The 72,089-nt window shown below is 36.8% G+C and overlaps 4 protein-coding genes and 1 non-coding gene across 7 annotated transcripts; 3 read left to right on the top strand and 2 right to left on the bottom strand.

The window, feature by feature from the left end:
• The first annotated feature begins 17,645 nt into the window (after positions 1–17,645).
• On the top strand, positions 17,646–21,811 carry LOC108987191 (purple acid phosphatase 3-like). The gene is made up of 7 exons (XM_018960066.2): positions 17,646–18,008; positions 19,288–19,444; positions 19,576–19,683; positions 20,161–20,288; positions 20,914–21,042; positions 21,322–21,389; positions 21,496–21,811. The coding sequence occupies exons 1-7, from the start codon at positions 17,808–17,810 to the stop codon at positions 21,710–21,712; spliced, it is 1,008 nt and encodes a 335-aa protein (XP_018815611.1). The 5' UTR covers positions 17,646–17,807; the 3' UTR covers positions 21,713–21,811.
• Positions 21,812–25,290: 3,479 nt separating this feature from the next.
• Positions 25,291–25,905, bottom strand: LOC108987196. Its single transcript, XM_018960072.1, has 2 exons — positions 25,805–25,905; positions 25,291–25,672 (listed from the first exon to the last, which is right to left on the bottom strand). The coding sequence occupies exons 1-2, from the start codon at positions 25,903–25,905 to the stop codon at positions 25,291–25,293; spliced, it is 483 nt and encodes a 160-aa protein (XP_018815617.1).
• A 13,549-nt stretch (positions 25,906–39,454) lies between these two features.
• LOC108987195 lies at positions 39,455–40,790 on the top strand. Its single transcript, XM_018960071.2, has 2 exons — positions 39,455–39,754; positions 40,737–40,790. Exons 1-2 carry the CDS (start codon positions 39,455–39,457, stop codon positions 40,788–40,790), a joined length of 354 nt encoding a protein of 117 aa, XP_018815616.2.
• A 5,126-nt stretch (positions 40,791–45,916) lies between these two features.
• LOC108987192 (purple acid phosphatase 3-like) lies at positions 45,917–50,884 on the top strand. Of its 3 annotated transcripts, none has more exons than XM_018960068.2 (7): positions 45,917–46,238; positions 48,043–48,199; positions 48,670–48,777; positions 48,909–49,036; positions 49,819–49,947; positions 50,088–50,155; positions 50,573–50,884. In XM_018960068.2, exons 1-7 carry the CDS (start codon positions 46,035–46,037, stop codon positions 50,784–50,786), a joined length of 1,008 nt encoding a protein of 335 aa, XP_018815613.2. In that variant the 5' UTR covers positions 45,917–46,034; the 3' UTR covers positions 50,787–50,884. The 3 variants fall into 3 exon arrangements, with proteins under 3 accessions (XP_018815613.2, XP_018815612.2, XP_035542210.1); XM_018960067.2 differs by having other exon boundaries at positions 50,561–50,874; XM_035686317.1 differs by having other exon boundaries at positions 48,933–49,036; positions 50,561–50,874.
• A 15,267-nt stretch (positions 50,885–66,151) lies between these two features.
• On the bottom strand, positions 66,152–66,258 carry LOC118344931. The gene has a single exon (XR_004798660.1). It is a non-coding gene; the product is annotated as a small nucleolar RNA R71 (small nucleolar RNA).
• Positions 66,259–72,089: the final 5,831 nt, after the last annotated feature.

Here is a 72,089-nt window from a genome sequence, read left to right on the forward strand (position 1 = left end):
AGCTAGAGTATTTGGGACACATTGTTACACCTCAAGGAGTGAAGGTCGATAATCAGAAAATTGCTGCCATGGTAGCATGGCCTACACCAACTAATATTTCTGAATTGCGTGGGTTTTTAGGCTTGACAGGATATTACAGAAAATTTGTTCGAAGCTATGGCATCATCGCTCGACCCCTCACCAACCTCTTCAAGAAAGGGCAGTATGTATGGAGCGAGGAAGCCGAAGGAGCCTTCGTCAATCTTAAACGTGCGATGACTACCACCCCTGTTTTGGCCATGCCAAATTTTAATGAGCCCTTCACTATAGAAACGGACACGGCAGGGGAAGGAATAGGCGCAGTCTTAACGCAACAAGGCAAACCCATTGCCTTCATGAGTCGTGCACTGGGAGTTACAAAAAAATCATGGTCCACCTACGCCAAAGAAATGCTTGCTATTGTGGAGGCGATACGCACATGGCGACCATATTTATTGGGGAGGAAATTCTTCATCCAAACCGACCAACGCAGCTTAAAGTATTTTCTGGAACAACGTTTGGCAACACCAGAGCAGCAAAAATGGGTAGCCAAATTGCTAGGCTACGAGTATGAAATCACCTATCGCCCAGGTTGTGAAAATTCTGCTGCGGACGCCCTTTCACGCAAGCCCAACAGTCCAGTCCTCAACCACATCCATTTACCCACCGTAACTATATGGGATGAAATTCGGAAGGGCCCTATACACAACGCCAGGGGTTACTTTTCTTCAAAGGCAGGGTACGCATTCCTTCCCAAGGAGAATTACGGAAGCAGTTGCTACACGAGGCTCATGACACAAAGATCGGAGGGCATTCAGGCGTATTGCAGACTTTCAAACGCTTGGCAAATCAATTTTACTGGCCGAAAATGTATCAAGCTGTAACCGAATATGTTAAGCACTGTGAAGTATGCCAGAGGATGAAAACCGAGACACTCTCACCTACGGGACTTCTCCAACCGTTGCCCATTCCTTGCCAAGTTTGGGATGATATCACTCTTGACTTCATTGAAGGATTACCCAAGTCCAACGGCAAAGATACTATACTGGTGGTAGTGGACAGGTTAAGCAAAGCTGCACACTTCCTAACTTTAGCTCATCCATTTACGGCTAAAGGTGTGGCTGAAAAATTTGTGGAAGGAGTTATCAAGCTGCATGGCTTGCCAAAATCGATCATTAGTGATCGTGACCCGGTTTTCATTAGCAGGTTTTGGTAGGAATTTTTTCACATGTCAGGCACAAAATTACAGCTTAGCTCCGCTTATCATCCGCAAACCGATGGACAAACGGAAGTCGTTAACCGCTGTGTAGAGCAATATCTTAGGTGCTTTGTGCATCAATGGCCGCGCAAATGGAGTGCCTATCTACCTTGGGCTGAGTTATGGTATAATACAACGTATCATGCCTCAACAGGGATGACGCCGTTTCAAGCTTTATACGGACGGCCACCTCCCACAATTCCACTTTATCCTACTGGTCACTCTTCCGTCCACGAAATAGATGAGCAGCTGAAAAACAGAGATGAGTTATTAAAGCAACTCAAAACTCATCTAGAAACCTCCATCAATCGTATGAAACAAACAGCTGATCATAAGAGGAGGGATGTCACTTTTGAAGTCGGTGACATGGTATTCTTGAAGCTGCATCCCTATCGACAACAGACAGTTTTTAAACGTGCCCACCAAAAGCTTGCCAGTAAGTTTTATGGGCCGTATCGGGTGCTACAAAAAATAGGGGCCGTTGCTTACAAGCTGCAGTTGCCAACCAAAGCCCGCATTCATCCAGTTTTTCACATTTCCCTCTTAAAGAAATTTTTGGGCGAACATACACCGCCTTCTACAGAGTTACCGCCTATAGATGATGAAGGAACGATCGTACTTGAGCCGCAACGCATCCTGGATACCCGCTGGGTCAAACAAGGCAAAAAGTTTGAAGAAGAACACTTGGTTCAATGGAAAAACTTGCCAGCTGAAGAAGCCACGTGGGAGAGGGCTCAATCATTGATGGAGCAATTTCCAAATGTGGACCTTGCGGACAAGCATCCACCCAATGGGGGAAGTATTGATACACCACGGCGTTCAGCTAGAGGACTCAAACCAAATCCCAAATATTTGGGAGGAGGTTAGACGAACAAAATCGACGCAAGCGGACGTAGTGCGCGTAGCGCGGGACGTAATGCGCGGGACGTAGCGGGACGAAGTGCGCGGGACGTAATGCGCGAGACGTAGCTTTTGACGCGGGACGTAATGCGCGGAAACGACATGCATACGTGCATGGACTGGGTCATAGCCGTTAGAGATATTTCGGCTCTATGTTATCTTCTGTTTTATCTTCTGTTTTATGATTAATTGCTGCTGCATTTTATTCAGTTAAATACGTGAGTCATTTCCCTTTTATTAGGCGTCGGCTACTGGTAGTGGCTTAGGTTGTTCCTTTGTTTCCGCAAGATCTGTTTTAGTGTTCTGTTTCAGTGTGTAAGCTTGGTCTGCTATTTAAGCAGCCGAAAGTTATCAATGAAGGCAGCAGAAAAATTATCCCAGTAAAGGTGGTTCATCCTCACCCGAAGAGGACAATTCTTGAGTATCATATTTGGCATTATCAAGGGACCTATCACCGTGCACATACACAAAAGAGAAGTGCTATAATTACATAAAGATTTTATAAAAATAAATGCACAAAATTACATGATTTTATACGATACGTTAGATCTATTTTACAATAAAAATAGTTTTACAAAAAATGTAAATTTACTTTCATAGAATCTTTTTGTAGTTAAAATATGTCTCATATAAAAAAATGATGCAAATATAATTATTAGATGTGATGACCCGAGCTTGCCTAAGCATGACCCATAGAATTTATTCTTAGTTGTCATGGCATTTTATGTGCTTTAGTTATTTTTGGAAGGCCTTAGAGTCTTTGATTTAGTAACTTGAGTCCAAGAGGGGAGTAGCCCTAGAATGCCTTGTAATTTTCGACCCTATTTAGAAACCAAGGCCCAATGGCTTTAGGTCCATGACCCAAACCTTAGTTACAAGTGTCATGTGTCATGCATGTGTTACACTATGAATATGGACTTAATAGTGGGCTAAAGGAGGGAGAGAGAACTGTAGGGAAACACCAAGAGGTGGCTTGCACCCCTACCTTAGAGGATTTACCACTTGTCAGCATGCTAGAAACCTTCTAGAAGAATCAAGGGACAAAAGGAACATAGGAAGACTAAAGTATTTTCGGCCAACCAATTTCCCACATGCCTAGACCATTGTTTTGGCCTTATTTCGAGTTCCAAGGTAGATTTTCTTGGAAATGGAAGCCTAGGGAAGAGGAATGACGTTTTCCTATAAAGATGTATGGGAAACCGAAGAGGGCACATGAGATTTCGGATTTGTCAGAATTTTGCCAAGTATCAAGCATACATTAAGCTTCTAGAAGATTAGATGAAGGGACTCTTGTATCAAAGGACAAATATGCCCTTAGAATTTCGGCTACCACATTTCTAATGCACCTCTTCACTTGCCACTTGTCACTTAAGTTATCTTTAGACCAATGGCACACAAGGAGTCACCTAGGGAAGTAGCACTAGGAGTTGAAGTATCAACTTGGGAAGTGGAAAAGAGAGTGGACGGCTAGGGCATGGCACACTCCTATGCCATGTGTCACTCATGCAAAGTTTATCTATTGGGAAAAGGAAGAGACTTGGAGTTTTTTTACCTCTTTGCCCTAATGTACAACGCACTTAGTTGAGAATTGGAAGGGGCATAGATGGAAGAGAGGGATTCGGCTAAGGGAAGACCCATACGCCACCCACAACCCTTCTACCTTCCCAATGCAATCCAAGGTGGGGAACACCAAGGGTCGTTTTCGGCTAGAGAAGAAAGAAGAGGGAAACACCACTTGTCTTACATGCAATGGACTTCAAGCAACCAATGAGGGATTGAGAAAAGTTCTATAAAAAGGGAAGAGAGCCATAAGCCCAAGACTTTCTTCTTGGTCATTTTTCGAGTTTTGCATATGTTCTCATCTTCTCCACATTCTTCTCACACCTTCACTTAAAGATTCTCATACTTTCTCGTTGTTTCTTTCCAACTAAACAAGGAGGACCCCTTTTCAAATGAGAATTTCGCCACCATCATGAATAGATGTAACACCCACTTCCCGTAGGTTAGGTGTGTCATGTATTTTTCATGAAAAATAAACCTGGCAAGAGATTCTCTAATTTCATAATTGAAAAATAAACTGAAATTTATTATGAAATAAAAGGTCTAATAAAATTGCTTTCAAAAAACATTAAATGAATAAACTGAATAAATTCATGTCATAAAAGACATGATTTATTTTAGAAAGTCTAAACTAAAAATAAATGCTCCTTCTACTCCTGGCCTGCCTGCTCGTAATCATCATCTTCACCTGGGTGGTTAAAAACATGAAAATAAACTAAAATGAGTTGATGACTCAGTAAGAAATCTATCACAACGTAAACGTAGTAAACATAAGATTTTCATAAGAACTTTCATGCTGAGCTTAAAATTTATGACTATTCATGTTAATGCTTATGTTATGTATGACTGATTTATCTGAACTAACTGACTGATTTATCTGACTGACCAACACACTTAACCCTGTGTGCAAGATTGTGCACCGGCCCCACATCCCGCTGCAGTAAGGGGAACCGTTGATAGTATTCAATCATACTATGGTGGACCACGACTGAGTTCGTGGCTTGCACACCACTCTGAATTGAACTGCATTGGTACCATGCATCTGAACGACCATCTTATTAACTGATTTGAACTTATCTTACACTTGAATTTAAGATGGCTTACGTGTCTTATACACATGAGATGCATGACATATTACATTCATAATCATAATTTCTGAATTTAAACATGATGCGGAATGACATGATCGTATGTTATGCTGGATGACATGCTTGCACATGACATGAGCGGTTCATAAATAATGGCTGTCAATGAACTGGCTTAAAATATACATACATTTAGGCTAATTGTGATGATCCTAATTTATGATCAAATTACTTACCTCGCTGCGTTTCTTCTTGAACAATACTTCGTAACTTGAGACCTATATACAATAAATAACTATCACTAAATTGTTTGGAAATAAATAAATACTAATATCTTACTTAACTAAATTTGGAATTCTAAAAGATAGTCAAACAAATATCTTGTTTAACACTAAAATCAATAATTCATAATATTTAAATTACTTAAATACTAATCTATAATTTAGTAGAAATACTTGAGCTATTTTAAAATAAGTCATGAAACTTCAATTCTTAAAATAAGTTTCATTTCTTAACATAATTATTAAATCTTATAAGAAATCTAATAAATATTAATATCATTTAAAAATTCTTAACATAATAATTTTATTAAATCCTACTAACTTGACATAGGAAATATTAACTAAAATATTAGTTTAAAAATTATACGTTAAAGTATATTTCCACTTCTTTAAACACTTTCTTATAAAATGAACATTTAACTAATATATTTATTTAATAAAAATAAACTCAACTAGGAATATTAAACTCAATAAAAATCACTAAAACAATTATTGAAATAAAATAAGATCAAGTCCAACTTAAAATACAAGTTCAATTAAACATCATTATAATTCTGTAAAAGTCAAAACCTGGCCCATAATAATAATACTACAATGAGCCCAATCAAAAGAACAAGCCCATCACACGTACGCACATAAGGGCCCAGGGCCCAAAGCCCATCAAAACTTACTGATTCTTTCTAGAATCTGAAAACACGGCTAATCAAAGCAAGGAAAACAAAGAGTTGAGAGAGAGAGGGGGTCTGCGATGGTCCGAAACTCACCAAGGGATGAAGAAGCTCACTGTGATGGTAGTCTGGATGGCTGGCAGGGGGTCACAACGGCGAAACTGAAGGCTCCACTGAGTATGATGGTGCGATGCAGTGAGAGAAAGAGAGAGTTAGAGAGAGGAACTACTAGACCGAAACAAAAGAGAGAGAAAAGGCTAGTGGCGGCCGAGGCCTTACCAGAAAAAAATGAGTAGCTCGACAGGGGTTGCGGGTCGGCGGCTTCTGTGTCGTCGGAGAGGGGTTCGGCGCCTCTAGAGGTGGCTACCGAGGAGAAGGGCCACGACGCTGACTCGAGCAGAACCTACGACTCAAACGAAAGTGTTGATACTCGAGTATTTTAGAAACAGGGGAATCTCGTGGCTCACAAGTTTCTCCTCTCATGTACGGTAAGCACATTTTATGGTGGTAGAATGATAGAGAAAAATAAGAGAAACCCTAGAGGAGCATAGACGTGCACGTGCAAGAGAGTAGAGACGTGCATGTGTAGAAAAATAATTGGCAACAGAGTTGGGTTTTCCACTAGGATGTTAGCGAAAATCACTGAGAAACATACGGGTTTTGGAGATTTTAAGTGAGTAAACAGAGGCTAACATCGAGATGAGGTTCGGTGACTAGAGGTAAAAATTAAACTTTAAATTTCAAAACAAAACCATAGTAAACGTAATCTGATACGCTTTATAAATCCTTATTAAAACGAAACTCTAACAAATCTTAAATAACAACTATAATAGAAAATATAAAGATAAAGTAAATATAAATTCTAATAAAACTATAATCATAATAATATAAATTCTAAAATAAAAAGTTTACTTGGAAAATTACTTATGTACCCTAAAATCAAAACTGGTATGCTACAAATCCCCCCCTAAAAGAAAATCTCATCCTCGAGATGGAACGTACCTTGATTTAAATAAGTCGGGATATTTCTCTCTCATGTCTTCTTCGTGTTCCCAAGTGGCTTCTCTCTCGTTGTGGTGACTCCAAAGTACTTTAACCATTGGAATGGTTCTATGACATAGCACTTGGGCCTTCTGTGCTAATATTCTCACTGGAACTTCTTCATAGCTGAGGTTGTCTCGAATCTGAAGTGGCTCATACTCCAAAACATGTGCAAGATTTGGGGCATACTTCCATAGCATAGAGACATGAAACACGTTATGCACTGCCGATAAGTGAGGTGGAAGTGCTAGTCTGTAGGCTGCGACACCTATTCTTTCTAAGATCTCAAAGGGGCCTATGAATCTCGGGCTTAGCTTCCCCTTCTTACCACAACACATTATCCCTTTCATCGGTGCAACCTTCAAGAGTACTCTATCTTCTATATCAAACTCTAATTCTCGTCGTCTCTGGTTGGCATATTTCTTCTGTCGCTCTTGTGCTATGGCAAGTTTCTTTCTAATAATTGATATTTTCTCACACATGTCTTGTATAATCTCTTGTCCCAAAATCCTCCGCTCTCCTACTTCATCCCAGTAGAGTGGTGACCTGCATTTACATCCATAGAGAACTTCATACGGTGCTGCCTGAATACTTTCCTGATAACTGTTATTATATGCGAACTCAATAAGGGGTAGATACTTAATCCAACTACCCTTAAATTCCATGACGCACGCTCTAAGCATATCTTCTAGGATCTGAATCATCCTCTCTGATTGACCATCTGTCTGAGGATGAAATGCCGTGCTGTAGGTCAATTGAGTTCCCAACTCCTTCTGTACCTTCCTCCAGAAAACTGAAGTGAAACGGGTATCTCTGTCAGAGATGATCTTAGATGGTATCCCATGTAATCTGACAATCTCTCTAACATACAATTCTGCCAGTCTATCCACAGAGTACGTCATCTGAATGGGAATAAAATGGGCTGATTTTGATAGTCGATCAACAATCACCCATGCTGCATCCTGACCTCCTAGTGCTTTCGGAAACCCTGAAACAAAGTCCATCCCGATCTCATCCCAAGTCCACACTGGTATAGGGAGTGGCTGAAGTGTACCTGAGGGTCTCTGATGCTCTGCCTTGACTTGTTGACATGTCAGACACTGTGCTACATATGCCACTATCTCTCGCTTCATCCCACTCTGCCAATAGTGTTGTTTCAGATCTCGATACATCTTGGTGCTCCCCGGATGAACTGTGTAGAGTGAACAATGAACTTCTCTCAAGATCAAATCTTTGATTACTCTATCATTGGGTACACATAATCTTCCTCTAAATCTCAAAGTGCCATCATCTGACACTAGAAAATCAGGTCTCTTACCCTATGCTATTTCTTCTTTAATCTTCATCAATTCCGTATCACTAGCTTGAGCGACCTTAATTTGATCTATCAATATTGAACCTAGGGTCAAACTATTCATCTTAGCTTGAGTGTCCTGGATTACCTCAATGCCAGCTCGCTCCATGTCTAGTAGTAAATGCTTCTGAGGAGTAAACATCGTAGCCAAAGTGCTAGAGGATGACTTTCGACTAAGTGCATCTGCCACGACGTTTGCTTTACCAGGATGGTAGTTAATATTGCAGTCATAGTCCTTCAGAAGTTCCAACCATCTCCGTTGTCTCATATTCAGCTCTTTTTGTGTGAAGAAATATTTTAGACTCTTATGATCAGTATAAATCTCGCACTTTTCACCATAAAGATAATGTCCCCATATCTTCAAGGCAAAGACCACTGCTGCAAGTTCCAGATCATGGGTTGGGTAATTCTGCTCATAACTCTTTAGTTGTCGGGAAGCGTATGAAATAACCTTCCCATTTTGCATTAAAACACAACCTAAACCCTTTAGTGAAGCATCACTGTATATAACGAATCCTCCATCTCCCAAAGGAACTATAAGAACTGGTGCCGTCACTAATCTTTTCTTCAATTCATGGGAGCTGTCTTCACACTCATATGTCCATATGAACTTCTCATCCTTTCTTGTCAACATTGTCATCGGAGCTGCAATACTTGAAAAGCCCTCTATAAATCTTCTATTGTAACCAGCGAGGCCTAAGAAACTTCGTACCTCACTGACATTACTAGGCTTGGCCCACTTTACCACTGCCTCAACCTGCTGGGTCCACTGAAATTCCTTTTGCTGATACCACGTGTCCCAAAAAGGAAATCTCGTGCAACTACAACTCGAATTTCTTAAATTTGGACCTGTATGTTACAATCTCCCCTCCTTAAAAGAAATCTCGTCCTCGAGATAACATACCTCAATCGAATAAATATGGACTCATGTCCTCTTCTAGCTCCTAGGTGGCCTTTTTTTTCTGTGTGGTTTCTCCAAAGCACCTTGACCGTCAAAATGGTCTTCTTGCGAAGTACTTGAGCTTTTTGTGCAAGAATCCCAACTGGAAATTCCTCATAGGTCAAATCCTCGTAGACTTGGAGAGGCTCGTACTCTAGTACATGTGTAGGGTCCGGAACATACTCCCGAAGCAAAGAGACATGGAAAATATTGTGATTAGCCGACAATTGGGGTGGGAGGGCTAGCCTTTATGCTGCAGCTCCAATCCTTTCTAGTACATCGAAAGGGCCTAAATATCTCGGACACAACTTGCCTTTCTTACCGAACCGCATAATTCCCTTCATCGGTGCCGCTTTCAAGAATACTTTGCTTCCTACTTCAAATTACAACTCTCGACGCCTCTGATTCACGTTCTTTCTCTGTTGCTCTTGTGCAATGACGAGCTTCTTTCGGATGACCGCTATCTTCTCATGCATATCATGAATAATCTCATGTTCAAGGATTCTACGTTCTCCCACTTCGTCCCAATAGAGGGGTGACCAGCACTTGCAGCCATAAAGAACTTCATATGGTGATGCATGAATGCTCTCTTGGTAACTATTATTGTATGCAAATTCAATCAAAGGTAAGTATTTAATCCAACTGCCCTTGAAGTCCATTACGCAGGCTCTAAGCATATCCTCCAATGTCTATACTGTCCTCTCTGACTGTCCATCTGTCCAGGGGCAGAAGACTGTACTGTAAGTCAACTCAGTCCCTAACCCTTTCTGTACACTCCTCCAAAATGTTGAAGTGAAACGGGTGTCCCTATCTGACACAATCTTAGAGGGGATTCCGTGCAGTATGACGATTTCACATACATATAGTTTCGCCAACCTGTCTATAGAATACGTCATCTGAATCAGAATGAAGTGAGCTGTCTTTAAAAATATGTCAACGATTACCCGACATCCTGACCTCTTGGTGCCTTAGGAAATCCTGACACAAAATCCATACCAATTTCATCCCATCTCCAAACAGGTATAGGAAGTGGGTGTAATAACCCTGAAGGCCTCTGATGCTCTACCTTGACCTGTTGGCAGGTTAAACACTGAGCCACGTAGCTAGCTATCTAGCGCTTCATACCGCTCCACCAGAACTGTTGCTTCAAATCTTTATATATCTTAGTACTACCTGGGTGAACAGTATAGAGTGAGCGGTGAGCCTCTCTCAAGATTACCTCTCTAATCTCCTTAACATTCGGAACACATATTCTTCCCTTGAACCTTAAGGTGCGATCCCAAGATGTTGTAAATCCAGGCATTTTGTCTTCTTGAACCTCTCCTTTGATCTTCACTAAGTTTGAATCCTCAGTTTGGGCAGCCTTTATTTGGTCTATCAATGACGATCCCAAAGTCAAACTACTCAATCGGGCCTGTGTATCCATAACCATCTCTATCCCTGCCCACTCCATATCCAATAAAATATGCTTCTATGGGGTATACATAGTAGCAAGGGGGGTACCGGAGGATGACTTCCGACTTAGAGCATCTGCCACTACATTAGCTTTACCCGAATGGTAGTTGTTGTTGCAGTCGCAATCTTTCAAAAGTTCTAACCATCTGCGATGTCTCATATTCAAGTCTCTCTGAGTAAAGAAATACTTTAGGCTCTTATGGTCTGTATAAATCTCGCACTTCTCCCCATAGAGGTAGTGTCTCCATAACTTCAAGGCGAACATAACTGCTGCAAGCTCTAGGTCATGTGTCGTATAATTTTCTTCATAACTCTTGAGTTGTCAAGAAGCGTAAGCGATAACCTTCCCATGCTGCATCAAAGCACAACCCAATCCCTTGAGAGAAGCATCACTATAAATAACAAATCTTGTATCGCCCGAGGGAACAGTGAGTACATGTGTTGTCACTAGTCTCTTCTTTAGCTCTTTAAAGCTTCTTTCACAGTCTTCTGTCCACAAAAGCTTCTCATTTTTCCTTGTCAGCTTAGTCATTGGGGTTGCGATACTGGAGAATCCCTCGACAAACGTCCTATAATATTCTACAAGACTTAAAAAGCTTCTGACTTCATTCACATTGGTTGGCTTGGACCACTATACATCTGCTTCAATTTTTGCTGGGTCTACTGAAATTCCTTCTTTTGACACAACATGTCCCAAAAAAGTAATATCTTGCAACCAGAAATCACACTTCTTGAATTTCGCAAACAACTGCTGCTTTCTTAATATCTGTAACACAACCCTCAAGTGTCCCTCATGATCTGCTTCGCTTTTGGAGTAGATGAGAATATCTTCTATAAAAACAACAACAAACTGATCAACATACTCCCTGAACACTTTGCTCATCATGTCCATGAAAGCTGCTAGAGCGTTCATCAAACCGATTGGCATGACTAAAAACTCATAGTGTTCATAGGGTGTTCTAAACATCATCTTCGAAATATCTTTCGACTTGATCTTAAGTTGGTGGTAACCTAATCGTAGATCAATCTTGGAGAAAACTTGGTCCCCCTGTAATTGGTCAAATAAATCATCAATCCTAGGTAGTGGGTACTTGTTTTTAATTTTCACCCAGTTTAGTTCTCGATAATCAATACAAAGTCGCATAGAACCGTCCTTTTAACACAAAAAGGACTGGTGCGCCCCATGGTGACACACTAGGGCGAATATAACCCTTCTCACACCTGCAATTGCTCCTTAAGCTCCTTTAGCTCTACTGAAGCCATACAGTATAGTGGCTTTGATATAGGCACTGTTCCTGGTAGGATGTCGATTGAAAAGTCAACCTCTCAATCCGGAGGCAACCCTAGAAGATCCTCTGGAAACACATATGGAAATTCTCTGACAATGGGGATATCTTCAAGTTTAGGTCCCTCTGTAGGTGGTGTTACTAGACTAGCTAGGAATCCCGAACATCCTTGTCTTAGTAATCTGGTCGCTTGCAACGCTGAGATTAATTGAGGTGGGGCATTTCCTCTCTCTGCACAAAAACCGAATTCCTCCTTGCCCGGGGGTTTGAAAACCACTTCCTTTTTAAAACAGTCAACACATGCATGGTTTCGAGACAAACAGTCCATTCCCAAGATTATATCAAATCCCAACATCTTAAATATCACCAGGTTTGCTGGGAGGTGTGTCCCACTACTTTCTATGGGGCAATTCCTAAGTATGGTATAGCAAATTTTATATTCACTGGTAGGTGTTGCAATAGATAGTGAACAATCAAGACTCTCTAGTACTCTTTCATTCAAACAAGCATAGTCACGTGCAATAAAAGAGTGTGTGTCAACCGGATCAAATAAAACAGTAGCATAACGAGAAAATAACATAAGGGTACTTGTAACCACATCATTAGATGTCTCAGCATCTCTTGGGGTAAGGGCAAAAACTCTGGCTGGTGCGGTAGTCCTTTGACTACTATTTGAAGCTGGAGGCAGCGCGCCCCTTAGGCAGTCTCTAGCCATATGGTTAGGTTGCGTGCATTTGAAACAAACATTTTGACCCACTAAGCAGCTTCCCTGATGCCTCTTTCTGCAATTTTGGCAAATTGGATTCATTGGAATACTCTAAGATGATTGTGGTCGGTAGCTGGGGGCATGCTTCTTATTTCGATTGGGCTCAGGTAGTGGTTGTTGGCGTTTCCTTTGATTGAATAGTTCTGCTTTCGCCCTCATGTCTTCTTCTATTAGAGTGGCTTGTGTGACCAAGTCGGTGAAGTTACGGATCTTCAGGGGTATTAGGCGATTTCAAATTCTCGGCTGCAAGCCTTGTTCAAACTTTTCACATTTCTTTTCCGCATCCGAAACTAGATAACTTGCAAATCGTGATAATGCCACAAATGCCACGGTATAGCATTCCACCGTCATGGTTCCCTGTACTATGTCAAGAAACTGCCTAGATTTTACCTCATGAAGTGCTGGGGAAAAATATCGGTAAAAAAAAGCCCGTTTGAAACAATCCCAAGTGATGGGTACCCCCTCGTTAAGTTCGAGTAGCAGTAGTTCCCGTGTAAAGGTCCACCACTCATTTGCTTCATCTGCCAGCATGTAAGTGGCATACTCCACTTTTTGTTCATCCGTACAAAAAAGAACCCTAAAAATCTTGTCTATCCTTTTGATCTAGCTTTCCGCATCGAGTGCTTCTGTCCTGCCGTGTAACAACCTGATCATAAGATTAGTCCATAAGATAAGTTTTATGTATTTTTCTTATAACTATAAATATTATTATTATTTTATTAGATTTTATATTATTAATAAATTTTTAATTTTAATAGAATTATTATCATATCGTTATTACTATTAATATTTTATTGTTATTAAGATAACTTATACTTTTAACTTCCACGTTTTCCTTTCTCTCCACTCCACGTTCTCCCTCTCCAATCGACGTTACTCAGTTCCGTAACCTACGAATTAAAACTAGTATTTATCTTTATACTCTCTCTCCTTAAGAAATCCTCCCAAAAACCGTAGCAATTGTCTTCATAGCAACACTCTCTCCATCATCACGCAACAACGTTCTTCTTCGGCAAACAAAACAACAAGCCTTCCCCCACGTCTCAGCCCTTGCTTTGCCATAAACCACAGTGGAGACACCATCAAACACAAGCAAACAAATCAAAACCATGGAGACCACCATAAACAGCCAACACAAATCCCCTGTTTCCCTTCGACAAAATAGAGCACTGCCGCGTTCAAGAGTCTCCACCACGCCGAAGCAGCTACGGATTGCCCAAAAATTGTCGCTGGTCATCTCCAGAATACACCCACCAACCATCTCGCTAGAATTCGCCCAAAAAACCACGGAAACCACCGTCCGAGCACTCTCTGTCGGCCTAGATCTGCCGCAAGTTGCTTATTTCATTCTCTGCTGCCGCACTCACCACCATCAGCCGTGGCAGCAACCATGTCTCATTTCTCTTCTCTCGACACCACCACACGCACAAAGGAAGCCGACTAGCAACCACCGTGATTCTCAGCCCAACCACCATTCCGTCGGTCTCTGTTTCTCTTGCATGGTGACGAGCTACGAAGTGAAACTAAAGCAGCACAACAAGATAAGTAATTTGATCACAAATTAAGATCATTATAGTTTAGTTTATATATAAGTATTATTCAAGCCAGTTCATTGACAACCATTATTTATGAACCACTCTTGTCATATGCAAACATGTCATCCAGCATAGCATACAATCATGTCATTCCGCATCATGTTCAAATTCAGAAATTATAATTATGTATGTATTATGTCATGCATCTTATGTGTATAAAACACGTAAGCTATCTTAAGTTCAAGTGCAAGATAAGATCATATCAGTTAATCAGATGGTCATTCAGATGCATGGTACCAATGCAGTTCAGTTTCAGGGGGGATGTGCAAGTCACGGACTCAAGTGTGGTCCACCATAGTATGCCAAAATACTATCAGTGGCTCCCCTTGCTGCAGCGGGATGTGGGGCCGGTGCACAACCTCGCACACAGGGTTAAGTGTGTTAGCCAGTCAGTTAAATCAGATCAATCAGTTAAGTCAGATCAGTCAGTTAATTTAAATAAATCAGTCATGCATAACATAGGCATCATTATGAACATTCATGAATTTTAAGCTCTCAGCATGAAAACTTTTATGAAAACCTTATGTTTATTATGTTTACGTTGTGATGAATTTCATACTGAATCTTTGACTCATTTTAGTTTATTTTCATGTTTTTAACCACCTAAGTGAGAATGATGAATATGAGCAGGCAAGCCAGGATTAGAAGGAGCAATTGATTTAGTTCATACTTTCTAGAATAAAAACTATTTTTTGACATAAATTTTTTATTCTTTTAAGATTTTGGAAGACAATTTATTAGACATTTTCTACAAAATAAATTCTATTTTCATTTATGAAATATGAGATCTCTTGCCGGGTTTATTTTATGAAAAACACGTTACACTCCTAGCCTATGGGAAGGGGGTGTTACAATTTGGTATCAGAGCCGATCGATAGATTTTGTAGATTTTTTGAAAAAGAAAAAAAAAGCATTTCATTAATTCTAGAATAAGGTCACCTAGGACACTCCTGGCCCACTCGAGAGTTATAGAGATATTTTTTATTATGGTAGGACATTTTATAGCTCTTACTAGTTAGCACTATTGTAGTTATTATTTATGTCAGTATTGAAATATTAGTTAATGGTTACTTTAGATTATGGCACGACTCTAGGAATTTCATGTCGCATGGATATCTAGAATTTTATGATAATTAGGTGTACTAGAGTTACATGCCAATTTGGTTATGACAATGTAATTGATTGTAGGAAGGTGAAGTTGGAAAACTTTTACTTTTAAGATGGATAGTGTATCTGGCTCATAAAACTTTTACTTTTTATGAATATGAGCGTGCGCACAAGGGGTGTAAACCAAATGGGTGGGAATGTGCTGCCAAGACTAGGCGGTTGTTATAAAATATTTATATTACATATGAAGGGTTTTAAGGTGCTATTTGGATAGTGAGTTGAGATAAAAGTTAAAACTGATAAAATATTGTTAAAATATTATATTTTAATATAATTATTATTTCAAGATTTTAAGATTTGAAAGTTGAATTGTTTATTATATTTGATGTAGAAATTTGAAAAACTTGTAATGATGATATAAGATGAGATGAATTACTTTTACCATCTAAACGAGGCTTAAATCTCTCATGGGCTGGCCTAAGAGTAAGGCTACGCTTGATTGCAAGACTCAACTAAGCTTAGTCTAATTTTAAGCTGAGTCTAACATCCAAACACTCAACTATCAAATTACTAAACTCATTTCAATTCAAAACCTCCTTACACGTGGGACTCATAACTTTTTTCAACTTAACATATCTTTTTACGTAGGACCCACAACCTTTTTCAACTTCTCATAAAAAGTACTAAACTCATCTTAACATCTAAACACACTTTAAACTCAGTTTAAACGAGCCTCATATAACTCTCTTCATTACTCAATTTATTACTATTCATAAAGAATTGAGCTCGACTGAGTTCAGCTCAACATCCAAACACAGCCTAAGGCTCCATTTTATACAAGACGTCTAAAAATGAAAGTGCGCTAGCTTTTCTATTTTATTTTTTAAAACAATATAAAAATCAATTCGTTAAATAGAAATTTAAATAATTTATTTATATGTGCAAGGCCCGTGATACTAAATTAGGTCATTAGATTCACAATGAGGCCTCATTTTAATTTTTTATATTAAAAGTATTTAATATATATATGATTTATATTTGGTTGTATTATAGCAAAATGTGACTAATTTAAATTTTGCCTTAGACCTCAATTTTATATTGAGGCACCCTTGAATCTCTCTATCTTAAATGTATTCATATGGGACGTATTATATATTTTAAATTAGGCTAATAACCCATATTTTACAGTAAAGATCAAAAAAGAAAGGGATAAATGTCTTTGTTTCCCTCTATCGTTTGAAAAATAGAACTAGAAAATAAAAACCCTTTAAGTACTCCACATATTCCAATTATAAAAGGCGGACTCCAACAATTTATAAAATTATGAGAAAGACCACCAAGGACAAAAGGCCATGGAAAACGAAAAGGACTTTAGGACAAAATATATCTTCGATTAAAATATGTAATTGCCAGACATTTTATATGTTAAATGAATTCGATCCACATGAGATCTCTGCCATAAGAGGATTTTTATGATAAGGGAGAGAAGGGGGGAGAGTACCTGTAATATGGTATACAGAAATATAAAGACTAAGATCCTTCCAAGGAAAATAATTGAAAGAGATCAGAAATTCAATAATATAACATTTGTTGAGTAATGAATTGTATTTTTTTAATAGTAAGGTCTCGTTTGGATTCAGAAAGTGTTTTATCTTATCTCATCTCATCACATCATTACAATTTCTTAAATTTTTACACAAAATATAATAAACAATTCAACTTTTTTAAATTTCAATTCAACTTTTTCAAATCTCAAAATAATAATAATATTAAAAAAGAATATTTTGACAATATATTTTTTCAATTTTTATCTTTAATCTAAAATTATCTCATCTCATCTCATCTCTAAATCCAAACCAGCCCAATGAGTGAATGATGATTCCTCAAGTGGATGGTTTAAACTAATTATCCATGATTAACTATTTTCTCATCTGTTTTGATTTATGAGTTCATCATGTAGGCCCACATATAGAACTTGTTTAAAGAAAATTAAATATTTAAAGTCTTAACTTTCTTAAATTGACATGATTTTAGTAGTATTGAAGGTGGATCCTCCAACCCAATTTGACAGATAAAACTTTCAATTTTTCATATTTATATCATCACGCAATTAAGTGTTTAAATTAATAAATAATAATAATAGTAATAATAATAATAACAATAATAACAACAACATATAAGATTATTAGCACTTGGCAAGCTCTGTGGATCCCTGTATTATCATGTAATCTCCACGTACAAGTAGTGGGGTTTTCTTGTCCATTTGTGGACCATTATTAATGGATGTCCAGCATTTATACTCCAATCTTATGGACCAAATGCTTGTTTTGTCAACTTTATATAAACTTTTGCGATCCCCCAAAGCTAAATAAAAAGGCTGCCTTTGCCTTGGAGCCCCCCCCCATAAGCAAGCATACCTAGACCAAGATAGCTTCTTCCTGTTCCGGCCTGCATCTCTCCGTTCCTTTTTTCGGTTTCCGGCAGCCCAAGACCATGGCCTTTCCCACCAATATTCGTATGCTTTTTTTATGTGTTATGTTCACTACCATTTTAAGCAATTGTTTGGTTCCTTCCGTCGCAGAGCTTCGACGGTTTGAGCAAGCCACAACAAAAGCCGACGGTTCTCTAAGCTTTTTGGTCGTCGGAGACTGGGGAAGAAGAGGAGGTTACAACCAAACTGAAGTTGCTCATCAGGTCATAACACTATTTTCCACTTTCTTAATTAGATCTTCATTTCTTCCCTTGTTTTGGAAATAGTAACGTTTTCATTCATCAAAATAAACGTGCAGATTAATCACTACAAAACAAAAGCTTACTATATATATATATTAAATAAAAAAAAATGATATAACAATATACAGATCTCAAGGAATTAAACTCATACACTGACGTATAATATCTTGTTTATATTTTAAAATAAAATTTAATGTATGATATAAAATTATATCATTTTATATATTTATTTTAATTTATAATATTTATATATTTTTATTCTATACCTTATATATCGTTCAAACCTCTTATATTTTTATTTCAATTATTGATTTTCCTTACAGGATCCTTACCTAACAAAAGAAAAGGGCTGCTAACCAGTCGCGGAAATCATTATATATCTCTAAATAATAATAATATTATGATTTTAAGTATAAAATAATTTTATCTCGTCTTATCTTATTATTATAATATTTTTAAATTTTTATATAAAATATAAATAAATAATTTAATTTTTTTAAATTTTTAAATAATAATAATATTTTATTTAATTCATCTGAAATATCATCATTCGATCTCTTATCATTTTACTGTCCAAATTAACCCAGTATTTAACATAACCGGCAAAGCATCATGACAGTAGCACGTGAACATTGGAATCCATCCTACTTTGATTATTGGTCTTTCTTTTTTTTTTTTTTTTTTGACCCTTTTGATTATTCTAAGGGAATAATTCCACGTAGATTCTTTATACTCTCGATCCCTTACGTCTGCACCATTCCTTCATGATGACTATACGACAACTTATTTATATGTCGGGGTCCATATCACCTTCTTAACGAAACTTCCATTACAATTTGTCTACTTTAGGGCCTTAGGCCAATAAATGTTTGACATGTCACTGATCCATTCCGTGGACATGGGCTTTTGTAGCACGCCTGAAACTTTCCAAAATTTTAAAAGAAAAATTTTTATGAGATTTCTGTATAGTATGATTCTTTTTCATTATTTACATAACTTTTATACATTATATTTTTTTTATTATTTTTTATCAAATATTTAATGTATAAATAATAAATAGAAGAATTAAATTAATTTAAAAATAATAAAGATAAAAAAAATTTAAAAAAATTTTAAAAATTTTAAAATTTTAAAAAATATGATGTATAAAAATTAGAAGATTACGTAGCAGCAAATTTTTTTTTTTTTCTATACCTTTCAGATTTAATTTAATAATATAATATTTTTTAATATTATCCAGATGGGAATCGTTGGAGAAAAGTTGGACGTGGATTTTGTGATCTCCACCGGTGATAACTTCTACGATGCCGGTTTGACAGGCGTCGATGATCCGGCATTTGACGAGTCGTTCACAGATATCTACACAGCGCCTAGCTTGCAAAAGCAATGGTACAATGGTAATTAATAAAATCCCCCAAAACCATTCCAAAAGAGCAAATTTTCAACTCGGAAATAACAAGAAAATTTTGAGAAAAGTTAAAAAAAAAAAGAAAAACATTTTCGTTTGCTTTTTATTATTTTTTTGCAGTTTTGGGTAATCATGACTATAGAGGTGACGCTTTGGCACAACTGAGTCCCATACTTAAGAAGTTGGACAGCAGATGGCTTTGCTGGAAATCTTTCATTGTAAATGCAGGTATAAAGCAAGAGTCTTTCCTTTATCAGCCTTTTCGTTTTTTTAGAACAATCAGTCATTCACATTAATCTTATGGTGGGTCACCCACCCACCACCCACCGCAGGACTCTCGCTAGTTTATTTTAATTTTTATATTTTTACATTATTTTTTTATATTTTTAAAAAAGGAAAAAAATTATAATATTATTAAAAAATATTTTTTTAATCACTAAATAAAAAATTAAAAAAAAAAAAAAAAGAACAGAAGCTTGGAGCTGAATCCCTAACATTTTCTAAAGTGAATTTACATCTCAACTCATCATTATAATTTTTTTAAATTTCAATATAAAATATAATAAACAATTCAATTTTTTCAAATTCTAAAATAATAATAATATTAAAAAATAATATTTTAATAATATTTTATCATCTTAACTCAATTCACTTCAACATTTAAACGTAACCTAATCTTATTTGTATGAATTCTTTTTTGGGCAGAAATTGTAGACTTTTTCTTCTTGGATACAACTCCTTTTGTTGACAAGTACTTCAACAATCCAAAGGGCGAGGTCTATGACTGGAGAGGCGTACTACCTCGAGACCATTACCTTTCAAATCTTCTGAAGGTAATCATTTAATAGTTTAAAACCAAGTATAGAATAAGAATAATTTCATATAATTACTTCACAATATATTTTACATAATCTTCTCAATTTAAAATAGGAATAAAGCTACTTCTAACGCTGGGGTTTCCGCTGGATTTTTTTTAAAAATTTTTTTACTTAGTAAATAAGTAAGAATTTTTTAATAATATAATTTTTTTTATTTTTTTAATATTTAAAAATATTAAAAAAATACATACAAAAAAAAAAAAATACAACAATTACTCTAGCGGAGCCCCCAACTGGAGCTCCCAACTGTAGCTACAGAGTCATCCTTAAAGTAAAATTGTAAAAAAAAAACAAAAACTCGTTATTGTTATATAAATCATGTATATGTATACAAATTGGAAGAAATATAGTTCGTTTGGATGGTGAGATAAGATGAAATAATTTTAGATGAGTTGAATAAAATATTATTTTTTTAATATTATTAATATTTTAAGATTTAAAAAAATTGAATTATTTATTATATTTATATAAAAATTTTAAAATTTTATAATAATAAGATGATAGAGATGAGATGAAATAAGATAATTTTTATACCTAAACGAGCTCTTTTTGCCAGTGGCTGATTTCAATTTTTCAACAGGACTTTGATTTGGCATTAAAAGAATCGAATGCCAAGTGGAAGATCGTGGTTGGTCACCATACTATCAAAAGTGCTGGAAACCATGGTAACACCGATGAGCTTATAGTGCATGTTCTTCCAATCCTAAAGGTAATTTTAAAATGACTGCTAAATATGTCTACGAAACTTCATACATTAAAGGTCACGCTTGTATTTAAAGTTGAGATAGTTTATAAATAGTAATGAGATTTAAGAAATGAAATTTATAAATAATAACGAGATAAGTTCCGATCCAAACCAGCCTTAATAATGATCCTGAATTTTGGAAGAAAGAGTTGGAATTTAGTGAAATTCACGAAACAGATCGTTCATCCTAGTAGACAATGATAGTGGGGCTTTTACTCAACACTATTGTTTTTAATTCTTCAGGCAAACTATGTTGATCTTTACATAAATGGGCATGACCATTGCTTGGAACACATAAGTAGCTCCGACAGGTAAATCTAAAGTACTAAATTAATAAACATTACCAAAAATGAAACAACCTTTTTCTGGAATTGAAAAAATGCTGCAAATCGAATTGAACTGATCTTCATGGTGCAGTCCAATTCAGTTTTTAACAAGTGGCGGAGGCTCAAAGGCATGGAGAGGTGATGTTGACTGGTGGCCGAATCCAGAGGAGATGAAGTTCTACTACGACGGGCAAGGCTTCATGTCCGTTCAAATCACTCCATCGAGGGTTGACATCTCATTCCATGATATTTTTGGCAATGTTCTGCACAAGTGGGGCACATCCAAGCAACTCTACTCTAGCACGTAAAACAAGTTGTTTTAGTCCCAAAAAAAAACTGCTCTTGGCACTTCGATTTTAAGACACAGATTATGCATTAAAATGAATATGTACTAAAATTACTTTTCTGATCTCAATATCGGTTGCTTGTTGGGCTTTTTTTTTCTCTCTATTATTGGTTTTTGCTTGTTGGGTGAACATTTGACATTTCAAGAAGGAGAAGCATATCCGGGAAAGGCAGAGAGAGAGAGAGTCTGCAAGAAAGAAGGGAACTCGTTTAGCTAGGCCAAAAAAAAAGAAAAGTGAGAGAATAAGGAAAGAAAGAAGGGACCGGGAAATTAGAAACACAAGAAAAACAGGCTAGAGGGAGAACGGATAGAGTAAAAGACCACAAAGGAGGTAATTTTGTAATCATCTTTGGTTATGTTTTCTGAACACATTACAACCTTTTTTATAAGCTAACATGGAAAAGAAAACATTTTTTTTTTTTTATAAGAAACAAACATTTCATTAATAGAATAAACATTACAGACATTTATTAAGCCAAATAGCTTGAGAGATAAAGTCTGGAAAACAATCAAACCACATTGTGATACTCTCAACATTCCAAGCATACCGGGCAAGCTTGTGAGCTACCCCATTACCTTCTCTATAAACATGTTGAATTAGACATTCAGTATATAAAGCCTGAAGCTTCCTAATTTCAAAAATCAGCTCCTCAAGCAAAGCTGTAGCTTCAATTTCGGCATTCAACACTTGCACAGCCATTAGACAATCTGATTCCACAACTAATCTGGAAATTCCCTGAACAGCACAAAGTTGCAAAGCTCGTAAAATAGCTAAAAGTTCAACAGCTTCCACATTAAGCCCTTCGTCCTCAACTTTAGTAGCTGCCCACACAACTTCACCCTTATCATCTCATAATACCAAACCAACACCAGCCTTGTGAACATCCCCAAACATAGCACCATCAACATTAACTTTTAACCACTCTATAGGAGGCGGCTTCCATTCACAGAAACTTCGGATCATAGGCCGTGAGATCAGCTGAACTTCCTTAAAAGAATCAAGCACCAATAATGCATTATTAATGACTTGCTGCACGACAACAGATCTCTGCTCATGCACCATCTAGTTCCTCCTCCACCAAAAACCCCAAGCTAGACAAAACAGTAGAGCTAACTCCCCTATCGTACCCTGCTCCACAACCTTCAGCGCAACCTACATAACAGACATATCTCTATCCAATGTTTGCATTATAGGTACCAACAAATTCCAACTAGGAAAAATAGACTGACAAAAGAAAAGTGCATGTGCAAGATTCTCGGTCCCTCCCCTACAAAAATAGCAAGAAACATCACTTAAGACATGTCTCTTATACAGATTAAATTTTGAAGGTAAACCCTCTTTGCATGCCTGCCAAGCAAATATCTTAATTTTGTGTGGGACTTTCATTTTCCACAAAGCCTTCCATAATTTCCTCAGCTGGTTAGAATTTGAACATTCCCCTTGCGTCCCATTTTTCCTCTCCATAGCCATCCGATAACAGCTTCTTACACTAAACTTTCCATTCCTTTCTTGAGACCAAATCCACTGATCTGGTTATTCCCGAAAGCTGAGTGGCACCTTCAAAATATATGGTACTAAATTTGGATTGAAGAGAGCCCTTAATTGTACCACATTCCATCCTCCCATCTGAGTATCTATCAAGCAAGCCACAACAGCTTCTTGAAAATCAACATTGAGATCAGTTTGTTCTTGAATCATAGCCTTGTGACCAGGTATCCACGGATCTTTCCACAACTTAGCAGTCCTCCCATCCCCAATCTTCCAAATACAACCATCCTTCAATAACTTTTTAGCTTCACAAATGCCTCGCCATGCAAAGGATGGATTTCTTCCTAAACCAGCTTCTAATAAAGAGCCATGAGGAAAATATCTAGTTTTGTAAATTTTATGCAATAGAGAATCTGTCTCTTTCAAAATGTGCCACCCTTGTTTGGCTAACAAAGCCAAATTAAAGCCATGTAGAGATTTAAACCCCAGCCCTCCTTGCCTCTTCGGATCACACATTTTTTGCCAACTACGATGAGTAGATTGGAATGGACATAGCAATTGCTTTAATAAGAATTTATCTCCCTCTTTGAGATAATAATTGCTCCTTCCAGCACTGCAATTTCTGCCATACTCTTTGCTTAATATGAGAAAAAGCCTGAGATTTTGGTCTTCCAACAACAGGAGGTAATCCTAAGTACTTGTCATACTGTTGTACCCCTTGAACTCCCCAGAACCGCATTAACTCAGTCATCCTATCAAGAGAAACATTGCCTGAAAAAGCCATGGCTGTTTTGTCCTTATTAATTTTTTGACCCGATGCAAGCTCATATCTCTCCAATAAGGCATTAAGTTTCCTATTTTCCCCCACATATGCTATACAAAAAATTACTGAATCATCTGCAAACAGTAAATGATTTATAAACGGAGCACCACAACAAATTTTGATCCCTGGAATATCGTGGTCTAAAGCAGCAGCTTTTAATAAGGAAATAAGCCCTTCAGTACAAAGCAAGAACAAATAAGGGGACCCGGTCCCCTTGTTTTAGGCCTCTACTTGGAACAATATTTCCTTTTGGTTCCCCATTCACCAGTACTGAGAAAGTAGCCGTTTTAACACAATACATAATCAGATTGACCACATTTGTATCAAAACCCAAAGTACCCATAACCTTCTCTAAAACATCCCATTCAACCCTGTCATAGGCTTTACTCATATCAAGTTTAAGGGACATATAGCCTTTCTTACCCATCCTTTTCCTTTTTAGATAGTGGACTAACTCATACGCCACAAGCACATTATCAGTAATTAAACGTCCAGGCACAAAAGCACATTGTGAATCTGAAATTATGCTAGGCAAAACACGCTTCATTCTATTAGCTATCACTTTCAAAATCAATTTATAGACCACATTACATAAGATAATGGGTCTAAAATTTGCTACTTTCTCTGGGTTCTTCTTCTTTGGAATTAATGTTATAAAAGTATGATTTAAAGACAATGGAAAAGACCCATAGTTTAAAGCATCTAAGACAGCACGAGTAACTGAATCACCAACAATATTCCAATATCTCTGGAAAAACAAAGGAGCCATACCATCAGGGCCTGGTGCTTTGGCTGGATCCATCTGCTTCAAAGCCTCCCGAACTTCATCTGCTGTGTAACTATTAGATAAATCCGCATTCATTTCAATTGAAGCTCTTCCTGTTAGTGCATCCAGAAAATCCATGGGACCTCTCTGATCTGCAGTGGAAAACAGTTGATGGAAATACTCCGTAATCAAACCATCCCTCATTCCCCCTTCCTGCCATTCACCCTCATCATTTTGCAATTTTCCAACCAGATTCTTCTTCCTTCTATGAGAAGCCTTTGTATGGAAAAACTTCGAATTCTGGTCCCCCTCCCTAAGCCAAAGAGCCTTAGACCGCTGCCTCCACATGATTTCATCCCGCTCCAACCACTTTTGAACATCATCCCTAATAGCTTGTTGCTCCACCATGCTTAAACTCATAGGGTCCCTTTCTTGCAACTTCTTTAATCGAATTTGGGCTTCTCAAAGCTTCTTCTGCACATGGCCAAAGCTAGATCGATTCCACACTTGAAGCCTTTTCCCACAGGCTGAGATCTTGTACATCAAATCATCCATATTGTTACTATTCGTTCCCCTCTTCCAGGTATCTTCCACAATTTTATCACAACCCTTTTCTCCCACCCACATAGCTTCAAACCTGAACAACTTCCCCCTTTCACGTGCCACACCAGGTTCTTCTGAGTACAAACAGATGGGCACATGATCCGAATAGGCAGCCCCTTCATGTATTACTTTCGCTTGTGCAAAGCGATTCCACCATTGTGGATTCCCAAAAAACCAATCTAGTCTGACACTAATACTAGAGCCAGATCCCCTCCCATTACACCAGGTAAACTTGGGACCACTGAAACCAAGATCCCTCAAAAAGCAATCATCAACAACCCTTCAAAAATCAAGCATCTGTCTTTCAGGCCTAACCCGGCCTCCCTGTTTCTCATGCTAGAATAGGATTTCATTGAAATCCCCAAACACCAACCATGCCTCGTCAGCCCTTCGACATAGAGAACGAATTAAATCCCACGTCCTGTGTCTAAGACTATGATCCAGATGCCCATAAATCCCCGTAAGAAAAAACATATCTGTACTTATCCCATCGACCATAACACATGAATCAATATGGGATTTTCAGTAATTCAGAATCTTTAAATGAACATCCCTTCCCCACTTCATCGCGATACCACCACTCCGACCCTCACTACTCACTGCAAGACAGTTACTAAATCCAAGCTTAAACTTAACAGAATCAAAATCATGCACCTGTAATCTGGTTTCCTGAAAAACACAACGTCGGGAGCTTCCTTCTTGATTAAATCACAAAGGGTCCGAATGCCTTATGGGTTCCCAAGCCCACGGACATTCCAGCTGAGGAGTTTCATAGCTCTCGGCGGGGCTGCACATCAGCCACCACCGATATAGAAGTTTGGGTCCCAACAGAACCCTTTGCTGAAATATTCCTACCATAACTTCGTTTATTTGTGCCGATAGTCTCTGGTTCACCAACATCTACTCTCGCCTTACGCTTACGGGAGGAAGAAGTCCTCTGTGATATTTCTGCAGATGGAGAGGAGATATTATGAATAATGGACATCCGTTTCCACTTTGCCCCTATTGACACATCAGGCCTCTTTTTACCGTACACACATTCTCTGGAGTCAGATTCTGTTCCAGCCCCTCATCCCATGCGGGTACATTTCCATTATGCGAAATATCCGGGATCCCCTCCGTATCAGTTTCCTTAATCTCTGCCCCATCTCCAAAGATCTCTCCATTTCCTTTAGCAGAACCTTTGGACCTCGACGCCGGAACATTTTCAGGAACTCTATTCCCATTGTTACCAGATAGAGGCCGTTGAGACCACCGTCGAAAACCTAGACTTCCTGCTCGTAGCCAAATTCCATAGGGAAATCCCTCTTTCTCGAACTTATTCTGGGCAACCTTCCACAACATGCATTCCGTATGAGTATGGCCTAGGCAACCACAACAATAACAGAAATTAGGGAGCCTTTCATAAGAGAATCTAATCCAGACCGGATCACTCGAACCAATATTAAGCATCTTCCCACGTAGCAATGGCTTCGTAATATCAATGTTGATCCTGACCCGTATGAATTCCCCCCACGCCATATCTCCCTCATCTATATCGACTCCCTCCACTGTACCTATAGCATCTCCAATCAGTTGACCAATATAGGTAGTTCTGGCAATTAAAGGGAGATCATGCAACCTCACCCAGAAAAGGGCTTCAGTAAGATGAATCTAGTGGACTTGTTTGTGCCCTTCAACTTCTTTGACCTGAACCAATTGCTTGTCAAATGACCATGGACCTTCTCTGATCACACCATCCTTATCACGAGAATCGTCAAACTCAACCAGCATGATGACTGGATTCAACTCTCTAAAGTGAATTTGCCGTACCGGCCGCCATGATTTCTTCATTGTCATCTGAAATGCTGCCCGATTATAATGACGATCAGTGAGCAGTTTAACCAGCAAACAATTACCACCACTAAGTGTTGCCATTTCTAGCTTATTAGCCTCCACAAGAATCTCCTCGCTTTCCTTCTCCGTCAGGGACAATCGTTTGTACATATCTTCTAACCCCTCATCCATTTCACCACTAGCCTCCAAGACACAGCTTGAAAAAGAGATCCTATACGAAACGACAGGCAGAAAAACCTCTTCAAAGGAAAAAACCTACGAAAACAAAACTAATCGCAATATCTAAAGAAGAAGTAATTAACGTGTTATTATTACTATTTATTTTCAATCCAACTAGAAAGTCAAATCTTATTCAGCCTCCATTAGCTTTTGTGAATCCACTACAACCATAACCCATGCATGGACTTATTCAGTGCTTCCTCTCTTGTGATACTCCATTTTTATAAGGGTAAGTAGTGGGATCCCATATTAATTGAGAATGAGAAGTTTTTGTTTTTTATAATGTTCCAATAGAGCTCCAATTGTATCATTGACTAGTCATTTTAGAGTATAGGCCATGTAGTTTGCTTCTTCTATTTGGGCATTACAAATGGTATTAGAGCTTACCCCAATAAAAAATGTGAGACTTGAGTCGTGCTACCTTCTGGCTCAGTCACGAGACATACACTTCAACAAAAATTGTAATTTCCCATGAATGAGTTTTGAGGCAAATTCAAATCAGACCTTTTGTGGGAAAAATCATATTCCCACAAAATTGTGTTGCGGAAAGCTCGTGAGATAAAACTCGCCGGAAAAAGTATTATAACCCACGAAAGGTTTAAATCATGGCCAATACCTATTTTTTCCCACTAAAACATTTGGTGGAAAAAACTTCTTATGGGAAAATAAAAGTATTTGATGCTAAAAGAATTCAGAAAAAAATAATAATAATCGTAAAAGCAAAAAAGTATGAGAATGAGCAAAAAATGATCATAAAAAATTGTCTAACATAAGCTAAAAAATCACAATACATTCCTCTACTTATCCACACAAACACGAAAGGAACAAGGAAGAGTTCACACAATACATTCAATGTACAAAATTTGTCCAGCCAATTTACAACCATAATCATCTTCTACTCGTAAACCTTAAATTCTAGTACCTCAAAAATATATTGACTTCACAATTGCTTTCAATAGCTCTATTGCTAAAAACTTTTGTGATACGACATTTTCCAAAGATCTTTTGTTCACCATTCATTCTAGGCAAGAGAATCACATTACTTAAAAGAACATAATATACTTTCCATCAATAGTCATGAAATACCAATCACCATGTGCAAATTTCTGCCATAACTCCAAAACCTACTAATTACATTCCCTGATTTCCTTAAATAAGATTTCATGAAATATAATTCAATCTCCATCCATTCTCATGAGCCAGATACACTATCCATCTTAAAAGTAAAAGTTTCCCAACTTCACCTTCCTACAATCAATTACATTGTCATAACCAAATTGGCATGTAACTCTAGTACACCTAATTATCATAAAATTCTAGATATCCATGCGACATGAAATTCCTAGAGTCGTGCCATAATCTAAAGTAACCATTAACTAATATTTCAATACTGACATAAATAATAACTACAATAGTGCTAACTAGTAAGAGCTATAAAATGTCCTACCATAATAAAAAATATCTCTATAACTCTCGAGTGGGCCAGGAGTGTCCTAGGTGACCTTATTCTAGAATTAATGAAATGCTTTTTTTTTTCTTTTTCAAAAAATCTACAAAATCTATCGATCGGCTCTGATACCAAATTGTAACACCCCCTTCCCATAGGCTAGGAGTGTAACGTGTTTTTCATAAAATAAACCCGGCAAGAGATCTCATATTTCATAAATGAAAATAGAATTTATTTTGTAGAAAATGTCTAATAAATTGTATTCCAAAATCTTAAAAGAATAAAAAATTTATGTCAAAAAATAGTTTTTATTCTAGAAAGTATGAACTAAATCAATTGCTCCTTCTAATCCTGACTTGCCTGCTCATATTCATCATTCTCACTTAGGTGGTTAAAAACATGAAAATAAACTAAAATGAGTCAAAGATTCAGTATGAAATTCATCACAACGTAAACATAATAAACATAAGGTTTTCATAAAAGTTTTCATGCTGAGAGCTTAAAATTCATGAATGTTCATAATGATGCCTATGCTATGCATGACTGATTTATTTAAATTAACTGACTGATCTGACTTAACTGACTGATCTGATTTAACTGACTGGCTAACACACTTAACCCAGTGTGCGAGGTTGTGCACCGGCCCCACATCCCGCTGCAGCAAGGGGAGCCACTGATAGTATTTTGGCATACTATGGTGGACCACACTTGAGTCTGTAACTTGCACATCCCCCCTGAAACTGAACTGCATTGGTACCATGCATCTGAATGACCATCTGATTAACTGATATGATCTTATCTTGCACTTGAACTTAAGATAGCTTACGTGTTTTATACACATAAGATGCATGACATAATACATACATAATTATAATTTCTGAATTTGAACATGATGCGGAATGACATGATTGTATGCTATGCTGGATGACATGTTTGCATATGACAAGAGTGGTTCATAAATAATGGTTGTCAATGAACTGGCTTGAATAATACTTATATATAAACTAAACTATGATGATCCTAATTTGTGATCAAATTATTTATCTTGTTGTGCTGCTTTAGTTTCACTTCGTAGCTCGTCACCATGCAAGAGAAACAGAGACCGACGGAATGGTGGTTGGGCTGAGAATCACGATGGTTGCTAGTCGGCTTCCTTTGTGCGTGTGGTGGTGTCGAGAGAAGAGAAATGAGACATGGTTGCTGCCACGGCTGATGGTGGTGAGTGCGGTAGCAGAGAATGAAATAAGCAACTTGCGGCGGATCTGGGCCGACAGAGAGTGCTCGGACGGTGGTTTCCGTGGTTTTCTGGGTGAATTCTAGCGAGATGGTTGGTGGGTGTATTCTGGAGATGACCAGCGACAATTTTTGGGCAATCCGTAGCTGCTTCGGCGTGGTGGAGACTCTTGAACGCGGCAGTGCTCTATTTTGTCGAAGGGAAACAGGGGATTTGTGTTGGCTGTTTATGGTGGTCTCCATGGTTTTGATTTGTTTGCTTGTGTTTGATGGTGTCTCCACTGTGGTTTATGGCAAAGCAAGGGCTGAGACGTGGGGGAAGGCTTGTTGTTTTGTTTGCCGAGGAAGAACGTTGTTGCGTGATGATGGAGAGAGTGTTGCTATGAAGACAATTGCTACGGTTTTTGGGAGGATTTCTTAAGGAGAGAGAGTATAAAGATAAATACTAGTTTTAATTCGTAGGTTACGGAACTGAGTAACGTCGATTGGAGAGGGAGAACGTGGAGTGGAGAGAAGGGAAAACGTGGAAGTTAAAAGTATAAGTTATCTTAATAACAATAAAATATTAATAGTAATAACGATATGATAATAATTCTATTAAAATTAAAAATTTATTAATAATATAAAATCTAATAAAATAATAATAATATTTATAGTTATAAGAAAAATACATAAAACTTATCTTATGGACTAATCTTATGATCAGGTTGTTACACGGCAGGACAGAAGCACTCGATGCGGAAAGCTAGATCAAAAGGATAGAGAAGATTTTTAGGGTTCTTTTTTGTACGGATGAACAAAAAGTGGAGTATGCCACTTACATGCTGGCAGATGAAGCAAATGAGTGGTGGACCTTTACACGGGAACTACTGCTACTCGAACTTAATGAGGGGGTACCCATCACTTGGGATTGTTTCAAACGGGCTTTTTTTGACCGATATTTTTCCCCAGCCCTTCATGAGGTAAAAGCTAGGCAGTTTCTTGACATAGTACAGGGAACCATGACGGTGGAATGCTATACCGTGGCATTTGTGGCATTATCACGATTTGCAAGTTATCTAGTTTCGGATGAGGAAAAGAAATGTGAAAAGTTTGAACAAGGCTTGCAGCCGAGAATTTGAAATCGCCTAATACCCCTGAAGATCCGTAACTTCACCGACTTGGTCACACAAGCCACTCTAATAGAAGAAGACATGAGGGCGAAAGCATAACTATTCAATCAAAGGAAACGCCAACAACCACTACCTAAGCCCAATAGAAATAAGAAGCATGCCCCCAGCTACCGACCACAATCATCTTAGAGTATTCCAACGAATCCAATTTGCCAAAATTGCAGAAAGAGGCATCAGGGAAGCTGCTTAATGGGTCAAAATGTTTGTTTCAAATGCACGCAACCTAACCATATGGCTAGAGACTGCCTAAGGGGCGCGCTGCCTCCAGCTTCAAATAGTAGTCAAAGGACTACCGCACCAGCCAGAGTTTTTGCCCTTACCCCAGGAGATGCTGAGACATCTAATGATGTGGTTACAGGTACCCTTATGTTATTTTCTCGTTATGCTACTGTTTTATTTGATCCGGTTGCCACACACTCTTTTATTGCACGTGCCTATGCTTGTTTGAATGAAAGAGTACTAGAGAGTCTTGATTGTTCACTATCTGTTGCAACACCTACCAGTGAATATATAATTTGCTATACCATACTTAGGAATTGCCCCATAGAAAGTAGTGGGACACACCTCCCAGCAAACCTAGTGATATTTAAGATGTTGGGATTCGATATAATCTTGGAAATGGACTGTTTGTCTCGAAACCACGCATGTGTTGACTGTTTTAAAAAGGAAGTGTGATATGAACCCACGGGAATGAATCCCTTGAACCCACAATCAATCTGAAAACTCCCCAAGAAAGCCAAAATCAAGTCAAGGATGGAGAATCAAGACCCGATGAGAACTCGTTTCAAGAACCTAGATTATATTAAAATCTAGACCCGTTGAAGAACCCGTCTCAAGAACCCAGATTACAAAGGAGGAACGCCACAAAGGTTGTGATTTACCTTTGATAAGTTCAAAAGTTCAATTAAGAACAAGAGGAGTAAAACTCAACTCACAATGAATAAATTCATCAAATTTCATAAAATTCATAATCTGATTAGAATGAGGCTACATAGAGTATTTAAAGCAAAACCTAATGAAACCCTAGATAAAATAAAACCCCATCTTCCAAAAATACCCCTGAGTGAACAGTACCGCGGCTACAGTACGGCGCTACAGTAACTCGGCTACAGTAACCCTAACCCTAGTTCAATAAAATAATAATTTTCCCAACATACCCTTACATAGGCATAAACCCAATTATTCTAAGCAAATAAAATAGGTCATTGAAATTAATTAAATAAGTTGAAAGCCTTCAAGTGTCCAAAGCCTATAAGTCATGTTGTTGCCCTTTCCATAGCTTATGAAATGAATCAAAGCATAATCTTTATCGTTTAAGCCCTTGAACTTGTATTTGGCTCATCTGGAACTTGCAACATATCTTTAAGACTAGGCCCACCTTGGTTCCCATCATTCCCCCTCTCCTCAAAAGGATTCGACCTCGAATCTCCACCTGGATCAAAGGGAAAAATGTTAGTAACATTATCATTGATTTCATATGCATTGTCATTAATTTGTTCAAGAATTTGAGAACATCCATCCAAACTACTCCTGTTGTCAACAGATAAAGACATTAAATCTAAAGGAGTAAATAGATTAAGTCTATAAACAATTTCAAAAGGAGAATATAAAGTGGTAGTATGCATGGTCCTGTTATATGCAAACTCTATAAATCCATCCATAACCATAAAAATAGAATTTCTACTCCTTTCTTTCCTAGGCAGCCCCAAAACAAAGTCTATAGATATGTCTACACATGACTCACTAGGAATAGGTAAGGGCGTATGCAACCCATGTGGCAAAAGTATAAATTTGGCCTTTCTGCATGTAATGCACCTGCCACAAATACAATTGACATCTCTCTTCATCTTAGACCAACATAAATGTTCATACAAAATGTCTAATATTTTCTTGACACCAGAATGACTACTCCAAATATATGCAAACTCAATGAAGGGCAAATGATAGTCCCACAAACGTTCATGCAACACATCAATGAATGGCAATTGATACTTCCACAAATGTTCATGCAACACGTCATTGAAAGGCAAATGATATTCCCACAAACGTTCATGCAACACAACAAAAGTCTTCCTTACACCATGGTTACCCAACAAACCACCATGTCCATCGCACACAAGCAACTTACATATAAAACTAGTAGGTACATAAAATCTATTCTTTATAAACAAGTACCAATCTATTTTATAGAACTTACCAAACGATGCTTTCTCACATGTTCCATATACAATAGCAAAGTCATCATCATTAGCATGCAATTCCTTATCATATTCAAGTTTTAACAATTTTGCATCTAAAATGAAGATAAGTACATACCTTCTTGCTAAAGCATCAACCACAAAAGTTTCCATACCTTGTGTGTATTTGAATACATGAGCAAAAGTCTCAATAGAATCCTCCCGCTTAGCACGCATTATGGTCAACAACTTACCTTCTCCCTTTAAGTGTGTCAATGACTCATGTTCTTCCAAGAAAGGTCGGTTAGGAATTGTTGCACCTGGCACAAAATCAATGTAGTGCTCTATCTCCCTAATGGGTGGCAATCCACTAAATACACCACTTGGAAACACGACCTCATATCCCTGCAACAAAGAGACAACAATACTAGGCAAACATACGTCAAGTTCGTTAGGATTAAGACTTGCCTCAGCATAAAAACTCACTTTTCTCTTTGTTTTTCTCTCACTTTCTTCACACTCTCTTTTCTTTCCACTCTCTTTTTCTTTTTCACTCTCTTTTTCCCTTTCACACTCTTTTTTCTTTTCACTCTCTTTTTCCCTTTCACACTCTTTTTTCTTTTCACTCTCTTTTTTTCTATCACTCTTTTTTTCTTCATCTTTTTTTGTACTCTCGACCTCATAATTATTTTTCAACTCATTCTCTCTTTTGCTTGAGGTCTTAGTCTCACCCTCTTCTTTTTTCTCTCTCATTTTTCTCTCTTTCTCCATTTCGGTCTCACTATTTCTTTTCTTCTCAATCTCACATTCACTCTTGCTTTTCAGCTCAATCTCACTTTCACTTTCACTCTCACATTCACTCTTACTTTTCAGCTCATTCTCACTTTCACTCTTCCTTGTTTGCTCAATCTCCTTTTCATTTTTTCTTTTTTGATCACTCTCACTTTTACTCTTTCTGTTTTGAGCAACCTTACATTTCAGCTTCAATTGATCCCCATGGACCTGTTTTGGAGTTAAAGGAGCAAGTTTGATTGTTTTTCCATCTTTTTCAAAACTGTACATTTCACCTTCCTATCATACTGCCATGGCTTTCCTAACAAAATATGACTAGCATGCATAGGCACTACATCACAAAGCACCATATCTTGGTATTTCCCAATTGAAAAAGAAACTAGCACTTGCTTATTTACCCTAACCTCCCCACAATCACTCAACCAGTGCAACATGTATGGTCTAGGGTGTTTCAAGGTACATAAATTCAATTTCTCAACTAAAGTAGTGCTAGCTAAATTAATACAACTCCTCAAATCAATGATCATACAACATACCTTGTTGTTGATGTGGCATCTAGTATGAAAAATATTCTCACTCTTCTGCTCTATATCATCCATCTTAATTTTTGTATTGAGTGCATGCCTAGTAACAAGAGAATCACCATACTCTTCATTCTCATCCCTATTTTCAACACTAAACTCGGGACGCCTCCTATCTCTCCTGCCATGAAGATTTCTAATTACCACATCTTGATGATCCATCCTATCCCTCACTTCACCCAACACTAAGTTCAACTTCTCAAACTGTTGTTCCATGACTTGCAACACAAAGGATGTGTTATCTACCATCTCCTTTGGTGATGAGTCACTCCTATGAGACATCATAATGTGCTGCACAAAAAGAATGTTAGTGAAAAACCTCACACACTCCCTTACGTGTTTACACTCAAATAATGACACTCCACTCGTGTGTAACTCTTAATTGGCTTTTTACTCGATAATAATCTCACACTCTCTTGCCTTTTACCTCAAGAGTTTTCCCACTCAAGTTCATTAAGAACTAGTTGAACTAAATCAAGACAATACAACCTTGTATTATCCCAACTAGTACTTAGATCCAGGAAACAAGAACAAGAGAAACATGAAGGAATAAAAATGACACGAGAATCAATGAAGTTATACGAATGAAAGAGTAAGAATAAGACAAGATACCAACTTGAGTGATGTATGCAGCAGCCCCTTTGATCATAAGGTTTAAATCAACAAATTTCTTTCTTTCTCTTTGTTGTAACTATGTAGCAACTTTGAATATGCTACCTTCTCTTTTCTTCATCTTCTTCTTCTTTTTTTTTTTTTTTGGAATTTTCTTTTCTTTTCTTTTCCTTTCCTTTCTTTTCTTTTCTTTTCTTTTCCTTTCTTTTCTTTTCTCTAATTCATCCACAAACAGCAATAGTCATTTGTGAAAACCAACCAATTGAATTCAAACACACAAGCATGGACAATGAAGTAGAAGAGAATCAATGGAACGACACTCCAAGCAATTGACAAACTTAGAGATGCAGGAAATCCTAGAATTTTGAAACCCTAGGTGATGCAAATTTCAGCCAAACCCAAAACCCTAAGAATTTCGGCAGCCTACTTTTTTGTTTCTATTTTTTTTTTTTTTTTGGGCAACCCTAGAACAATGAAGCCCTAGAATTAAATTTAAGGATGCTAGAATTAAAAAATAGAATCAAACCTGATTGGAAACCTTGCTCTGAATACCAAATGATATAAACCCGCGGGGAATGAATCCCTTGAACCCACAATCAATCTGAAAACTCCCCAAGAAAGCCAAAATCAAGTCAAGGATGGAGAATCAAGACCCGATGAGAACTCGTTTCAAGAACCTAGATTATATTAAAATCTAGACTCGTTGAAGAACCCGTCTCAAGAACCCAGATTACAAAGGAGGAACGCCACAAAGGTTGTGATTTACCTTTGATAAGTTCAAAAGTTCAATTAAGAACAAGAGGAGTAAAACTCAACTCACAATGAATAAATTCATCAAATTTCATAAATTTCATAATCTGATGAGAATGAGGCTACATAGAGTATTTAAAGCAAAACCTAATGAAACCCTAGATAAAATAAAACCCCATCTTCCAAAAATACCCCTGAGTGAACAGTACCGCGGCTACAGTACCGCAGCTACAGTAACTCGGCTACAGTAACCCTAACCCTAGTTCAATAAAATAATAATTTTCCCAACATACCCTTACATAGGCATAAACCCAATTATTCTAAGCAAATAAAATAGTTCATTGAAATTAATTAAATAAGTTGAAAGCCTTCAAGTGTCCAAAGCCTATAAGTCATGTTGTTGCCCTTTCCATAGCTTATGAAATGAATCAAAGCATAATCTTTATCGTTTAAGCCCTTGAACTTGTATTTGGCTCATCTGGAACTTGCAACATATCTTTAAGACTAGGCCCACCTTGGTTCCCATCAAAGTGGTTTTCAAACCCCCGGGCAAGGAGGAATTCGGTTTTTGTGCAGAGAGAGGAAATGCCCCACCTCAATTAATCTCAGCATTGCAAGCGACCAGATTACTAAGACAAGGATGTTCGGGATTCCTAGCTAGTCTAGTAACACCACCTACAGAGGGACCTAAACTTGAAGATATCCCCATTGTCAGAGAATTTCCATATGTGTTTCCAGAGGATCTTCCAGGGTTGCCTCCGGATTGAGAGGTTGACTTTTCAATCGACATCCTACCAGGAACAGTGCCTATATCAAAGCCACTATACTGTATGGCTTCAGTAGAGCTAAAGGAGCTTAAGGAGCAATTGCAGGTGTGAGAAGGGTTATATTCGCCCTAGTGTGTCACCATGGGGCGCACCAGTCCTTTTTGTGTTAAAAGGACGGTTCTATGCGACTTTGTATTGATTATCGAGAACTAAACTGGGTGAAAATTAAAAACAAGTACCCACTACCTAGGATTGATGATTTATTTGACCAATTACAGGGGGACCAAGTTTTCTCCAAGATTGATCTACGATTAGGTTACCACCAACTTAAGATCAAGTCGAAAGATATTTCGAAGATGATGTTTAGAACACCCTATGAACACTATGAGTTTTTAGTCATGCCAATCGGTTTGATGAACGCTCTAGCAGCTTTCATGGACATGATGAGCAAAGTGTTCAGGGAGTATGTTGATCAGTTTGTTGTTGTTTTTATAGAAGATATTCTCATCTACTCCAAAAGCGAAGCAGATCATGAGGGACACTTGAGGGTTGTGTTACAGATATTAAGAAAGCAGCAGTTGTTTGCGAAATTCAAGAAGTGTGATTTCTGGTTGCAAGATATTACTTTTTTGGGACATGTTGTGTCAAAAGAAGGAATTTCAGTAGACCCAGCAAAAATTGAAGCAAATGTATAGTGGTCCAAGCCAACCAATGTGAATGAAGTCAGAAGCTTTTTAAGTCTTGTAGAATATTATAGGACGTTTGTCGAGGGATTCTCCAGTATCGCAACCCCAATGACTAAGCTGACAAGGAAAAATGAGAAGCTTTTGTGGACAGAAGACTGTGAAAGAAGCTTTAAAGAGCTAAAGAAGAGACTAGTGACAACACATGTACTCACTGTTCCCTCGGGCGATACAAGATTTGTTATTTATAGTGATGCTTCTCTCAAGGGATTGGGTTGTGCTTTGATGCAGCATGGGAAGGTTATCGCTTACGCTTCTTGACAACTCAAGAGTTATGAAGAAAATTATACGACACATGACCTAGAGCTTGCAGCAGTTATGTTCGCCTTGAAGTTATGGAGACACTACCTCTATGGGGAGAAGTGCGAGATTTATACAGACCATAAGAGCCTAAAGTATTTCTTTACTTAGAGAGACTTGAATATGAGACATCACAGATGGTTAGAACTTTTGAAAGATTACGACTGCAACAACAACTACCATTCGGGTAAAGCTAATGTAGTGGCAGATGCTCTAAGTCAGAAGTCATCCTCCGGTACCCCCCTTGCTACTATGTATACCCCATAGAAGCATATTTTATTGGATATGGAGTGGGCAGGGATAGAGATGGTTATGGATACACAGGCCCGATTGAGTAGTTTGACTTTGGGATCGTCATTGATAGACCAAATAAAGGCTGCCCAAACTGAGGATTCAAACTTAGTGAAGATCAAAGGAGAGGTTCAAGAAGACAAAATGCCTGGATTTACAACATCTTGGGATCGCACCTTAAGGTTCAAGGGAAGAATATGCGTTCCGAATGTTAAGGAGATTAGAGAGGTAATCTTGAGAGAGGCTCACCGCTCACTCTATACTGTTCACCCAGGTAGTACTAAGATATATAAAGATTTGAAGCAATAGTTCTGGTGGAGCGGTATGAAGCGCTAGATAGCTAGCTACGTGGCTGAGTGTTTAACCTGCCAACAGGTCAAGGTAGAGCATCAGAGGCCTTCAGGGTTATTACACCCACTTCCTATACCTGTTTGGAGATGGGATGAAATTGGTATGGATTTTGTGTCAGGATTTCCTAAGGCACCAAGAGGTCAGGATGTCGGGTAATCGTTGACATATTTTTAAAGACAGCTCACTTCATTCTGATTCAGATGACGTATTCTATAGACAGGTTGGCGAAACTATATGTATGTGAAATCGTCATACTGCACGGAATCCCCTCTAAGATTGTGTCAGATAGGGACACCCGTTTCACTTCAACATTTTGGAGGAGTGTACAGAAAGGGTTAGGGACTGAGTTGACTTACAGTACAGTCTTCTGCCCCTGGACAGATGGACAGTCAGAGAGGACAGTATAGACATTGGAGGATATGCTTAGAGCCTGCGTAATGGACTTCAAGGGCAGTTGGATTAAATACTTACCTTTGATTGAATTTGCATACAATAATAGTTACCAAGAGAGCATTCATGCGTCACCATATGAAGTTCTTTATGGCTGCAAGTGCTGGTCACCCCTCTATTGGGACGAAGTGGGAGAACGTAGAATCCTTGAACATGAGATTATTCATGATATGCATGAGAAGATAGCAGTCATCCGAAAGAAGCTCGTCATTGCACAAGAGCAACAGAGAAAGAACGTGAATCAGAGGCGTCGAGAGTTGTAATTTAAAGTAGGAAGCAAAGTATTCTTGAAAGCGGCACCGATGAAGGGAATTATGCGGTTCGGTAAGAAAGGCAAGTTGTGTCCGAGATATTTAGGCCCTTTCGATGTACTAGAAAGGATTGGAGCTGCAGCATACAGGCTAGCCCTCCCACCCCAATTGTCGGCTAATCACAATATTTTCCATGTCTCTTTGCTTCGAGAGTATGTTCCGGACCCTACACATGTACTAGAGTACGAGCCTCTCCAAGTCTACGAGGATTTGACCTATGAGGAATTTCCAGTTGGGATTCTTGCACAAAAAGCTCAAGTACTTCGCAAGAAGACCATTTTGATGGTCAAGGTGCTTTGGAGCAACCACACAGAAAAAAAAGGCCACCTAGGAGCTAGAAGAGGACATGAGTCCATATTTATTCGATCGAGGTATGTTATCTCGAGGACGAGATTTCTTTTAAGGAGGGGAGATTGTAACATACAGGTCCAAATTTAGGGCATAAAACTAGTATTATATATTATTTTATTTTTTTCTTATTTTCATTTTCATTATCATTTTTGGAAATATGCTATTAGATAAATAAAAACAGTGATTCTTTCCCTATCAAAACATTCGTATAGTTATCCATTAGGTTCCTATATTCGATTAGTTTCCTAGTTTGAAACTATCTCCAACTTGACTATTCAAAATCCTCTCAGAATCCATATCCTTGTAGGAATAATTTCCTAAGTGTAGCCAACTTCAAATACTAGCATATCTCCTGAGGACTCTTGCCACTCCCCTCCTTATCATCTATAAAATCCCACGAAAACCCTCTGATTTAAACACACAAAAATACCTAGAGGAAGAACTCACTTTCGGATAAGCCTTATTCTCTGCCCAGCCACCACCGACCACCCTAGGACATCGGATCACCACCCACGGTAGCAGAAACTACCGGCCAACCTAGCTTCGTCGCATTCACTCCCTCAGGTAAGCCATTGCCATAGCACTCACCCTTCCTCCCTCTCGGTGATTTAATTTTCAAGTCCATGTCTCTCTAAACTCTCTCTCTCTCTCTCTCTCTCTCTCTCTCTCTCTCTCTCTCTCTCTCTCATAGTGTCGCACCACCATAAGGACCTTCCAATTGCACCACTAGTCACTTCCAACCACCCCAGAGCCGTTGTTGCCTCAGCCTTCCTCCCTCGATGAGTTCCCTGTTATCACACGACACTTTCCCTCTCACAAACTCCTCTCAGACGTGTATTTTGCCTTTGATGTTTAAGTGGGCCTTTGGCTCTGAGGCCCATTCGGCCTAGTAACTTTATTCTTGTGGGGGCTGAACTATCAGATGGGCCTTGTCTTTGCTAGCCAGATCCTTGTTCCTTTCAGCACCTTGAGTTAGTTGGCCGAAATCCTTTATATTACAGTTTCCCTTCTTGCTCTTGTTAAGTTTCTACATACTTGGGACCTAACTTCATTACAAAATACAAAGCCATAGCGTAAAAGTAAAGGTATTTATGCAAAATTATATCAAATAAATGGAGTTTTCTGATAATAATATTGTAGATGGTGATTTTTAATACCCCATTATAAACTTCTGCAAACTTCTTGTTACCAAATCTAGGAGACCCAAAGTTATACATAGTCACAGAGATTGCCGCAGACCTGATACACACAAAAAAAGAAAGGAAAAGGAAAATAGATAGTTAAGTTTCATTGCCATTACTCTCAAAACACACTACATTAAAAATTACTACATAAAAAGGATGCACACACGAAGTCATCAAAATAACTATAGTTGTTTCCCAACATCATTTACAATACAAGATAAACACAAATATAGGTTCAAATATTTCAGGACAGTGAGATTCCTACCAAAGTGTAGTTTTTACTTTTCTATATTAATAAAAACAGATTAGGAAATGATGACCACCGCAAAACTACAATTGGATACCATATTACATGTGCAACCACTTCATCCCCATCATTAGTGAACTCTAGAAAAGACCCCATTACTCTGGTAGTACACGAAAAAAAAACTAGTAAGCAACCATATGATATTGCTCGTTCACTACAAAAGGAACAAAAAATTAGCTGATATTACTCACCTTTTCCACCTTGTCCTTGCCATCTTATTTGAAATTTAAATCCCCAACATAGTTAACAACATTCAAATATCCACTAATACTCTCAGAAAGAGAAAACCAGTGTGCTAATAAAAACTTGCGAATATTATTACCTCAATGAAATGCATATTGAGTGACCAAGTGTTGAAATTACTTGATATAAATTCTCGATCCCTCTATATTCAGCATTCGTTAGATAAATGTGTGATATGTAATCTTCAACATGTGCAACAAAAAATCATGGGGATATTCATAACATCCTATGCAACCCCCTCCCCCCAAAACAAACAATCTATAACAGCCCTACCTGGAATGATAACCCTACCTGCCTCCTATCAAACAATGAAGATAAAGCTCGGCCTGGGTAGGATTGACAGCGATGACCTGGGAGTAGAGCTGCTCGGCTAGCTCGAAGTGGTCGTCGATGAACACTTCCCTCACCTTGGTTTCGAGATCGGACTCCATGGAGAGAGAGAGAGAGAGAGAGAGAGAGAGAATCGAAGAGATTATTAGATTTGCGGGAAGGGAGGAGGGAGAAAAGAAAGAAGAGAAGAAATAAGGGGGAAAACAGAGGTTTTAATTTTATTATCTATTTGCGGAGGGTTATTCTCGCTGCAAACTCTAATAACTTCACCGCAACAACAAATCACCCAGAATTCGGAGTAATTCAGGTAAGTTTATTTGCGGCGAGATAAAGTCGCTGCAACAAGTTAAATACAACGTCACAAAAACTAAAAACCCACACGAAAAGTAATGATTTTGGCAATACTATTTGAGACAAGAAAAAGTAGCCGCAAAATTTTTTCGCTGCAAAAATATTTTTATCCCACAAAGTTGCACTTGTCGACAGTATCTCATGGTAAAAGGTCATTTCTTTTCCCACGAAAAATTTCGTGTCATTAGCTATTTATTTGCCACGAGTGTATATCTTGGAAAAAAATTCATGGCAAAAGACCATATTTCTTGTAGTGATAATAGAGGCCTGGCCATGCAACGGGATACAATAGTGGCCTTCAACCTTGCCACGAGATATAATAGTGGTCTTTATTTTGAGTGCAATCATTTTAGTGACCCTAAGAGTTAGAATGAGGATGGAGTAATATCCTAGTGGAACTTATTTATTCACGCAGGAGTGTCTAAATTAGTATGAAATCCCCTGGGTTGACAAAGTAATGATCAAGAGAGTTCGAATAGGGCCTAATTAACTGGTCATTGGAGCGAAGTTAGGCACTAACACCAATGATGCTTCACACACGTGCAGTTTCATGTTATACGTACTCGTGCTAGTGCATATACCTGTCACAGTATATGTACATTACGTTTTTCATAGCAAATGCAGATATTTATGAACTAGTACGTATGTTAATGTACTCACAGATGATGCAGATACCTATGTTATGATGCGGTAATCGGTAGGGACAAACGGCTCAAAGGGAACCATGTAGCACCCATATGGTCACTTTTATTAATCCTGTTTAATTATTGAACAATATTCCAAGTTCATGTATTTCATATTGAAGCTCATGTATTTCACATTCAAGCTCATGTTATTTCATGTTCAAGCTCATGTTATTCATGTTCATTCATGTTCAATTCACATTCAAGTTCATGTCATGTCCAGTTCAGGTTCAGTTCACGTTTAAGTTCATGTCATGTCCAGTTCAATTTCAGTTCACATTCAAGTTCACGTTATATCAAGTTCAATTTCAAATTCAGTCCATGATCAAGTTCTTCTCATGTCAGTTCAAGTTATGTCAGTATATGTCATGTTATTTGTCAAGTCACATCAAGCTTATTTATGATAATGTTATGCATTCATGCATTTACTGTCATACATGAATCTTTAAACTGTTAGTTAAGTTATTTGTTAATTTGTTAAGATTTGTACTCAAATCTCATCTTGGTAGTCCCAACTACCATTTCCCCCTGAATGGTAGACAATGTGTCGGGACTAGGAGATGCAACACACACTGGCCGACTGGAGACGATCGATTAGGCAACGCAGACACAACACGAAGCTCATAGCCTCCATGCTCTGATTCATAGATAGTATTATGGCATCCTTGATTGAGTTGTGCGAGATACTCGACAGATTGGTTGAGTAGATGTTTTGGGTTATGCATGTACTTATAGAGCTCCGTCTCTCGTATCTTTGAGATTACAAATCTTTTGGACTTATGATGTAATCATGAATGACTATCACTTTAATGTTTATGTATTATGTTTCAAAGTTTTTGGGATATATCTCATTTGGTGAATATTTGCTCAAGAAAAAAACTATCCACTGCGAGTTTGCATATTGCTAGATATATGTTAAGTGCATTGTATCTTTAATTGTCATGAATGTGAGGAGGTTATAACTTTGTGTTGCATGTCCCGACGCTTTAGAGTCCATCCGATCCTAAGCAAAATCTGGGATGTCACACTTTAGTTGGGATAAACACTCAAAGTGAGACTTCGATTGAAGGGATAGAGCCCTTAAGGTCTTCAGGTTGGCTCCAGTGGGGTATCAAGGAGGGCTTTGCATTCAAAAGGTAAGAGTTCTTTTCTTCCTTTGGTGAAATGGCTTTATTTAGTGAAAAGGGACAAAATTAGAAAATGGTTGGAGGCAAAGTGGTACTAAGTCAAAACTAAATGGTCTAAGTGTGATTTTGGCCCTCATCAAGGGTTTATTTGCAAAGTCAACCATCTTAGTCAACATCCTAAATTACTTGTACCTCTTTTGAAAATTTGTCGAGTAATGCTATAGGTTAATCGAATCGCACTCTCTCTCACATAGTAGTGTGTATCGAGCTGAATTGTTTTCCAAGTATGAATGGAGATTATCAGCAACCAATTCATGGATCACTACATGAATTGGAGCACACAAGAGTAACAGTAATTTGTGGTTTAAGTAATGTGTCTAGAACCGGAAATATGTATACATATAGACAAGGATTTTGTTATGAACATTATTGACCATGTTGGCTTCCCTCCTGTACTCCCCTATTTGCAAACATTGCAGTAAAGCAACATGCCTTGATTGACTGGCCAGTGGAAAGATGTGTAAAACTATTCTGATATATATAATTTACATTATGATTTTTTTGTTAAAGTTCTTCAGGTGTTGGTTTAATTAAGTGAATGAGATTTCGTTGTTTAGTTGAGTATTTTTGTATATCTAATATTCTTTTGATGGCTAGTTGGTATTTTGTACCTTCAATACAGTGATATTATAGTAGTTTGATTGTAAAACTTTGTGGAAAAACTAATAGTTTCTATAAACAAGTTTTGTGGGAAAAGACTTTTTAAGAAGAGTGAAGCCAGTGGAAAATAGTAATTTAGTGACTTTTGGTTAATTCCCACAAAATATGAACGTGGAAACAAATGTAATTGCCACGATTGTTATTCATGGCCCAAACGATAGCTTGCAAGCATTTTCCACGACACTGATCATGGGTAGAGATAGATTTCACCACTTTTGATGGTGGGAAATAATATCCCACTATAGAAGGCAATGTCTACATCTATTTGTCATGAAATTTTAGGTGTTTTATCCACCAATGTTGTTGTGGGTAAAATCATTTTTTTCCCATGAATAAGTGGCATTTGTTATGGTGGGACTTTGCCACCAAACCTCCATCTCCGCCTCTGCCTTTGTCAGGAGCATCTGGGTTATCTGGGATTCAATTCTTGATCAAAACATTTTCAAAAGTATTGACCAAAGCAAGTAGTACCTCCTCATGGGCTACCTTCTTTTCGTTAGAACTCTTGAAGCCATACCTTTTCCTGCTTTTACATCTTACTGCTCCTCATCCTCGTTCGTTCATTGGTTCCTTGCTTCCCCCTATTAGACTCCACTATTCCTTCTTTGTCCATTCAAGGAATCTATTCAAGTGGAATTTCTCCACAAGATTCTCATTATTTTCTTTCAAGTAGCGTACGTACCTCTGATCTTACGTATACATTGAAATTTGAATAGGCAACTCCGTACGCATATACTGTTTAAAGGAATACAACTCTGATCCGTTTCATTTGAAATGTATGGTATATATCTAAATCATTTTACTTGTCAATAGAAAAAAATAATGATCAAAGTACTCAGATTTTTTATAGTAAATGATTAGTATGCATGATCCTTGTTTCTCCTTTGTAGTCAGTAACCTACTTGTCAATCTACCATATATATATATAAATAAATTAAGCCAATGAAAAATATGGCAACCACATGTACAGCCTGCTATGCTTTTTTATTTTTCTCATTTTATATATGGCAAATACATTTGTTGACCGTTAGCAAAATATCATTTTCAAAGACATATTGAAGCTAGCTAGCTTGTGATCAGAACTTCGCGAATATCACCATATTTAAGTGAAACTAGTATTTTTTCCAAACGTATTAATTCACTTCTCTGGCCTTGGATATATATATATACATATATATGTAAGGCCTTCCAATATTGTTGATCTCCAAGGCAAAGCTACCATTTTTATCGAACTCGATCTCGATATTCGTTTCCTAGCTACCTGCCCTTGATACCATGGTCCTGATCATCTTCCACAATACCAGTACCCTGGCTCTCTTTCTTTTCTTCACCGCCAATCTTTTGCTATGCTTTGTTCCGTCCATATCGGAGCTTCAGCGCGTAGGACACCCCGCCAAAGCCGATGGGTCTCTAAGCTTTTTGGTCGTGGGAGATTGGGGTAGAAGAGGACTCTACAACCAATCACAAGTCGCTCTCCAGGTAAAGAGCTAGCTCTTCTTCTCCATCATCATCGATCTTTAATTTTTTCAGTGTTCATGTATCAATTATGATCATGTCTTTATAACCATCAATATATTATATATGATCTTAGTCACGTGGAAAGCGCGCATAATTTACATGCACGTGTGTTTGCATATATATATATATGTACTGTATATCTTGAATTATGTTAATATTTCACAAATATGATATATATATATATATGTATATATTTGTGATCAAAATGTTAATGAAGACGATATATATATATATATATATATATATATATATATATATATATATATGTAGTTTTAGAGTATTACTACAACCACAAAGAGATTATACAAAAATAATATCATAAACTGACATGATTTCACAGCACTTCCCATGGTTATATATATATATAATATATATATTATATATATATAGTTATAGAGAAAGTTTTTATATATAGTTATAAATTAGAAAGTTCATGCAAGCCGTACTCATACTTTTTTAAAAAATGTTATTTGCAATACAAGCATCGCATAATTGTTTTGAAAAAAATAAGTAAATATGAAATATATCTATATAAAAAAAATTTAATTTTTTAATAATAAATTTTATTAATTTTTTAAAAAATTAAATAATATTTACATATTTAGTATTATTTTAAATAAATTCTTAAGGCATTATTCATGACGTACCCTAGGGGCCTCAACCTTATCAAGAGCCTGATTTTGGTGTTGTTGGCGATAAGGGACAAGTATATGGTCTGAGGATATTAATAAAATATTTGTCGATTATTTTTTTTAATAATATATATAATAATCTGAGAATGTGTAGAGTTTTATTTTTATTTTTTAATTTAGTCTCACATGTAGATACCAGAAAGTGAGCACGCATCTGGGCCAGAACGTAACTGAGGAATTAAGAGGCCTGAACAGTGTATTTGGGTCGAATTAGAAGCGATACATGGAATTAGTTAGCCTTTCAATTATTGGTTTCGCATTAAGCTAAGGCCGTGACTCGTGAGGAGGATGAAATGAAACCCCACGTCTTCAATTCTTGGTAGATATATAAATTATTACGGATTCTCGATATGCTTAGATATTTTAAGGGCATATTCCAAATTGAACATTGGCATATCCCAAGCACAAATACCAAACTTTCCAAGACATCACATGCATCTTCATCAATCCTCTTCAGAATTTGTACGCAACTATGTTGATTTCACAAAAATCTTTCTCACACCTTATCCCCCGTTTTCAACTATTTATATATATATATTTTCAAAATTTAGGATATGTTTGGATGTTGAATTGAGTTGAGTTGAGATGATAAAATATTATTAGAATATTATTATTATTATTTTGAGATTTCGAAAAGTTAAATTATTTATTATATTTTATATTGAAATTTAAAAAAATTATAATAATGAGTTGAGATGAATTTAAATTCCAAACGAAATCTTAATCATTCAATTCAATGGGTCTATCACCCGCGTGTGTACGTATATCAATAAAATTACAGCCCGTAAATATTTTGATAAAAAATAAACATAAATGAGAAATGGCATGCTAAACTTTAGTTTGTACAGTTCATTATTAATTTTGTCTTTCTAAAATTTATTATAAGAAAAAAGAATATTTATGATGAATTATTTGACACGAAAATAATTATTTATGATAAGAATAAATTTATTATGATAAAAAATAATTATTTTTATAAAAAATAACTAATAACAATTAAAAAGTCTTTACTTAGCGAAAGTTATATTAGTTTTTCTTGTTGGGTTATTAATAAATTTTTGCAATTATTGTAGATGGGAGTTGTGGCAGAGAGACTAGACATAGACTTCGTCATCTCAACTGGGGATAACTTTTATGAGGACGGTTTGAATGGTGTGCTTGATCCGGAATTTAATGAATCCTTTATAAATATCTACGACTCCCCCAGCTTGCAGAAACAATGGTACACCGGTAAGTATATTTCATCAAGCATTTACATCTCATGCAATTAGCATGTTTTTGGATATTGAGTTGAAATTAATTTTTTATAAATAATAATGAATTAAATAGTAGAGAAAATTATATGAGATTTATTTAAATTGAGTTTAAAGTATATTTAAATATTAAGAAAATTTAATATTTTTTATGAGAAATTAAAAAAGATTGTGAATCTCATATATAAAGATGAGTTAAGTTGAAAAAAATTATGAGTCTTACGTGTAAAGAAGTTTTAAATTGAGATGAATTTAATAATTTAAAATTTAAGTATTTAAATATTAAATTCAACTTAAAATTAGATTCAATTGAGATGAGCTCAACTAATTCTTATAACCAGATGCAGCCTTAATTGTAGTATTTGGGCAACCATGAGTAATTGTAGTACACCGATGATCCCCAATGTCTTTTTGTTTGTTTTTTTTTTCTTTTGTATTTTGTGGCAGTTTTGGGCAACCACGATTATAGGGGCGATGTAGAGGCACAATTGAGTCCCATCCTCAGAGAAATGGACCCTAGATGGCTGTGCATGAGATCTTTTATTGTCAGCACAGGTAAAACTATACTGTTCTTCATCCTTTTGTAATCCACCCTTTACAGACAGCATAGTTTTTATTGTACACATTTTTACTTAGAAATTAAGAAAAGTCTGGTTTGTTTTTTCTTTTTTCTTCGTTTGGTGCAGAATTTACTGACTTTTTCCTCGTAGACACAACTCCATTCGTTGACGAGTATTTTACCCACCCAAAGAACCACACCTACGATTGGAAAGGTGTGCTACCACGAGAGGAATATCTATCAAATCTCTTGAAGGTAATTAAGGTTACGTATAGACAGTGAGGTATTATTAGATATTTTATAAATAATAATAAAAAAATAATAAAAAAGGTTATACAAAAATAATTATATAAATTGATGTGATTTTATGTGATCCGTTAGATCTATTTTATAATAAAAGTAACTTTATAATCTAAAGAATCACGTGAAACCATATCAATTTGTGAGATTATTTTTATGTAATTCATTTGTGACTAAAGTATTTTTCAAAATACCTGAAATACTCTCAATATCCTAAATAATTAATATTTTATCCGTACGTGGAGTCTGATTTTTGTTCCAAGGGATGCAAAATTTATGTAAAATAAAGTAATTAAAAATAAATTAATATGATACTATTTTTGCAGAAAATCTCTTACAATATATAAACTTCAATACAAAAATAAGTCAATGAGTTTTAATAAAAATATATTGAAATACATTAAAATAAAAAAATAACTGCTGATAAGAATAGCCAAATGATAATCAGAAATAAACTCTTTTAAACTATTTTATAACTAATTTTACAGTCAATTAATACAAACATGATGTCATTTCATTAAAAAAAAAAATAATTCTACAAAACGACCCTTGATCAATTAATATAGAGTCGTATGATGTAAAAATTCGTTGGATAATCATTTTTCAAATTAAATTGATAACCTACAATGAGAGCCTGTCCACTCTTATCAAAATAAACTAAATATATATATATATATATATATTTATATAATTGATGTTTGATCTGATCGGTAGCTTGGTATTTGGTTTTGCAATAGGATTTGGATTCAGCATTAAGGGATTCCAGTGCAAGATGGAAGATTGTGGTGGGTCATCATACAATCAAAAGCGCCGGGCATCATGGTGTAACCAAAGAGCTTGAAGAGCATCTTCTCCCAATCCTGCTGGTAATTATTTCCAAATATTCATATCAAATTCATCCAGTTGCATGCAAATCAGGTTTATATAATAAATGATTCATTATTGATAGAAAATATTGTTAAGATGGAGTTGATAATTTCTAATTAAAACCCATTATATATTTCAGGCAAATAACGTGGACATGTACATGAATGGCCATGATCACTGCCTGGAGCACATTACTAGCGCCGACAAGTAATTTAAATATTGTCAAATATTTTTCTAGCTAGATCTTATCATCTTTTATTTGATTATTGACCACGTGATTTTAGCAATCGTGAATTGTGTAACTGCTGCATAATTATTTTGAAAAAAATAAATAAAATATGAGATCTACATGAAAAAAATTAATTTTTTAATAGTGGACATTATTATTTTTCAAAACAATTACGCGACGTTTATTCACTTCACGATATTACACGTAGAATTACTCATATTTTAAATAGTTTTATGTGTCAACCACGTAACGTATACGAAATCAATAAATGTGACTAACTATGGCATGCAAGATTTAGGATGAACAATATATATTATTATCTATTATAAATAGTACATGAATTAAAATCTTAATTTCCTTAAATGTCTAACTTAGATGCATAGTTTTTGTGGCAGTCAAACCCAATTTCTAACCAGTGGAGGGGGTTCAAAGGCATGGAGAGGTGACATTAGGAAGTGGAATCCAGAGGAATTGAAGCTATATTATGATGGACAGGGTTTTATGTCACTGCAAACGACTCCAACCAATGCGGATATTGTGTTTTATGATGTCTTCGGCAATGTTCTGCACAAATGGAGCATTTCCAAGGACCTTGATGCAGCCGTATAGAGACGAAAAAACAAAAAAAAAACAGAGGCATACAAAATATAGCTTTAATGTGTGGAACATCAAGGTCAAATCCTTGGCGAAAAAAAAAAAAAAAAGTTCATAAGGCTTATTTGTAAGAGAAAAAAAAAAAAAACACTGTAAGCTTGATGCCCTGTTTGAATAGTAAAAATATTTTATCTTATTTTATTTTATTATTATAATTTTTTTAAATTCTTACACAAAATATAATAAATAATTCAATTTTTTAATTCTTAAAATAATAATAATATTAAAAAATAATATTCTAACAATATTTTAATCAACTTTCAACTTTCATCTCAACTCATTTTGTTTTAACATACAATCGAAACGGCACCAAAATATATTCACGAGATTTTATTCACTACAACAGAATATGTCTTTTGTGATAGAGGAAACTATAAAAAAAAATGGCAAACCGTCACTAAAGATATTTGGTGACAGTTTGAAACTGTCACCACGATCGTCACCTAAAGTGCATCACTGAAAATATTTGGTGACGGTTGGAGGTGTTCCGTTAGGTAGAACATTCAAACGTTCATATTTTTGTGACGGTTGGGAACTGTCACAGAAAGTTACGTTCGGACGTAAAATTAAACGTTCAGACGTTAGCCCGACTGATTGGCGTTCGAATGAGAGAAATTGAAGTTCGCTAAATACCGTTTGAACGTATCATATTTACGTTCGAATGTTAATGCGTCCGAACATTAATTACAATAAACGTTCGACTTTCCGTTCGAACGTAAACGTAAATGTTCAAACGTAACGGGTTGAACATTCAGACGTTATTTCGAATGTAAACGAATGAGCGTTCGAATGCAAGTGCTTTGTTCGAATGTTAATCGCCTTATCATTCGAACGGTTTGTTCGTTTTAGTGTGAGGACGTTCGAACGTTACTATCCAATTTATGTATTTACGTTCGAACGTTGGTTTGAATGTGAACCAACGTTCGAACGATTTTAATTTACATTCGAACATCCAGATCAGAAATATTAATTTTATAAAATTTAAAAACATAATACCAATTATATCATATTACATACCATTAATTAACAAGTAACAATGTCTTATAAAGGCACAAAATTAGATATTAAAACTAGCCACAAATACTGATAAAATTTATTTCTTCTTTTTCTCTCGCCCACCGCGATTCTGTTGCAACGAAATAACACGCTCCATTTGCACCATCATCTCCCGTTGTAGTTGCTCTTGCACTTCACTGCGTATTCTTTCCTCCTGGTCTCTCTGTTGGTCCTGCAAACGCGTCTCTAAATAAGACTGTCGTTCTAAGAAAGACTCTAACTCTAGTTGTCTCGACCTCATATACTCATTCTTACGCATGCAGCTTCTAAATCTGCCGTAAGATTATTAATTTGTGAAGCCGATGAGGTTGAGGAGGATGAACATCTATGCTTGATAGATCGTCCCAAACCTCTTGCCATACTAGACTGTGGCTCGAGCACTTGCGTGAATATGTCTATGTCACTAGAAGATGATTTCCCAGAAGCCGACTGCATCTCCATCATTTTTTTCTGCAATTTAAAAGGTAATGATCGTAAATAATTAGTAACATATTAAAAGAAATATAAATAAATAATAAATAATTCAAATGTTATATAAATAATTTATTTAACAAAATTAACACTGCTTACATAATTATTTGCAGCGACATGATCCATCCACTCACTATGCTTATTAGTGTGAGCAGCATCATAGACATGAATGAGGGAAAAGTTTTCAGGATCATCACGTTTCTAACAAAGCGACATTAGCAATTTTAAAAAGATAATGCTAGTACTTAAATAAAAGAATATCAGGAAAATAAATGAATTCTATAATTTTTTAATTATCATTTTTTCTGCAAGACGGTGGAATGACCTTGAACCGGCACGATGGTGGACAGTCAGAGCGGATCTGTTATGTGCATTTGTAGAACTCAAGTGCTACAAAATATATTAAGAATGTTAATTGTAATATGTATACATATAATATATAAAACGAATATGAATGTAAATAATTAAAAAATATAAATGTAAAATACCTGATAATCTGGAGATGCGAAAAGATCACAACATTTTCTCCAATCATCTAACTTCATCTGTTGAAAAGGAGACTGCGCAGCCTCTTCCAACGTCTCAAACTTCTTGAAGTGGTCATGGTATCGTCCTTTGTGACGTCGGAATAGTGTAGCCATCAACTCATTCACAGTTCTCAAATCCTCGCTATGGCCAAAGTCGAGGTCGAATTCATCCTAACAAGAGAATCAGGTCAAAAATATAATATACTAATCTAGGTGAAAAAAATGTACTAAAAAGTAAACTCACCAGCACACGAGTTCAAATGTGTTCCTTAATCTCATTCTGAACATCTCGCCATGAGTGCACATAAAATGGATCATAAACTCGAACTACTGTGCCAATATAGGAGGAAAGCACTGTTGTACTATCATCCATTCCTCCAGTGAAATTATCAGGAATTGTGATCTTCAGTTTTTCGTGCCTTCTATTTTTTTCAAGAGAGATTCCACGTGTATAGCGACGACCGCGACGTGCAGATGCATCAACTACATGATAATAGATAGTATAATTATAATTATATAGTTATTGAGACAAAAGTATTAACTATATGATTAATTATCAACGACAATATTTCCTTACTGGTAGCTATCGATTGGCTGTTGTTTTCTTCTGTGTTAGCTTGATCTTTAGGAACAAATTCCTTGAGTGGGGAGTCCTCAATGGATTCAGGAGTTGGACTTGGCGGAGGCACATTTCTTCGTTGTCGTTTTGGCGGCATTCTAGAAAATAATTAATTATATAAAAAAAATTAATTAGAAGAAATTATGACAATTCAAGATATTTTATAGTCACCTATATGAATAAAATATTTAGTACTTTTATTCTTCATCTTCAGATGAATTTTCCATGCTTGTTTCAGAATCTCCATCAATAACATCTTCATCATCATCATGCACCTCTTATTCATCGTCCTTATCCACCTCCTGCCTGGATTCTAATTAGTCTTCATCTTCTGACTCTTCTTCTTCTTCTTCCTCCTCACTTACTTGAATTGAATGATCATTTAATACAGACGGGTCGAGATGGACGGGTGGGACATCATCTCTACACAAGGGGAGCAACTCGAGTGCACCGAGATCAACAAACAAGTTAATACCCTCTCCATCTTCTTGGTATTCCTCTACAATCGGAGTGTCATCTTTATCTCCACTATTCTCGTAATCTGCACTCATTCCTACTTCATATATATTTTGAGGGACAAATTTTTGTATGACTCGCCAAGTTATCTCTCCACTATCTTCATCATCACTTTTCATTGGATCAATCAAGTAATAGATTTGGGTAGCTTGACAAGCCAATACGAATGGATCATCTTCGTACCGTTTAGATGCAGTATTGACACTCATAAAGTGATTATCCCTATGTATCGCAACCCAACCACCGCCTAGATTCCACCAATCACATTTAAAGACATATGTTACAGACCCACCCAGATATTTCAATCCGATAATATCACGTATGACACCATAATAGTCAATATGATCTGTTTCATGACTCCCCTCGACCAACACACCACAGTTTTGAGTCTTTCTATTACGTTCACAGTCCAAAGTATGGAATCTATAACCTCGAACCGTGCATGCAGTGTATCGAAGTGCTCTATTTGAGGGACCACGGGCCAATGTATACAATTCAGAAGAAATTGATCCGGGATCACAAGCACGTTGTTCGAAAATCTAACAATTTAAATAGTATATATTTATTATTTCATTATCCAGAGTTAAAAATTTCAAAATATAACATATATATAATTTTAGTTCATACACGTTCTTCAAACCATCAAGGAAATTCTTCCTTGTGTCTTGCCTCTATATTTTCTACGCCTTTCGTCCTAAGTTTGTCCATGTGCTCACTGTTATAACATGTTGCAAAAGAAGTATATTTTAATCACAGCAATTATAGTTAATTTTAAGAAAACTATAATTATTCAAAGTACGAAACGACATACCTGAGATAATCATCAATCTCTCGGCAATTATTTAACACATACCACCTAACTTTACCTAACTCTCCATCAATTAAATCGTAACCTGTTTGTACACCCAAGAGTCTTACATTCTGGGAAAACACTGATAGCTCACGAGGAGGCGGAGCAGCAAGATCACATTTCACTCTTGACGATTAAATCGTGTCTCAACACCACGAAGATATAGAGAGCAAAATGTTAACCATTCATTGTGTATATAGGCCTCTGCTATTGAACCCTCAACTCTGGCTTTATTCCCAATGGTGCGCTTCAGTCGACCCAAATATCTTTCAACTGGATACATCCAACGGAACTGCACCGGTCCACCCAAAAGTACCTCTCACGATAATGTATTGCTAAATGGACCATGACATCAAAAAATGATGGTGAAAATATCTGTTCGAATTTACATAGTATAGTAGCAATGTCTTCTTCCAATTTCGACAACACATCTCGATTTACTACCCGAGCGCATAAATTCTTGAAAAACATACAGAGTTTAGATATAGCGACATGTACATTAGATGTCAGCTTCCCACGAATTCCCACACGTAATAACTTCTGCAAAAATACGTGACAGTCATGACTTTTCAATCCACTGATTTTCCAGTCATCAAGACTCACTCATCTACCAATATTTGAAGCATAACCATCTAGCAACTTCACATCTTGCAACCATTTGCAGAAATCCATCCTCTCCTCCCTCATCATCGTAAAACATGCATGCGGCATGACCACCCTATTGCCTTCCACCCGCAAATGCAGATTATTTTTAATTCTCATTCTCTCAAGATCTTTTCTCGTCTTGATCATGTCTTTCGTCTTTTTGTTAATACTCATCAATGTACCAGTATATTATGACAAATATTCTTCTCTATGTGTATTACATCCAAACTATGTCGCAACATGCATGACGACCAATACGGCAAGTAAAAAAAAAATACTACGCTTTGTCCAATTCAATTATGCTACGCCTCATTTTCTCTTGTTCTTTCCCCGACCTTTGCCAAAATTGTTCGCTCTAACATGTTGCAGTTGTTCTACTATCTCTTCTCCAGACAACTCTTTTGGTGCAATTCTATCCTCTACTCTCCCATCAAACTTGGCACATCCTCTTCTCCATGTATGATTTGCTGGTAAATAACGTCGATGACCCATGAAACACAACTTCTGAGAATATTTTAGCTACTCACTAGTAGTTTTTTTATTACACGTCGGACTAACTTCTCTTTCGTACTCCAGTCAGAAAGATTCCCATATGCCGGGAAATCATTTATGGTCCACATTACCACAGCCTGCATATGAAAAGATGTCGACATGGATGCATCATAAGTTCTAACGCCTATTTCTCATAACTCTTTCAGCTCTTCAATCAACGGCTGTATGAATATGTCAATATCATTCCAAGGTGATCTGGGGCCAGGGATGAGTAAAGTTAACAAAAAGTTTGGGGCCTTCATGTACCTCCATGGTGGAAGATTGTACAGAATTAATACTACGGGCCAAGTGCTATAACTTGTACTCATATTCCCAAAAGGATTGAATCCATCTGTTGTGAGTCTCAGGCGCACGTTCCGAGCTTCTATCCCGAACTCTAGATATTGATTATCGAAAGACTGCCACGCAAGTGAATCAGCTGGATGCCTCATATATGCGTCATTCTTAACTCTTTTCTCCTCGTGTCACCTCATATCATGAGTTGTTTTCTTACACATATATAGTCTTTGCAACCTAGGTTTCAAGGGAAAATACCGCAACACCTTAACCGACACGTTTTTCTTACCCTTCCACCTGGACTCTCCGCATATAAGACATGCTTGTTTCTCCTCATTCTCCTTCCAGAACAATACACAATCATTCTTGCATGCATGTATGGACTTGTACTCAAATCCTAATCCCTTTCTCAACTGTTTTGCTTCATAAAAGTTCTTGGGCAATGCAGACCCTTCGGGAAGCACCTCGTTAAATAAGTCCAATACCATGTTTATTGCTTTCGTCGACATCCCACAAAATAACTTAATGTGAAGCAACTGCACAATAAACGACATTTTGGAATGTTTTGTACAACCTAGATAAAGCTCGCTCTTTGCATCTTCCCAAAGTGAAGCAAAATTTTCACAATCAGTCCCTCCACCACTTGAGGCATTGTCGTTAACCTCATCCATAAACATCTCATCTCCAATGTCACCCAACATTTCCTCCATCTCATCCATCTCATCCTGCTCATAATCATCATCCATGTGCCGCAAATAATTGTGATGATCGACCAATACATCTGCTGACTGTTCATACGGCTCACCATGCAGTACCCATCGGGTATACCCCAGATCTATACCGTTTACAAATATATGACTTTTTGCTTCATCCAATCTTATCGCACACAAATTTTTACACCCTCGACATGGACACTTAATGTAACCAAGACTATCTGCAAAGGCCCGTGCAAAATCAATGAAGGTTCTTACTCCACGTGCATAGGGTACGTAATCATTTCTATGTCTATTGCCCAGACGCATCCAATTTCTATTCATTTCTAAAAACATCTATATATTAATCACCCGTACATTGAGAATTCACATGCATGTCATGCACCAATTCTCATTGTTTTTTTGATAAGGTAGTTGGTCCTATCCAATTCGAGATTATATTCTCGATATTGCACAAATCTCGTCACTCTATTACTTTCCACTTTAGTAGAAATTTCGGCAGCTCCTCCCCATAGTTCTCCAAGTATACATGTTCAAATATCAGGATTGTGACCCTACGAACAGTATACCCAAAGAACAGTAGAGGAAGACACCGAAACTTCATATTAAATGTGGAAAATAGCGACTAACAAAAATGTGCAATATAGATAATATAATCTCAAACTGTCCACATTGGACAATTCAGGAATTAGTGCACATATAAATGTACACTAATTCCCAAAAGGATCTAAGGTTATTTATGCAATGACACACTATATTTATCAAAAAACACTACAAACAATATCCTCATGTTCTGTGTCTAGATTGTCAAATAAATAGTATTGCATGTTATATTGTTAAACTATCAAGAGATAGAAGAATATCTTCACAAGTTTCCTATTACTACTTTTCACGAGGGAGAATGATCTTGAAGAAATATCTAAATGTTAGTCAAATTGCTTAACTGTCATAGACTCTCCAGTCCTGATAACTCTCAATTAGTGTATGTCAAGACCGGAGGACATTAGTCAAGGCCAGAGAGACTATAACAGTCAAGCAATTAGACTAAATACCAAAAGATTTTATATAATTTTAATTATTATCATTCCACAATTATAATCTTAATATAATATACTCAATTGAGTGAGTTTTTTATTTATATAGACAATAATTATATAATTTTTATATAAGCATTTATTTGATCCTTATTTACTTACTCTTTAGTTTATAACAAATAAGTATATTTACATATTCCAACTCTACTTATTTAGTAGGTTCAAAACTTTTTTATTGAAGAGTATTTTAAAGGTTATATTATAATTTTAATTATTATCATTTTTAAAGTATAATTTTAATTGTTATACTTAATTTCAAAGGTTATAATATAATTTTAATTATTATAATTCTTAAAGAGTTATTTTAATTGTTATACTTAATTTTAAATGTTATTATAACATTTTAATTATTATACTTAATAAGTAATTATTAATTATATTTATTGTATGTATATATTATATTTTATATATAGTTAAGTTATATATTTTTTTTATCTTTTTTTTTAAATCAAGTTTTATACTATACTTATAATTAGAATAATAATAACTAAATTAGTATGAATATATTATTTATACTGATTCAATGTTAGATATTAAGTCTCATATTAAATGTAAATTAAATGTTTTTAATCTTTACTTAAATTAAAATCCTAAATTTATAATTTTCTTGTTAAAGAATAAAATCAAAAAACACAAAATAACATGTCACATGTATTAACATATTCCTAAACTTGAGTAAGCAATAAACATGTATTAACAAAACCTAAAGACACTATATTTCTAACCATGTAAACATATTCAAACGTCATTCACAAATAATAATCACAATATTTCAAATCTATATCACAACATATTCACAATAACTCACAAACTATTTACAAACTATACAAACAATAATCACAATATTTCAAGAGTAAACACAAAATCACAACAACATAATGATAAAGTTTAGAAATATACCTAGCACTCACAATATCCACTTACAAATCAAAATCTTCCAACTTTAGAAATATACAATCGTTCAAAAAAATACAACACTAATTTATTAGAAATATTATATAACAAAAACACAATACAAATATTATAAAATTCAAAAAAAGACAAGAAAAATAATTTTTTCTTACCAAAACTCAACTCTCTCTCACTCTAACCCTCTCTCTCTCTCTCTCTCTCTCTCTCTGTTGCACGCACGGGAGAAGCAGATATGATTTGATTCCTCCCGTGCGCGTATTCATTAAGTTCTAAAATTCTTAGTTCAAACGTTCGAAAATTGAAGTTGTACGTTCAAACGTAATGAAAAACAAAAATTATTCACGCCCAGAACGTTCAGAAATTTTCAATAAACGTTCGAACATCTAACTTAAATGTCCGAACGTTCATATCATCAAAGAGTTACCATATTTGAGTGGGAAATTTCCCGCACTAATTTACTAACGTTCAGACGTTAAGAAATTTGGCGTTCGGACTTTCATAATTTTCTAGTGAAAATTCAACTAACGTTCGAACGTATAGTATAAACGTCCGAACGTTTAGATGATCACAGAGATATCTTAATCGAGCGAGAAATTTCCCGCCCTCTTAGTTTAACGTTCGAACGTAAACTTGAAACGTTCAAACATACCATTCCTAATATACTATATTATAATATAGTATATATACTACATTTTATATATCTATATATATATAAATGTATAGTATGATAGCATAATACTTTAGATGAGAACATAATAATATAGTATAAAAACTATACCATATATATAAATCAATAATATATAATTCTTTGTTACTTATTAAATTCTGCATTATATACTATATTATATAGTATAGTATATATACTACATTTTATATATCTATATATATACTACATTTTATATATATATATAGACAATAAGTATATAATTTGGACACCTATCTTGATGTTTGAATATATATACGGCCCACTTCATAGCCATAAACGCAACAAATGAAGGTACACAACTACAACGTGATCACCAAGCTAGCTAGCTAGTCGGTCCTCTATATATCTATTAATTGTAACATGCACAATCATGGAGGATGTTTGAACGTTCCTTTGAAAACAAAAAGGATCGATCCTCCCAAAAAAAATGCACCTTGCTATTTACTGATCCAATGGCCCGCCCCATCTTTGATCTCCTTCTATATGAAAAAAGTATTATACTTTATATATAGTTAAGTTATATACTTTTTATTTTTTATTTTTTTTAAGACCTAATTTATACTATACTTATAATTTGAATAATAATCATATTCTAACTAAATTAATATGAATATATTATATATACTTACTCCATGTTATATATTAAACTTCATATTATCTGTATATTAAATGTTTTGAATTTTTACTTAAAATTAAGATCATAAACTTATAATTTTCTTGTTAAACATATTCAATAAAAATTCAAAAATAATAATCACAATATTTTAAATCCATATCACAACATATTCACAATATTCTCACAACAATATTTATACAAATATTAATTCATCAATGAACACCATAAACTCACAAACTATTCACAAAATTCACAAACAATAATCACAATTATTTCAAGAGTAAGCATAAAATCACAACAACATGTATAAACATATTGCTAAACTTTAGAAATATAACTAGCACTCACAAATTTAAAAAAACCAATTAATCTAATTGTCAATAATATAGGAAGAGTAATTTGATTCCAATCAATCTATTTAGGAATTTGTACACGAGAGTTTTGGGTACTAGATTGTAATAAAAAAGTATATCATTTTGGACTAATAATAAGAGCATGTGGTTCTAATGTTGATTTCATTAGTTTATAATAGATCATATAATATATAATATATTATATATTATATTATACAATATTAGATATATATTGTGCTATATATATAATACAGTATATATATAATATATTATATAATACATTATATATATAATACATTATATATATAATACACAATATATATATACACTATAATATACTATATATATTATAGTATAATATTATATATAGTATGCTATATATAACATTATAATATATAACATAAGCATTTATAATATAATATATTATAGTCAATATTTTGGAAAGTAAATTGAAAGACGTTTGAACGTAACAATAATTATGTTCGAACGTTTCATGTATATAAGGCCAAAACCGAACGGCGAAACGTAATTTCTAACGTTATCATCGTCGTTTTGTTGCACGCCGCCACTCCTCCATCACCGCTGCCGTCAAACTCTGCCACAACCGTCACTAAAAGGTAGGCATTCATCTTTTATTCAAATAAAATGCATTTTATTTGATATTTGGATTGAGTTTTGTTTAAAACGGGATAAGTGGTGGCTGAATTTTCAACTCCATTTTCTGGCCACCACGGCTTGCCATTGGCCAAATAGTCACCGTATAAATATTTCTTGAAGTGTATACTTCATTTCTATGGTGACATTTCGGCATTTAGAACCTTGTAGAGTAATTTTTGAGATTTCAATAATGGCTGAGTCGACTCAGCCATTCTGTGTCGTAACATTCGAACGTTTCACCAAGACGTTCGAACATACAACATTTCAATTACATAGCAGTTATGACTTCTACGTTCGAACGTTCATTGTCTTACATTTGGAAGTCATTTTCATAAATTTTACGTCCCAACGTTTAATGGATACGTCTGGACGTACTACTTTTTAAACATTATTAAACGACATACGTTCGAATGTGAATATTTTACTTTCGCACTTAAATCACATACGGTCAGACGTTTAATTATAATGTCTGAACATACTGATTTTCTACTTTATTCATGCTTCGACGTTCAGACGTTTATATTTACGTTCTCATGTAAAACAAATACGTTCGAACGTATAACATAAACGTCCGAACGTATGTCAGCCAATATTTATTTACTGCTTATGTTCGAACGTCTATGTTTTACGCTCGAACATATATGTTTTACTTGCGAACGTAAAGGATACACGTTTGAATGGAAATTTATTTACATAGTTTTACTTGCAAACACATGAAATACACGTCCAAACGTTTTATCTTAATGTTCGAACGTTTATTTTGCTATGTTCGAACGTTAATGCAGAGTAGCTTAAAATTAATACAAAAAAATGCATTAATGTAAATAATTTTTGTTCCTTTTCTATTTTCAGGGTATGGCTCATCATTTGCATACTAGGAAATGAGGGAGGGAAGGAGCTACTCAGGACACTGCTCGTATCAGGGCTCGTACTGTTATGGTAGAGCGAGAGGTCTTGATTAATGAGTTCGATGAACTCATATGGTAGCAGACGAACCTGAGAGATGTTTTCCGCAATAGAGGCTGGGGAAATATCTATACATTGAGGGGGAATGTATACCCCTCAATAGTTTAGGAGTTCTATATGGGGATATGTGACATGCCTCAGGACCTCTCACACCGTGATTGTACGTGGTGTTTCTATTGAGATATCACTAGATGTCATCGGCGAGCACCTCAGGATTCATCGAGGAGTTGAGATATCTGCACACGCTCCCACGAGAATGTAAGCACTTCTACATCATCTACTGGCCGCCCATTTGAGCTAGCATCAGCCAGAGATGTAGACCAGTCAGAGGCCGAGGATATTGGCGTCAACGCTCGGGATGATGACCGAGACGAGGATTTCTACATCCTGACCTGGAAGGACCGCATGCAGATCGAGCGGAAGAAAGCCTTCAACCAGAACCATCTGCTACATTTCTTCCGCATGTTGCACCTTATTGTTGCAACAAATGTCGATCCTGTGGCACATAAAACCACATTTAGTCGGCTTTAGGCACAATTTTTGATACTAGTGGCACGTGAAGATCCTATAGATTTTTCACTGCACATCTTTGACAGGATCCATTAAGAGGCGAGCATCGTCTCCACGAATAATCTCTCATACGGTGTCCTCATCTGCCGACTATTACCTGCACGGGGAGTGCCGACCCAGTCAGAGGAGTGAGTCAAAGATCAGATGAGCCCCCTCGACATGACCACGCTTCGACGTAGCATTGGACAGGTCAGGGGACGTCAGCCACCCCTGTAGAGGATTTAGTTCCTCCGACGCAGCCTAAGCCAGGTCATGTGGGGAGTAGTAGTCAGCATACACCGAGTACATCTGTAGAAGATGCGCGGCCTGCTTGGGTCGATGCAGTCATCTCACAGCTGACTGCACATATCGATCATAAGATCGATCGATCGCTCAAGGCTAGATCAGCGTCTGTTGCCAAGCTCACCCATCGTGTAACTATCATCAACGACAATGTTGATACCTTGACTGAGGAGGTACGGAGTTCGACTTTCATGGACAACATTATCATCTGACTGTTGTTTACTACATTCTATTATATTTTGTATTTAATTTTTAATATTTGTAAAAAAAAATATTATTGAATATTTCTATCGTTTTTTAATTTCAAATCTTAATCTTCTTTAATGTTATATTTTCCAACTTTAATACTAAATCACTGCATTTCAAATATATATAAACATAGATATATATTTATATATTACAAATTGTGTATATATAAATATATACAAGTCAATTTTTTAGACTTGTTCACAAATTATGCACAATAAAAATCACATAATTTTTAAATTAAAGTCATATTTAATTGAAATTTACAATGAACGTTTGAACGTTATTAATTAACGTTCGAACGTTGGCGCAAACATTTCATGTTCGAACGTTAATTAATAACGTTCGAACGGTTATGCCAAAACATTTCATGTTCGCATGTAAATAGCCACAACATTCGAACGTATATATGACGTTCGAAAGTAAATTTTCCATACGTTGGAATGTAAAAAAAATCTCATCTGTTTTTAGTGACGGTTTCCAGAAACTGTCATAGAAAATGCCTTTTAGTGACGGTTTAGAGACTGTCACAATTTTTCAACGGTCACTGAAAAGCAATTATGTTGTAGTGATTCGTTTGTATCAATTAAAGTTCAAGTTTCCCCCATAAGCACCTCCTTGTACCTTTCTACCTTGGTTTCATTAGTGGGGTTTGGACACTTTGCAAGAAGATGTGGTGCGGCCGAATTTGTGAAGGTAGGTGGGAATAAATAATAATTGTTGTTTTGAGGGAGAGGATTCAATTTGGATTGGCTTTAATTTATCAATTTTTTTAAAATTTTTAATTACGGAGAGAAAAAAGGGATTGTTCTTTTTTGAAGAAATGATATTTGCATTCATAGAGTACGCAAGCGTTGTGCATTCATTTTAAAAAAAGTGAATAAATATGAAACTCATATAAAAAATTAATTTTTAATACTGGAGTCCACTCTTTTTCAAAAATAGTACATAACGCTATTACGTCGGGAAAGATGTGGATCCCGAGCATGTTTGTGTTTCCATCTCATTCACTAAATCTTTCATTTTAGATAATTCCATTATTCTTGGGATAATTCCTTTTATGTTAACATTTATCTTTAGAAACTAATTTCCCGATTTTTAGGGTAAATTGTAGCTGCATTTATTTTCTTTCTGGATTTGAGCTTTGACATCTATTGAATCCTGCCTTGTGGGATGAATAGATAGTCTTGGTTCTTAATCTTAGTTTTAGTTTTAGTCTAAGTCTGAGTTTAGAGTTCCAGAATTTAATCTTTAAGTGTTCTTTCGAGAAGGCGATACTAGAGAGCAGAGGCAAGAGTCACATGTTTCATCAACTGACTTCAACGAAAAACACCAGTTTTATTCTTTTTTCTTTTCAATTCCATTATGTACTAATTCTATTTTCTAGAGCTTTGATGTAGACTAGCATGAAACACACAATTTACATTCAAAGTTATTTTATTTTCAATATTTCCATGATTGAGTGTTTATTCATTGTTCTTAATGCTTGCAACTTTCTAACTAACTATTGTTCGATCTTTTGGATTGCAATGAGACCGAGAGGTGACTTGTGATTAAAACTCTAGGATTAAACACCATTAGTTGAGCGAAAGCATAGATGCTTTACCGCGACTAGTATGATTTTCAAGAAAAATCCAAAGAACTTAATGAGTCTCTAATTAGTTAAATTCATATAGAGATATGGAGTTATTAGTTGGAGATATTTTTGGTATTGTTCGAGAGAAAATATTGAATAGTTAAGAGATTTTTATCATCAACTTGGGATAATTGAGATTCTATAAAAAGGAAGAATAAATTGTGTGAGATTTGCAAGGTGAAATCAAATACTCTAGATGTATTCTTATTATTTTTAAAATCTTAATTTTAATGTTATTTTTTTTTAGTTTAATTTAGATAAACCATTCTTCAAATTTCGGTTTTCCAAATAGTAATTAATTTAGTCAATTTCAATACTCAATAACATAATTTTTCCTTGTGGGTTCGATAACCGTTTTCTTTAAAACACTTTACTACTTGTTACGATTCTATGCACTTGCAGATATATTTTTATGTGAATAAGTTTTTGGCGCCGTTGTCGGGGAATAGTTATTTGTTATTGATATTGATACCAGCCAGATTTTTACTACTTTGGATTTTATTTTATTTGTCTAAATTAGATCTCAGTTTGATTTTTTTTTTCTTTTCAAGAATTAGAAGTGCATGCATCGATCAAAATCATTAGAGCATACACTTTTCGATCCCGAGATTGAACGAACCTTACGTCGGATCAATAAAGAGAAAAAGAAAGAGCTCCCCGCCTCCATAGTTAATATGGCCGACTAGGAGCACAAGGTGTTAAAAGACTATTTGATGCCCTCGGTCAATGGGGTAACGTCTAGTATAAGGCTGCCAGCTATACAAGCGAATAACTTCGAGATCAAGCCGATCATCATTCAAATGATCCAACAAACCGTCCAGTTTGGAGGACTGTCACAAGAGGATCATAACGTCCATATTGCAAATTTTCAAGAAATTTGTGATACTTTTAAACACAACAGAGTGACAGATAATGCAATTCGATTGAGACTTTTTCCTTTTTCACTCTGGGAAAAAGCAAAGCTTGGTTGAGTTCTTTGCCGCTTGGCATCACCACCACCTGGGAGCAGTTGGCACAAAATGTTTTAGAGAAATATTTCCCTCCGGCCAAGATAGCGTAGTTAAGGAATAATATCACTACCTTCACCCAATTTGATGGTGAATCATTATATGAGGCATGGGAGAGATACAAGGATGAATTGCGCAAGTGTCCACATCATGACCTCCCAACCTGGCTCCAAGTACAAACGTTTTACAATGGTTTGGGATCCACAAATCGATCTATGGTTGATGCAGCCGCAGGAGGAGCATTAATGAGTAAGATCCCTAAAGCGGCATATGAACTTCTGGAAGAGTTGTCATCTAACAGCTATAAATTGGCCGCAGAGAGGGCAATACCAAAGAAGGCGGCCAATGTTGTTGAGCATGATTCTATGTCCGCAATTGCGACTTAGTTGGCAAATCTATCCAAACAAATAGGTAAAATGAACGTTAATGCTATTCAAACTAATGTTGTTTGTGATCATTGTGCAAGAAATCATTCAAGTGTAGATTGCCAAGTGGGGAATCCTTTTATCCAACAGAGTCATGAACAAGCCCATTACGTGTCCAATTTCCAACATCAAAATAAGCCTTATTCAAACACGTTCAATCTCAGAGGGAGAAATCACTCTAATTTTTCATGGAGCAATAACCAAGTAGACCACCTCAACAGTTTCCATAGCAAGAGAAGAAGCCAACACTTGAGGATATGTTTATGCAATACATGCAAAAGACTGATATGGTAATGCAAAAGGCTGATTTGGTGATCCAAAACAACTCAGCTTTAATCCGCGATCTTGAGGCACAAATCGGTCAGCTCTCAAACATGCTTACCGAGAGGACAGCAAGGACTTTACCGAGCAACACTGTGATCAATCTGAAGGAACATATCAAAGTGATGGAAATGCAAGAAGGGCTATCTGCCATGCCACTAGGAGGGCTAAGCGTGCCGAGGCAAGGAGGGTGGCTTTGGCGTGCTTGCATGGCATGGAGGGTGAGACTTTGGGCACACAAGGCAAGGCCACGTAGGACCAACCGATTGCCACCTAGAAGTTGACCGAGTTGTTGGCAAATCCATTGATTTTAGGGGATTGGGCGATTTGGAGGATGATGACCAAGTTGTGCTTCTTCAAATTAGGAAGTTGGTCTATTTGTTATTTAGTTAATTTGTTTCCTTTATTTTAGGAGTTGTTGGGATTGTTTCCTTAATTTTAGAAGTTTGAATTGTTTTGGGATTGTGACAATTGGGGGAGGGCTAGCTGAACCCTAGTACTATTTATTTCGATTTTGCATTGTAATTGATTTTATGCTATTTTCAATAAAAGTGAAGCTTTTGCTTTGTCACCCCAATTTTCGAGAATTGAGTGCTAGCCCGAGTTAGTCTTGATTTTCATCTTCCAACCATTCAGATCTTGGTGTTGCCTTGAGGTAGCCCTTGATTCATCCATCCAACACGAGCATAAACACTTGAGCGTGAGTGAGGCTTCCATCATTCGTGCTTTCATTGGGAGGCGTCCAACCCATGGAGAGGAAGCCAAGGAGGAGAATCATGGCTGATCGACAACCAACACATAGGGAGTGGATTGAGAAGCTTGAAACCACTTTGGAGGCCCAACACACGCCACCAATGACCGGCTTGGAAGGTTAGAGGAGGTGCTCTACCAATTGGTGGATCAAAGGAGGAATGGAGATGGAAGGTGCCATAGAAGAAGAACTAAGAGGCATCATAGTCTCGAGGGCTCCGTGGGTCTAGAAGGAGTCAACACCATGAGAGGGTGGAGGATTCGGATTTATCTAATCAAGTTTCCTCAAGCAACAACGAGGAATCAATCGAGGAAAGTGAAAGGGAGGAAGGGAACCGAGGTGAGAGAAGAGGCGCACGTAGGGGGAAGTTCTCAAACCAAAAATGAACTTTCCCAAATTCAATGGTGCATTTGGGTTAGTAGAGCCGAGCAATACTTCGAGCACAATCACATGGAGGGTCATGCTAAAGTGTCCTATGTCTCCTACTTTCTTGAGGGGGAGGCTAACCAATGGTGGCAATGGATGAGGAAGACCTATAGAGCTAAAAGGAGGGAGTTGAAATGGTAGAAATTTGTCAAGGAGCTCTTAGGGAGGTTCGGGCCAACCGAGTATATGGACTACCATGAGACTCTCTCAAAGATCAAGCAAACCGGATCTTTAAGGGATTATCAAAAGGAGTTTGAATACTTGTCTACAAGGGTACATGGGTGGTCGAAGAAGGCTCACATTTGAACTTTCGTGGGAGGCTTGAAGAGTGAGTTGGCGGCGGAAGTAAAGCTTAAGAAGCCGAAGACCTTGATTCAAGCCTTGGAGGTTGCACAGATTAAAGAAGATCAACTCCAAGATTTGAGGGAGAATAGACGCTTGGAGGTGAGGAAACCACCCCCAATAGTTTCCAAGTTTGGTACAAACAAAACTTTTAGTAAGGATTTCTCACCTAGAGGTCCTAGTGGAGGTGCATCAAGTGGAACCAAATCATTACCCGTGGGCGTGAAGAGGCTATCTTGGGAAGAGATGCAATGACAAAGAGAGAAGGGTCTTTGTTTCAATTGCAATGAGAGTTCACAATGGGCCACAAATGCAAAGCCAAGCAAAATTTTCTCATAGAGCGAGAAAGACATAAGGGAGGAAGAGCAAGGGCAAGAAGAGCAAGAACAAGATGAGGCCATGGAGGGAGATCCTCATATTTCTATCCATGCATTGGCGGCTGTTGTGGGATCTAGAACGATGAGAACACAAGCTCACATTGGCAAGATAGAGGTCACAGTTCTTGTTAATAATGGCTCATCCCTAAAGTTCATCAACTCTAAAGTAGCCAAGAGCTTGGGGTTGCCTGTGACTTCTGTCACTCAATTTTTAGGTCAAGGTAGCTAGCAGGGAGAAGTTGATGTGTAGAGAAGTATATAAAAATGTATGTTTGAAAACACAAGGCCTTGAGATTGTAGTAGATTTGTATTCTTTGTCTATTGTGGGGTTGAATGTTGTGTTGGGTGTGCAATGGCTAGAGGAGCTAGGGAAGATAGTCTCGGATTATAGAAAAATGACTATGGAGTTTATGATGGGGGGCAAATGGGTGACCATGAGGATGAATGGAAAAGGGGGATGTAAGGCCGTGGGGCCTAATGAGATGGAGAAGATCTTGAGACGAGAGGCAATGTTTTGCTATCACATTGGCCTCCCAATCGAGGGGCTTGAGTGAGGAGCATGAAGTGGAAGATGGGAGCATGGAGAGGGAGTTAGGGGCCGAGGTAACTAATGACTTGAGAGGTTGGTTGGGTTGGTTTTCTAGAGTGATGGAGGATTTGAAGACATTTCCACCCTCAATGGATTTGACCATCGTATTCCATTGAAGGAGGAAACCAAGCCAGTTAATGTGACCCCGACCGATATGCCTATTACCAAAAGACCGATATCAAAAAGCAAGTCAATAAGATGTTGTCTAATGGGCTCATCCGGCCAAGCACTAGCCTATTCTCAAGTTCGGTTCTCTTGGTGAAGAAGAAGGATGGCAAATGGAGGTTTTGCACCGACTACCCAGTCTCGAATGAGGCTACTATCAAGGATAGATTTCCAATTCCGACCATTGATGACATGTTAGATGAGCTTGGAGGTTCGATGTTCTTCTCCAAACTTGATCTAAGGGCTGGATACCATCAAATAAAGGTGCATAAAGGGGACATTCACAAGACGGCTTTTTGAACTCACAATGGCCACTTTGAGTACTTGGTGATGCCGTTTGGTCTATGCAATGCTCCTTCAACTTTTCAAGCATTCATGAATCAAATCTTTAAGCTGTATTTGAGGAGGTATGTGTTGGTATTTTTCGATGATATTCTTGTTTTTTCGAAGACATGGGAGGATCATTTGGAGCACTTGGAGGTTATCTTGGGGGTGCTACTTGACAACTCTTTCTATATTAAGTTGTCCAAGTGTGCATTCGGCCAAGGGGAAATTGAGTATTTGGGGCATTTGATCTCACATGAAGGGGTCAAGGTGGATTCAAGAAAGGTTGAAGCTATGGTGGCTTGGCCCAAACTGAAGACCATCACCTTAATTGAGGGGCTTTCTAGGGCTCACGGGTTACTATAGAAAGTTTGTCAAGGATTATGCTTCCATTGCAAGACCACTCACCAACATGGTCAAAAAGAATAATTTCGTTTGGAGTGAAGAATGGGAGAAGGCATTTGAAGCTTTTAAGAAGACCATGACAACTACACCCGTCCTTGCTATGCCTAATTTTGAGAAGGCATTTGAGTTACACACATATGCAAGCAATGTGGGGGTAGGTGCGGTATTGACACATGAAGGGAGGCGACTAGCCTTCATTAGCAAGGCCCTTAGTGTTCAAAAGAAAGGGTGGAGTGTGTATGCACGAGAGATGCTTGCGATCATGGAAGCCATGAGGGTATGGAGGCCTTATTTGTTGGGGTGAAAGTTCTTGATAGCCACGGATCAACAACCTTTGAAGCATCTTTTGGAGTAAAGAATCACTACTCTGGATCAACAAAGGTGGGTTTCTAAGTTACTTGGATAAGAATTTCAAATGGTGTATAGGCCGGGTAGGGAGAATAGTGTAGTCGATGCCCTATCTAGGAGGGAAGATGGTGTGGTGTTGGAGACCCTTTCGGGTCCTTCATGGGGAGGGTGGGATGAGATTAGAGAGGGAATTAAAAATGATCTAAGATGTAAAGCGGTGATGGAGAAGTTAGATGTGGAGGCTAAGGGAGTAGAAAACTATGAGATGCATGATGGGCTACTAAAATATAAGGGGAGAGTAGTGGTGCCGAGTATGGGAGATCTTAGAATGAAGATTTTAGGCCACTTTCATGATACCAAGGAAGGAGGACATTCGGGAGTGTACCGTACTTAGGTAAGGGTGGCTAACTTGTTCAATTGGGATGGCATGAAAGGAAATGTGAGGGAGTATGTTAGGAGGTGTGACACTTGTCAAGGGGTGAAGAGTGAGAGTAGCAAGCCCAAGGGGTTGATGCAACCCTTACCGATCCCTACTCACATTTAGGAGGATGTCACCATGGACTTTGTGGAGAGGTTGCCACTTTCAAATGGATGTGATGGGGTTCTTGTGGTGGTAGACCGCTTGACTAAGTATGCACACTTCATTGCAATGGTGCATCCATACACGGCTAAGACTATTGCTAAACTTTATGTGGATCACGTGATAAATGAAGCTCCATGGGATGCCGAGAAGCATTGTGACAGATAGGGACCGTTTGTTCATGAGCAATTTTTGGAAGGAGTACTTCAAGATGCATGGGACAGAATTGGCCCGAAGTTCAACCTATCACCCTTAAACCAATGGCCAAATGGACTCTTTAGCAATACCTTAGGTGCTTTGTGCACCAATACTTGAAGAAGTGGGAGGAGCATTTGGCTTGGGCTGAATTTTGGTACAACACATCGTACCACCGATCAATGACACCATTTGAGGAGCTCTATGGGAATCCACCACCGGTGCTTGTAACCTATGAAGGTAGGGAGTTCACCTAATGAGTTGGTGGATATGGAGCTTAGAGAGAGGGATGAGATCTTGAAAGAACTCAAAAAGAACTTGGCACGTGCTCAAGACCAAATGAAGAAGCACTTTGACAAGGGAAGAAGCATGGAGTCCTTTGAGTCGGGAGATTGGGTCTTTCTCAAATACTTACTGAGGGAGCACAAGGCACCATCCAAGACAACATTGAGCAAGTTGAGGGCTAAGTATTTTGGCCCATATCAAGTGTTGGAGAAGTGCAGACAGCTTGCTTACAACCTGAGAAGATCATGGAGCATAGGCTTGTGAGGAAGGGAGGCCAAGTGAGAACCAAAGCCTTGGTTCAATGGAAGGGGCTTCCAACCAAAGATGCTACATGGGAGAGTGTTCGGGTTCTATAGGAGAAATTTCTAGAACTAGACCTTGAGGACAAGGTCAGTCTTGAAGGGGGGAGGAATGATAGAGATGCAAGAACGACTATCCACAATGCCACTAGAAGG

This window comes from Juglans regia, chromosome 16 (genome assembly GCF_001411555.2).
Source record: "Juglans regia cultivar Chandler chromosome 16, Walnut 2.0, whole genome shotgun sequence".
Lineage (NCBI taxonomy): Eukaryota > Viridiplantae > Streptophyta > Magnoliopsida > Fagales > Juglandaceae > Juglans > Juglans regia.

Coding starts and splice junctions, on each gene's coding strand:
- LOC108987195 (XM_018960071.2), top strand. CDS start 39,455: ATGAAGGGAATTATGCGGTTCGGTAAGAAAGGCAAGTTGTGTCCGAGA. Junction 39,755..40,736: donor AGACCATTTTGATGGTCAAG/GTGCTTTGGAGC, acceptor CTGAACTATCAG/ATGGGCCTTGTCTTTGCTAG.
- LOC108987191 (XM_018960066.2), top strand. CDS start 17,808: ATGGCCTTTCCCACCAATATTCGTATGCTTTTTTTATGTGTTATGTTC. Junction 20,289..20,913: donor ACCTTTCAAATCTTCTGAAG/GTAATCATTTAA, acceptor ATTTTTCAACAG/GACTTTGATTTGGCATTAAA. Junction 21,043..21,321: donor ATGTTCTTCCAATCCTAAAG/GTAATTTTAAAA, acceptor TTAATTCTTCAG/GCAAACTATGTTGATCTTTA.
- LOC108987192 (XM_018960067.2), top strand. CDS start 46,035: ATGGTCCTGATCATCTTCCACAATACCAGTACCCTGGCTCTCTTTCTT. Junction 48,200..48,669: donor GCAGAAACAATGGTACACCG/GTAAGTATATTT, acceptor ATTTTGTGGCAG/TTTTGGGCAACCACGATTAT. Junction 49,948..50,087: donor ATCTTCTCCCAATCCTGCTG/GTAATTATTTCC, acceptor TATATATTTCAG/GCAAATAACGTGGACATGTA.
- LOC108987196 (XM_018960072.1), bottom strand. CDS start 25,905: ATGTTTTTTCTTACGGGGATTTATGGGCATCTGGATCATAGTCTTAGA. Junction 25,673..25,804: donor CGAAGGGCTGACGAGGCATG/GTTGGTGTTTGG, acceptor TCTTGGTTTCAG/TGGTCCCAAGTTTACCTGGT.